At 45.7% G+C, this 72,089-nt stretch overlaps 2 long non-coding RNA genes across 2 annotated transcripts; both read right to left on the bottom strand.

Annotated features, from left to right (window-relative positions):
* Positions 1 to 32,463: 32,463 nt before the first annotated feature.
* On the bottom strand, positions 32,464 to 37,495 carry LOC140693295 (uncharacterized). The gene is made up of 3 exons (XR_012069016.1): positions 37,251 to 37,495; positions 33,994 to 34,066; positions 32,464 to 32,619 (listed from the first exon to the last, which is right to left on the bottom strand). It is a non-coding gene; the product is annotated as an uncharacterized lncRNA (long non-coding RNA).
* A 26,659-nt stretch (positions 37,496 to 64,154) lies between these two features.
* Positions 64,155 to 69,172, bottom strand: LOC140693296 (uncharacterized). The gene is made up of 3 exons (XR_012069017.1): positions 68,951 to 69,172; positions 65,692 to 65,764; positions 64,155 to 64,318 (listed from the first exon to the last, which is right to left on the bottom strand). It is a non-coding gene; the product is annotated as an uncharacterized lncRNA (long non-coding RNA).
* Positions 69,173 to 72,089: the final 2,917 nt, after the last annotated feature.

Genomic DNA, 72,089 nt, shown 5'->3' with positions numbered 1-72,089 from the left:
ATTCCGGGTGTCCGGATGTTACAGGAAGAATAGTTTCCTGTAGTGGGTCTCTGTGTACTGTGAACTGTTAGACAGTTTAAAGACGTGTGAAACCATCAACTGAAAATGGACACACTTCCCTCCGTTGGTACTGTGCATAGAGATCTGAACAAAAGGGAAGAGGGAAGGACAAAGGCCCATGGGATGCTAGTGGGTAGAATCACATTTACCTTAGGAACCTCTCGTCGGGTGCAGCCCCTCCCCCAACACTGACAAGGTGCAGCAGCCATTGGGGATGGCAGTTAGCGGTTGGATTCCAGGTGGAATGTTGGTGTGTACCGCGAGGCTTGTTGTGGCTGGTGGATCCTAGGTAACCGGGCAGAGTTCTGTGGGTGGATCAGTGTGATGGAGGGGCTGCCGCCCTCTGTGGAGCTTGGCTTAGGTCTTTGATCCGGGAAGCTGTGTCAGTTCGAGATACTGCTGCTGCCCAAAGACCTGAGTTCACGGGTCAGTTTCCAGAATCTGAAAGGGCAGACAGTGGAAGATCTGCCTGTCATCAGCTTACTGGGGAGGCTCCGAGGTACTGTCAGACTTGCCCAGTCCTGGTGAAGTTGACTTTATGGGAGACACGAAGAGAAGCTGGCCGAAAAGCTGGCTGCACGGATTGAGGAGAGATGCGAACACACTGATGAGAGATGTTGTGCTACAGTGGAAAATACTGGCCTGGAGACAGCTGTAGAGGATACCAGGCTTGAAAGACATTCATGAGACATATTGAACCTCGCTGATCCTGGCAGAAACCTACGGAGTGCCAACGTGTACTTGAGGAAGTTCCTCGATTCTCTGCTCCAAGAACTGGTCCAAGATCCCTGACGTCTAAAAGAGAAGCGATGGCCAAAATGATCAAAACGCTCATGTTCTTGGAAGAGGTCGTGAGAATCCACACGTCCCAAGGGTCATTTCCAAGCCCTTCAGACCAAAACGCACCAAGCCCAGGTAAGCCTTTCCCCAGGTTGGGGCCTAGCTATCAAGCACTTGCTCTTCCCTCCCCTCTACTCAGGCATCCATTTGAAGGATCAGTACCTGAGCTGCAATGACCAAGTACGAGAATGGCAAGCCCCTCCTAGAACCAGAGTTCCTCCAGCTTCACACTCTGTGAACAACAGTGATCTCCTTAAAGGTCAAATAGTCTCGACTGAAATATATATGGATTGAATACTTGCCTCCCACAAAGAAACGATGGCCTTCCACTAGATTCCGCAAATGCTGGTTTTATGTCATCTCTGGGGTGAAGGGAGTGTGGTAAGTGAGGGGAACCTTTGACTGAACTTGAATATGTATTAGGCCTCCGTTTTTCAAGACAGTCTAGGTAAATATTAGAATCAGATAGTGAACTCAACTGTAAAAGTCGCCAATGACATCAAAGTCACAGCTATGTGGACAGTCTTTCACTTGAGTCAAGCCCCCGGGGGCACTATATCATGGGGTGCAGACTTGGTTGCGTTCAATTGCTTTACCCAACGTGATCGGATGGTTAAGTTTTTCATCACTTATAGGAGAACACCTGGTTCTCAGTAGCCTAGCATAGCTGCAGCAGGGTTCCCTGAGCTATAATGCCTCTAGGTGCTTTTGGATTCAAACCTAAATGTATTTATTTGGTTTGTTTTCTCTTGTATTTTCCTAGAGAGGGATGTTACCCCTTGAAATGCCAACACTGGCCAGTAGGTGTCATTGGGAGTAAAGGGCACCACATGCACTAGTGTATCCAAGGTTGGGGGTTATTTCAAGTTTCCAATAGTTATTTCATGGTACCTGTTGGTTTCGGAGGCTTCAACAGGAAAGAGTTGACATGACCCCTTTAACAGTTTGGACCGCTAGTTTGCATTCTATCTGTCTAGGTTTTCCTTAGTGCTGACAAAATGTTACCAAAATTGAGAAGTCTGGCTTCTAGGTCGATTTAGTATGTTTCAAAAGCTAACTACATTTTCGTATAACTCCCTAAACATGTAAACCGATTCTATTAAACTTGTTAAAGCCTGCAAATGAGATGTCAACACAATGTCAAAACTGGAGTCTTTGGACAATCCCTCCCACCATGGCTGTATAGAAACAAAGAGCAAAACAAAAATCACATTTCTGTGAAATGAATCTGGAAAGTGTTGATTCATCGATGCCCAGTTGGCAGAGAAGCAGTGCGACCTGCCCTCAGTCGCTCCCAAGTACACAGCAATGGAAATATCCACTCACCCAGCCCTTGACACAGGACACTTGCCGGAGAAAGGTCTGTTACTTCCAAAGACAGGATGAGGCCTCAGAACACCTGGAAGCAGGAGAAGGCAAAGCAGGGAATGGAAACCAGTGCAGAGTCTGACCCCTGGTGATGGAGCAGCAAAGGTGAAACTCTCTTTAACTTGGACGCACACTCTCAAGCGGACAGGAGACATGGGATTGAAGGTGATGTGCTGAGTGTTAGAAGAGTGCACAGCAGACGCTTGGCTGGCAGAACTCAAAGAAACCAGCACAAAATATCCCCAAAGTTGATTCTGAGACCAAGATCCGAGCTGCCAAATTTGAGGTAGCCGAGGCAGCGGTCAGTGAGGAATAGGGCTATGGAAGATGGCACACGAAGGTTCTCAGGGATCTAGAGTGGGTTGTGGGATGTGGTGGGTCTATCAAGAGAGCAAACCCACCAGTGACACCAATGAGAAAGCAACTACACTGGCGTGCGCGGTTGACATTATCTATATGTCCCATGGCTACACACAGTGAATCTGCAGGACCAGGGACCAATTGGGCATTTTGACAATAGAGCACGTTTGGGGCTGAATCATAGATATCATGCATCGGGTCTGAGGGATCCAGGGGGCCTTCACTTTGAAATCAGAATGAAAAGCCTTAGGATCTGCTACATTCATAACCTGCTCTAGGATTATGGTTTGATTCGAGGCACAGGGTGCGCAACAGCTCTCTGGTTGCCTTCGTGCACCCGTGCCACAAGGACGAGAGGACAAGAAAGAGAGGTCCAAGTCCACAGCGTGAGAAGTGGAAGCATTTCCTTCAGCATTATCTCCCAAAAGCCGATGCTACATTTTGGATGGCACCGGCACGGTACGGCACCGAGGACACCAAGGTCGGTCTGCGGGATCTTTCCAGCAGGCCCTGATGTGTGACATCCATAGATCTGCTTCCATTGGTGTTTCTGTAGACAGAGAAGCTCTGGGAAGGACTGGTTTCACTGGGACATTCCGGTGGCACTACAAAGCACAAACGCACTCTCAGTTGGCTGTTTTGGAAACACTCCAAAATGACACAGAGCAGAATGCAGAGCTGAGAACTTTAGAAGCTTCATTTCCACAAGAGGAAGTGTCCTGTGCACTTTCAGAATTGTGAGATAAGCGTAATCAAAAGGAGTTTATGCTAATCGAAATAGTATGGGGTGTTCATCAAAACAAAGGCAACACCAGCAATTGGAGGGGTACCAGGCAACACACACAGGAACAGGACATGGCATCAATGTCAAGGAGAAATTGTCCTCACAGGAATCCCATGGAATTGCGCAGAGCCAAGAGTCTAAAGTTTTCACTTAACAAAGCCCTACAAGTCTACATTAGATACCTGATATTACCTGACCAGTGGAGATGAGGAAGTACAGTAAAAGAAGCAGGAAGTTCCATTTTCAGTTCCAAAGAGATTGAAGGCCCAAAAGATAAGCTTTCAAACAACTAGACTGCAAAACTCTATCCAGAGCAAGTATTGAAAACGGAGGTGAGGGAATCCCTGAAAAACAACAGTGTCTCAGAATCACAAAAGGCAGAATACCAGAAAAGGGGAAGAGAAAGTCGAAAGACGAGCCCAATAATACCAGAAAACTCAATGGATGGGATAATATCAAGGCTAAAATTCAGTCCTAAGCAGACTACTTATTGCAGAGGGCCGCGTGAATGACTGTGAAGACGGGGGACAGAAATCCCTCGTCAGAAACAGACATAGGAAAGCAAGTGCAAACCAATGAACACATTGCTGTGGAATCCTGGGGTAAGACAAGGCATGAAAGACTAGGATTCGTAAGAGTCCCAGATGGAAAAGCAAGAGAGAAAGAAACACAAAATTTCTGAAAAGTGATCTGTCGAAAAATCAGACTGAAACTTGCTGAAAGCCAAGAGAGAATCATCTATGCGAATTCAGGAAGTACACAGCATCCAAAGGAGGTGGAATCCCAATAGACCTACCAGCAGCTGAAGGAGTCAAATCAACAAAGTTCATGAGCATCCCAGTGATTTAAAATGCGCCTGGAGGAAAACAACATAGTCCCAAGAGAACCTCCAGAGGGGTTTCGGCTGATATCTCGGCAGCCATATTGCAGGACAGGGAGGAGTGCCAGGACATAGACCACATCCTGAATGGCCAAATGCTGCCATCTAGGGTAGCCTAGGCCACATGACCGCCATTTCTAATAACGGCAGAGCTAGAGAATTCCACAGACCGGCCAATCTTAAAAGAATTCAGCAGTTCGAACCTTATCCTAAAAGAAAGGTTGAGAATCCTCCCCTGAATAGAAAAGCAGCAAGATGAAATGGAAAGAAGAAAACCCGTATTGGAAATGCAAGAAGAGCATGAGTGGCAAAAAGAAACAAGAAGAAGGCAAGGAGGACATCAAAACCCTAAAGATGGGAGAGGGAAGCAGGAAGTCCTAGGTGATTGGAAGCACTATCTTAAGTGAATCAGCTTATATGACTCTCAGTTGGAAGCGAACGGAGAGATGCATGGCCTGACGTGATTGCAAAACAAACGAGAAGCAGACCAACAAAGAATCAAACCAACAAACAAGCACCCAAAGGGTACGGTTGGCTGACAGATACCAAGGGAACCATGATCATTCGAAAGAAAATACTCAAGGTGATGTCAAGGATCATTCAGCCCGCATCGACCCAGTATTGCGGCTTGCATGTACTCAGCACACTTGTATTCGGAAATCAGAGGCGTGCATTTATATTCGTAAATATTGATTCATAAGAGCATATCGTGACCTACCCAAATGCCGATTTGGAGTCAAATGGATTCCTAGTCCGTGATATAGACTTGCAAGTCTTCCAACAGGATGAATGAATGCCATATTCGACCCTACGTCGAGAAGAAATGGCATAAGCCTATCACAAAGATAAGTAGCTCTGCAAAAGTGTACTAAGTGCAAAAGAGACAGACAGTAAAGTGCACATTGGGGTTGGTTTCATTTCTAGGAATTTCAGCCCCCATGAAACCAATGGATCCATGTCCTGAGAGTGCGGGGTTTTCAGCAGAAATCAACCGACGGATATGTATTCCGGGTGTCCGGATGTTACAGGAAGAATAGTTTCCTGTAGTGGGTCTCTGTGTACTGTGAACTGTTAGACAGTTTAAAGACGTGTGAAACCATCAACTGAAAATGGACACACTTCCCTCCGTTGGTACTGTGCATAGAGATCTGAACAAAAGGGAAGAGGGAAGGACAAAGGCCCATGGGATGCTAGTGGGTAGAATCACATTTACCTTAGGAACCTCTCGTCGGGTGCAGCCCCTCCCCCAACACTGACAAGGTGCAGCAGCCATTGGGGATGGCAGTTAGCGGTTGGATTCCAGGTGGAATGTTGGTGTGTACCGCGAGGCTTGTTGTGGCTGGTGGATCCTAGGTAACCGGGCAGAGTTCTGTGGGTGGATCAGTGTGATGGAGGGGCTGCCGCCCTCTGTGGAGCTTGGCTTAGGTCTTTGGTCCGGGAAGCTGTGTCAGTTCGAGATACTGCTGCTGCCCAAAGACCTGAGTTCACGGGTCAGTTTCCAGAACCTGAAAGGGCAGACAGTGGAAGATCTGCCTGTCATCAGCTTACTGGGGAGGCTCCGAGGTACTGTCAGACTTGCCCAGTCCTGGTGAAGTTGACTTTATGGGAGACACGAAGAGAAGCTGGCCGAAAAGCTGGCTGCACGGATTGAGGAGAGATGCGAACACACTGATGAGAGATGTTGTGCTACAGTGGAAAATACTGGCCTGGCGACAGCTGTAGAGGATACCAGGCTTGAAAGACATTCATGAGACATATTGAACCTCGCTGATCCTGGCAGAAACCTACGGAGTGCCAACGTGTACTTGAGGAAGTTCCTCGATTCTCTGCTCCAAGAACTGGTCCAAGATCCCTGACGTCTAAAAGAGAAGCGATGGCCAAAATGATCAAAACGCTCATGTTCTTGGAAGAGGTCGTGAGAATCCACACGTCCCAAGGGTCATTTCCAAGCCCTTCAGACCAAAACGCACCAAGCCCAGGTAAGCCTTTCCCCAGGTTGGGGCCTAGCTATCAAGCCCTTGCTCTTCCCTCCCCTCTACTCAGGCATCCATTTGAAGGATCAGTACCTGAGATGCAATGAAGCCAGTACGAGAATTGCAAGCCCCTCCTAGAACCAGAGTTCCTCCAGCTTCACACTCTGTGAACAACAGTGATCTCCTTAAAAGTCAAATAGTCTCGACTGAAATATATAGGGATTGAATACTTACCTCCCACAAAGAAACGATGGCCTTCCACTAGATTCCGCAAATGCTGGGTTTATGTCTTCTCTGGGGTGAAGGGAGTGTGGTAAGTGAGGGGAATCTTTGACTGAACTTGAATATGTATTAGGCCTCCGTTTTTCAAGACAGTCTAGGTAAATATTAGAATCAGATAGTGAACTCAAGTGTAAAAGTCGCCAATGACATCAAAGTCACAGCTATGTGGACAGTCTTTCACTTGAGTCAAGCCCCTGGGGGCACTATATCATGGGGTGCAGACTTGGTTGCTTTCAATTGCTTTACCCAACATGATCGGATGGTTAAGGTTTCTCATCACTGACAGGAGAACACCTGGTTCTCAATAGCCTAGCATAGCTGCAGCAGGGTTCCCTGAGCTATATTGCCTCTAGGTGCTTTTGGATTCAAACCTAAATGTATTTATTTGGATTGTTTCTCTTGTATTTTCCTAGAGAGGGGTGTTACCCCTTGAAATGCCAACATTGGCCAGTAGGTGTCATTGGGAGTAAAGGGCACCACATGCACAAGTGAATACAAGGTTGGGGGTTATTTCATGTTTCCAATAGCTATTTCATGGTTCCTGTTGGTTTCGGAGGCTTCAACAGGAAGGAGTTGACATGACCCCTTTAACAGTTTGGACCGCTAGTTTGCTTTCTATCTGTCTAAGTTTTCCTTAGTGCTGACAAAATGTTACCAAAATTGACAAGTCTGGCTTCTAGGTCGATTTAGTATGTTTCAAAAGCTAACTTCATTTTCGTATAACTCCCTAAACATGTAAACCGATTCTATTAAACTTGTTAAAGCCTGCAAATGAGATGTCAACACAATGTCAAAACTGGAGTCTTCGGACAATCCCTCCCACCATGGCTGTATAGAAACAAAGAGCAAAACAAAAATCACATTTCTGTGAAATGAATCTGGAAAGTGTTGATTCATCGATGCCCAGTTGGCAGAGAAGCAGTGCGACCTGCCCTCAGTCGATCCCAAGTACACAGCAATGGAAATATCCACTCACCCAGCCCTTGACACAGGACACTTGCCGGAGAAAGGTCTGTTACTTCCAAAGACAGGATGAGGCCTCAGAACACCTGGAAGAAGGAGAAGGCAAAGCAGGGAATGCAAACCAGTGCAGGGTCTGACCCCTGGTGATGGAGCAGCAAAGGTGAAACTCTCTTTAACTTGGAGGCACACTCTCAAGCGGACAGGAGACATGGGATCGAAGGTGATGTGCTGAGTGTTAGAAGAGTGCACAGCAGACGCTTGGCTGGCAGAACTCAAAGAAACCAGCACAAAATATCCCCAAATTTGATTCTGAGACCAAGATCCGAGCTGCCAAATTTGAGGTAGCACAGGCAGAGGTCAGTGAGGAATAGGGCTATGGATGATGGCACACGATGGTTCTCAGGGATCTAGAGTGGGTTGTGGGATGTGGTGGGTCTATCAAGAGAGCAAACCCACCAGTGACACCAATGAGAAAGCAACTACACTGGCGTGCGCGGTTGAGATTATCTATATGTCCCATGGCTACACACAGTGAATCTGCAGGACAAGGGACCAATTGGGCATTTTACCAATAGATCACGTGTGGGGCTGGATCATATATATCATGCATCGGGTCTGAGGGATCCAGGGGGCCTTCACTTTGAAATCAGAATGAAAAGCCTTAGGATCTGCTACATTCATAACCTGCTCTAGGATTATGGTTTGATTCGAGGCACAGGGTGCGCAACAGCTCTCTAGTTGCCTTCGTGCACCCGTGCCACTAGGACGAGAGGACAAGAAAGAGAGGTCCAAGTCCACAGCGTGAGAAGTGGAAGCATTTCCATCAGCATTATCTCCCAAAAGCCGATGCTACATTTTGGATGGCACCGGCATGGTACGGCACCGAGGACACCAAGGTCGGTCTGCGGGATCTTTCCAGCAGGCCCTGATGTGTGACATCCATAGATCTGCTTCCACTGGTGTTTCTGTAGACAGAGAATCTCTGGGAAGGACTGGTTTCACTGGGACATTCCCGTGGCACTACAAAGCACAAACGCACTCTCAGTTGGCTGTTTTGGAAACACTCCAAAATGACACAGAGCAGAATGCAGAGCTGAGAACTTTAGAAGCTTCATTTCCACAAGAGGAAGAGTCCTGTGCACTTTCAGAATTGTGAGATAAGCGTAATCAAAAGGAGTTTATGCTAATCGAAATAGTATGGGGTGTTCATCAAAACAAAGGCAACACCAGCAATTGGAGGGGTACCAGGCAACACACACAGGAACAGGACATGGCATCAATGTCTAGGAGAAATTGTCCTCACAGGAATCCCATGGAATTGCGCAGAGCCAAGAGTCTAAAGTTTTCACTTCACAAAGCCCTAGAATTCTACATTAGATACCTGATATTACCTGACCAGTGGAGATGAAGAAGTACAGTAAAAGAAGCAGGAAGTTCCATTTTTAGTTCCAAAGAGATTGAAGGCCTAAAAGATAAGCTTTCAAACAACTAGACTGCAGAACTCTATCCAGAGCAAGTATTGAAAACGGAGGTGAGGGAATCCCTGAAAAACAACAGTGTCTCAGAATCACAAAAGGCAGAATACCAGAAAAGAGGAAGAGAAAGTCGAAAGACGAGCCCAATAATATCAGAAAACTCAATGGATGGGAAAATATCAAGGCTAAAATTCAGTCCTAAGCAGACTACATAATGCAGAGGGACGCGTGAATGACTGTGAAGACAGGGGGACTGAAATCCCTCGTCAGAAACAGACATAGGAAAGCAAGTGCAAACCATTGAACACATTGCTGTGGAATCCTGGGGTAAGACAAGGCATGAAAAACTAGGATTCGTAAGAGTCCCAGATGGAAAAGCAAGAGAGAAAGAAACACAAAATTTCTGAAAAGTGATCTGTCGAAAAATCAGACTGAAACTTGCTGAAAGCCAAGAGAGAATCATCTATGCGAATTCAGGAAGTACACAGCATCCAAAGGAGGTGGAATCCCAATAGACCTACCAGCAGCTGAAGGAGTCAAATCAACAAAGTTCATGAGCATCCCAGTGATTTAAAATGCACCTGGAGGAAAACAACATAGTCCCAAGAGAACCTCCAGAGGGGTTTCGGCTGATATCTCGGCAGCCATATTGCAGGAGAGGGAGGAGTGCCAGGACATAGACCACATCCTGAATGGCCAAATGCTGCCATCTAGGGTAGCCTAGGCCACATGACCGCCATTTCTAATAACGGCAGAGCTAGAGAATTCCACAGACCGGCCAATCTTAAAAGAATTCAGCAGTTCGAACCTTATCCTAAAAGAAAGGTTGAGAATACTCCCCTGAATAGAAAAGCAGCAAGATGAAATGGAAAGAAGAAAACCCGTATTGGAAATGCAAGAAGAGCATGAGTGGCAAAAAGAAACAAGAAGAAGGCAAGGAGGACATCAAAACCCTAAAGTTGGGAGAGGGAAGCAGGAAGTCCTAGGTGATTGGAAGCACTATCTTAAGTGAATCAGCTTATATGACTCTCAGTTGGAAGCGAACGGAGAGATGCATGGCCTGACGTGATTGCAAAACAAACGAGAAGCAGACCAACAAAGAATCAAACCAACAAACAAGCACCCAAAGGGTACGGTTGGCTGACAGATACCAAGGGAACCATGATCATTCGAAAGAAAATACTCAAGGTGATGTCAAGGATCATTCAGCCCGCATCGATACAGTATCGCGGCTTGCATGTACTCAGCACACTTGTATTCGGAAATCAGAGGCGTGCATTTATATTCGTAAATATTGATTCATAAGAGCATATCGTGACCTACCCAAATGCCGATTTGGAGTCAAATGGATTCCTTGTCCATGATATAGACTTGCAAGTATTCCAACAGGATGAATGAATGCCATATTCTACCCTACGTCGAGAAGAAATGGCATAAGCCTATCACAAAGACAAGTAGCTCTGCAAAAGTGTACTAAGTGCAAAAGAGACAGACAGTAAAGTGCACATTGGGGTTGGTTTCATTTCTAGGAATTTCAGGCCCCATGAAACCAATGGATCCATGTCCTGAGAGTGCGGGGTTTTCAGCAGAAATAAACCGACATATATATATTCCGGGTGTCCAGATATTACAGGAACAATAATTTCCTGTAGTGGGTCTCTGTGTACTGTGAACTGTTAGACAGTTTAAAGACGTGTGAAATAAATCAACTGAAAATGGACACACTTCCCTCCGTTGGTACTGTGCATAGAGATCTGAACAAAAGGGAAGAGGGAAGAACAAAGGCCCATGGGACGCTAGTGGGTAGAATCACATTTACCTTAGGAACCTCTCGTCGGGTGCAGCCCCTCCCCCAACACTGACAAGGTGCAGCAGCCATTGGGGATGTCAGTTAGCGGTTGGATTCCAGGTGGATTGTTGGTGTCTACCGCGAGGTTTGTTGTCGCTGGTGGATCCTAGGTAACCGGGCAGAGTTCTGTGGGTGGATCAGTGTGATGGAGGGTCTGCCGCCCTCTGTGGAGCTTGGCTTAGGTCTTTGGTCCGGGAAGCTGTGTCAGTTTGAGATACTGCTGCTGCCCAAAGACCTGAGTTCACGGGTCTGTTTCCAGAACCTGAAAGGGCAGACAGTGGAAGATCTGCCTGTCATCAGCTTACTGGTGAGGCTCCGAGGTACTGTCAGTCTTGCCCAGTCCTGGTGAAGTCGACTATATGGGAGACACGAAGAGAAGCTGGCCGAAAAGCTGGCTGCACGGATTGAGGAGAGATGCGAACACACTGATGAGAGATGTTGTGCTACAATGGAGAATACTGGCCTGGAGACAGCTGTAGAGGATACCATTCTCGAAAGACATTCATGAGACATATTGAACCTCGCTGATCCTGGCAGAAACCTACGGAGTGCCAACGTGGACTTGAGGAAGTTCCTCGATGCTCTGCTCCAAGAACGGGTCCAAGATCCCTGACGTCTAAAAGAGAAGAGACGGCCAAGATGATCAAAACGCTCATGTTCTTGGAAGAAGTCGTGAGAATCCACACGTCCCAATGGGCATTTCCAAGCGCTTCAGACCAAAATGCACCAAGCAAAGTTAAGCCATTTCCCAGGTTGGGGCCTAGCTATCAAGCACTTGCTCTTCCCTCCCCTCTACTCAGGCATCCATTTGAAGGATCAGTACCTGAGCTGCAATGAAGCCAGTAAGAGAAGAGCAAGCCCCTCCTACAATCAGAGTTCCTCTAGCTTCATCCTCTGTGAACAACAGGGAACCCCATAAAGGTCAAATACTCTCGTATGAAATAGATAGGAATTGAATACTTAGCTCCCACCAAGAAACGATGGCCTTCTGCTAGATTCAGCAAATGCTGGGTTTATGTCTTCTCTGGGGTGAAGGGAGTGTGGTAAGTGAGGGGAATCTTTGACTGAACTTGAATATGTATTAGGCCTCCGTTTTTCAAGACAATCTAGATAAATATTAGAAGTCAGATAGTGAACTGAACTGTAAAAGTCGCCAATGACATGAAAGACACAGCTTATGTGGACCGTCTTTCAATTGAGTCAAGCCCCCAGGGCAATGTATCATGGGGGTGCAGACTTGGTTGCATTCAAGTGCTTTACCCAACATGATCGGATGATTAAGCGTTCTCATCACTGATAGAAGAACACCTGGTTCTCAGTAGCCTAGCATAGCTGCAGCAGGGTTCTCATAGCTATAATGCCTCTAGGTTCTTTGGATTCAAAGCTAAATGTATATATTTAGTTCGTTTCCTCTTGTATTTTCCTTGAGAGGGATGTTACACCTTGAAATGCCAACATTGACCAGTAGGTGTCATCGGGAGAAAAGGGCACCACATGCACAAGTGAATCCAAGCTTGGGGGTTATTTCATGTTTCCATTAGTTATTTCATGGTTCCTGTTGTTTTCGGAGGCTTCAACATTAAAGAGTTGACATGAAACCTGTAACAGTTCGGACTGCTAGTTTGCATTCTATCTGTCTATGTTATCCTTAGAGCTGACAAAATGTTACCGAAATTGACAAGTCTGGCTTCTAGGTCGATTTAGTATGTTTCAGAAACTAATTTCATTTTGGTATAACTCCCAAAACATTTATATAAATTCTATTAAATTTTTAAAGACTGCAAATGAGATATCAACAAAATGTCAAAACTGGACTCTTCGGACAATCCCTCCAACCACGGCTGTATAGTAACAAAGAGATAAGAAAAAAATCACATTTCTGTGAAATGTATCTGAAAAGTGTTGATTCATCGATGCCCAGTTGACAGAGAAGCAGTGCAACCTGCGCTCACTCGCTCCCATGAACACAGCAATGGAAACATCCATTCACCCAGCCCTTGGCACAGGACACTTGCCGAAGAGAGTTCTGTTACTTCCAAAGACAGGATGAGGCCTCAGAACACCTGGAAGCAGGAGAAGGAAAAGCAGGGAATGGATACCAGTGCATGGTCTGAGCCCTGTTGATGGAGCAGTAAACGTGAAACTCTCTTTAACTTGGACGCACACTCTCAAGCGGACAGGAGACATGGGACTGAAGGTGATGCGCTGAGTGTTAGAAGAGTGCACAGCAGATGCTTGGCTGAGAGAACTCAAAGAATCCAGTGCAAAATATCCCCACAGTTGATTCTGAGACCAAGATCCGAGCTGCCAAATTTGAGGTAGCAGAGGCAGCGTTCAGGGAGGGATAGGGATACGGATGATGGCACACGCTGAGTCTCAGGGATCTGGAGTGCGTTGTGGGATGTGGTGGGTCCTATCAAGAGAGCAAACCGACCTGTGACCCCAATGAGCAAGCAACCACCCTGGCGCGCGCAGTTGAAATTATCGATATGTCCCATGGCCACACCCAGTGCATCTGCAGGACCAGAGACCAATTTGGCATTTTGCCAATAGTGCATGTGTGGGGCTGAATCAGAGATATTGTGCATCGGGTCTGAGGGATTCAGGGGGCCTTGGGTTTGAATTCAGAATGAAAAGCCTTAGGATCTGCTACATTCATAACCTGGGCTGTGATTATGGTTTGGTTTGAGGTACACTATGTGCAACAGCTCTGTGGTTGCCTTCGTGCACCCGTGCCACAAGGATGAGAGGACAAGGAAGTGTGGTCCAAGACAACAGCATGAGAAGAGGAATAATTTCCCTCAGTTTATCTCTCAAAAGCGGATGCTACATTTTGGATGGCACCGGCACGGTTCGGCAGCGAGGACACCAAGTTCGGGCTGCGGGATTATTCCAGCAGGCCCTGATGTGTGACATCCATAGATATGCTTCCACTGGTGTTTCTGTAAACAGAGAAGCTCTTGGAAGAACTGGTTTCAGAGGGACATTCCCGTGGCACTACAAAGCACAAGCGCACTCACACTCTGCTCTTCTGGAAACACTCCAAAATAACATAGAGTAGAATGCAGAGCTGAGAAGCTTTAGAAGCTCCATTTCCACCAGAGGAAGTGTCCTGTGCTCTTTCATATTTGTGAGATAAGCGTAATCAAAATGAGGTTATCCTAATCAAAATAGTATGGGGAGTTCATCACAACAAAGGCAACACCAGCAATTGGAGATAGACCAGACAACACACACAGGAACAGGACATGGCATCAATGTCTAGGAAAATTTGTCCTCACAGAAATCCCATGCAATTGTGTAGAGCCAAGAGTCTAAAGTTTTCACTTCACAAAGCCCTAGAAGTCTACATTAGATACCTGAAATTACCTGACCAGTGGAGATGAAGAAATACAGTAAAAGGAAAAGGAAGTACCATTTTCAGTTCCAAAGAGATTGAAGGCCCTAAAGATAAGCTTTCAGACAACTAGACTGCAAAATGCTCTCCAGAGCAAGTATTGAAAATGGAGGTGAGGGAAACACTGAAGAACAACAGTGTCTCAGAATCACAAAAGGCAGAATACCAGAAAAGGGGAAGAGAAAGCCTAAAGACGAGCCAAAAAATATCAGAAAACTCAGTGGATGAGAAAATATCAGTGCTAACATTCCGTCCTAAGCAGACTAGATATTGCAGAGTGACGCGTGAATGACTTTGAAGACAGGGGAACAGAAATCCCTCGGTCAGAAGCACACATAGGGAAGCAAGTGCAAACCAATGAAAACATTGCTGTTGAATCCTGGTTGAAGACAAGGCATGAAAGACTAAAATTTGAAAGAGTTCCAGATGGAAAAGCAAGAGATAAAGAAACAAACAATGTTTGAAATGTTATGTATAGAAAAATCAGACTGAAACTTACTGAAAGCCAAGATAGAATCATCTAGGCGAATTCAGGAAGTACACAGCGTCCAAAAGAGGTGGAATCCCAATAAACTTAGCAGCAGCTGTATGATCCAAATCAACAAAGTTCATGAGCATCCCAGTGATTTAAAATGCTCCTGGAGGAAAGCAACATAGTCACAAGAGAACCTCCAGAGGGGTTTCAGCTGCTATCTCAGCAGCAATATTGCAGGACAGGGAGGAGTGCCAGGACATAGACCATAGCTTGAATGGCAAAATGCTGCCATCTAGGGTAGCCTATGCCACATGACCACCATTTCTAATAACAGCAGAGCTAGAGAATGCCACAGACCTGCAAATCTTAAAAGAATTCAGCAGTTCGAAACTTATCCTAAAAGAAAGGTTGAGAATTCTCCCCTGAAGGGATAAGCAGCAAGATGAAATGGAAAGAAGAAAACCCTTATTGGAAATGCAAGAAGAGCATGAGTGGAAAAGAAGAAACAAGAAGAAAGCAAGGAGGACATCAAAACCCTAAAGATGGGAGAGGGAAGCAGGAAATCATAGGGGATAGGAAGCACTATCTTAAGGGAGTCAGCTTATATGACTCTCTGTTGGAAGCAAACGGAGAGATGCATGGCCTGACGTGTTTGCGAAACAAACGAGAAGCAGACCAAGAAAGAATGAAACAAACAACACAAAAAGGGTAGGGTAACATGAATATTCAAAAGAAATTACTCAAGGTGATGTCAAGGATCATTCAGTACGCATCGACCCAGTATCGCGGCTTGAATGTACTCAGCACACCTGTATTCGGAAATCAGAGGCGTGCATTTATATTCGTAAATATTGATTCATATGAGCATATCGTGACCTAACCCAAATGCCGATATGGAATCCAATGGATTCCTAGTCCGTGATATAGACTTGCAAGTCTTACAACATGATGAATGAATGCCATATCCTACACTACGTCGAGAAAAAATGGCAAAGCCTATAACAAGGAAAAGTAGCTCCGCAAAAGTGTACTAAGATCAAAAGAGACAGGCAGTAAAGTGCACATTGGGGATTGTATCATTCCTAGGAATTTCAGACCCCTTGAAACAAATGGATAGATGTCCCGTGAATGCGGGTGTTTCAGCAGAAATCAACCGACGGCTATGTATTGCGGGTGTGCCCATATTGCAGGAACAATAGTTTCCTGTAGTGGGTCTCTGTGTACTGTGAACTGTTAGACAGTTTAAAGACGTGTGAAATAAATCAACTGAAAACGGACACACTTCCCTCCGTTGGTACTGTGCATAGAGATCTGAACAAAAGGGAAGAGGGAAGGACAAAGGCCCATGGGACGCTAGTGGGTAGAATCACATTTACCTTAGGAACCTCTCGTCGGGTGCAGCCCCTCCCCCAACACTGACAAGGTGCAGCAGCCATTGGGGATGGCAGTTAACGGTTGGATTCCAGGTGGAATGTTGGTGTGTACCGCGAGGCTTGTTGTGGCTGGTGGATCCTAGGTAACCGGGCAGAGTTCTGTGGGTGGATCAGTGTGATGGAGGGGCTGCCACCCTCTGTGGAGCTTGGCTTATGTCTTTGGTCCGGGAAGCTGTGTCAGTTTGAGATACTGCTGCTGCCCAAAGACCTGAGTTCACGGGTCAGTTTCCAGAACCTGAAAGGGCAGACAGCGGAAGATCTGCCTGTCTTCAGCTTACTGGTGAGGCTCCGAAGTACTGTTAGACTTGCCCAGTCCTGTTGAAGTCGACTTTATGGGAGACACGAAGAGAAGCTGGCCGAAAAGCTGGCTGCACGGATTGAGGAGAGATGCGAACACACTGATGAGAGATGTTGTGCTACAGTGGAGAATACTGGCCTGGAGACAGCTGTAGAGGATACCAGGCTCGAAAGACATTCATGAGACATATTGAACCTTGCTGATCCTGGCAGAAACCTACGGAGTGCCAACGTGGACTTCAGGATGTTCCTCGATTCTCTGCTCCAAGAACGGGTCCAAGATCCCTGACGTCTAAAAGAGAAGAGATGGCCGAGTTGATCAAAACGCTCATGATCTTGGAAGAGGTCGTGAGAATCCACACGTCCCAAGGGGCATTTCCAAGCCCTTCAGACCATAATGCACCAAGTCCAGGTAAGCCTTTTCCCAGGTTGGGGCCTAGCTATCAAGCACTTGCTCTTCCCTCCCCTCTACTCAGGCATCCATTTGAAGGATCAGTACCTGAGATGCAATGAAGCCAGTACGAGAATGGCAAGCCCCTCCTAGAACCAGAGTTCCTCCAGCTTCACACTCTGTGAACAACAGTGATCTCCTTAAAGGTCAAATAGTCTCGACTGAAATATATATGGATTGAATACTTACCTCCCACAAAGAAACGATGGCCTTCCACTAGATTCCGCAAATGCTGGTTTTATGTCATCTCTGGGGTGAAGGGAGTGTGGTAAGTGAGGGGAACCTTTGACTGAACTTGAATATGTATTAGGCCTCCGTTTTTCAAGACAGTCTAGGTAAATATTAGAATCAGATAGTGAACTCAACTGTAAAAGTCGCCAATGACATCAAAGTCACAGCTATGTGGACAGTCTTTCACTTGAGTCAAGCCCCCGGGGGCACTATATCATGGGGTGCAGACTTGGTTGCGTTCAATTGCTTTACCCAACGTGATCGGATGGTTAAGTTTTTCATCACTTATAGGAGAACACCTGGTTCTCAATAGCCTAGCATAGCTGCAGCAGGGTTCCCTGAGCTATAATGCCTCTAGGTGCTTTTGGATTCAAATCTAAATGTATTTATTTGGTTTGTTTTCTCTTGTATTTTCCTAGAGAGGGATGTTACCCCTTGAAATGCCAACACTGGCCAGTAGGTGTCATTGGGAGTAAAGGGCACCACATGCACTAGTGTATCCAAGGTTGGGGGTTATTTCAAGTTTCCAAAAGTTATTTTATGGTACCTGTTGGTTTCGGAGGCTTCAACAGGAAAGAGTTGACATGACCCCTTTAACAGTTTGGACCGCTAGTTTGCATTCTATCTGTCTAGGTTTTCCTTAGTGCTGACAAAATGTTACCAAAATTGAGAAGTCTGGCTTCTAGGTCGATTTAGTATGTTTCAAAAGCTAACTTCATTTTCGTATAACTCCCTAAACATGTAAACCGATTCTATTAAACTTGTTAAAGCCTGCAAATGAGATGTCAACACAATGTCAAAACTGGAGTCTTTGGACAATCCCTCCCACCATGGCTGTATAGAAACAAAGAGCAAAACAAAAATCACATTTCTGTGAAATGAATCTGGAAAGTGTTGATTCATCGATGCCCAGATGGCAGAGAAGCAGTGCGACCTGCCCTCAGTCGCTCCCAAGTACACAGCAATGGAAATATCCACTCACCCAGCCCTTGACACAGGACACTTGCCGGAGAAAGGTCTGTTACTTCCAAAGACAGGATGAGGCCTCAGAACACCTGGAAGCAGGAGAAGGCAAAGCAGGGAATGGTAACCAGTGCAGAGTCTGACCCCTGGTGATGAAGCAGCAAAGGTGAAACTCTCTTTAACTTGGACGCACACTCTCAAGCGGACAGGAGACATGGGATTGAAGGTGATGTGCTGAGTGTTAGAAGAGTGCACAGCAGACGCTTGGCTGGCAGAACTCAAAGAAACCAGCACAAAATATCCCCAAAGTTGATTCTGAGACCAAGATCCGAGCTGCCAAATTTGAGGTAGCCGAGGCAGCGGTCAGTGAGGAATAGGGCTATGGAAGATGGCACACGATGGTTCTCAGGGATCTAGAGTGGGTTGTGGGATGTGGTGGGTCTATCAAGAGAGCAAACCCACCAGTGACACCAATGAGAAAGCAACTACACTGGCGTGCGCGGTTGACATTATCTATATGTCCCATGGCTACACACAGTGAATCTGCAGGACCAGGGACCAATTGGGCATTTTGACAATAGAGCACGTGTGGGGCTGAATCATAGATATCATGCATCGGGTCTGAGGGATCCAGGGGGCCTTCACTTTGAAATCAGAATGAAAAGCCTTAGGATCTGCTACATTCATAACCTGCTCTAGGATTATGGTTTGATTCGAGGCACAGGGTGCGCAACAGCTCTCTGGTTGCCTTCGTGCACCCGTGCCACAAGGACGAGAGGACAAGAAAGAGAGGTCCAAGTCCACAGCGTGAGAAGTGGAAGCATTTCCTTCAGCATTATCTCCCAAAAGCCGATGCTACATTTTGGATGGCACCGGCACGGTACGGCACCGAGGACACCAAGGTCGGTCTGCGGGATCTTTCCAGCAGGCCCTGATGTGTGACATCCATAGATCTGCTTCCATTGGTGTTTCTGTAGACAGAGAAGCTCTGGGAAGGACTGGTTTCACTGGGACATTCCCGTGGCACTACAAAGCACAAACGCACTCTCAGTTGGCTGTTTTGGAAACACTCCAAAATGACACAGAGCAGAATGCAGAGCTGAGAACTTTAGAAGCTTCATTTCCACAAGAGGAAGTGTCCTGTGCACTTTCAGAATTGTGAGATAAGCATAATCAAAAGGAGTTTATGCTAATCGAAATAGTATGGGGTGTTCATCAAAACAAAGGCAACACCAGTAATTGGAGGGGTACCAGGCAACACACACAGGAACAGGACATGGCATCAATGTCAAGGAGAAATTGTCCTCACAGGAATCCCATGGAATTGCGCAGAGCCAAGAGTCTAAAGTTTTCACTTAACAAAGCCCTACAACTCTACATTAGATACCTGATATTACCTGACCAGTGGAGATGAGGAAGTACAGTAAAAGAAGCAGGAAGTTCCATTTTCAGTTCCAAAGAGATTGAAGGCCCTAAAGATAAGCTTTCAAACAACTAGACTGCAAAACTCTATCCAGAGCAAGTATTGAAAACGGAGGTGAGGGAATCCCTGAAAAACAACAGTGTCTCAGAATCACAAAAGGCAGAATACCAGAAAAGGGGAAGAGAAAGTCGAAAGACGAGCCCAATAATACCAGAAAACTCAATGGATGGGATAATATCAAGGCTAAAATTCAGTCCTAAGCAGACTACTTATTGCAGAGGGCCGCGTGAATGACTGTGAAGACGGGGGACAGAAATCCCCCGTCAGAAACAGACATAGGAAAGCAAGTGCAAACCAATGAACACATTGCTGTGGAATCCTGGGGTAAGACAAGGCATGAAAGACTAGGATTCGTAAGAGTCCCAGATGGAAAAGCAAGAGAGAAAGAAACACAAAATTTCTGAAAAGTGATCTGTCGAAAAATCAGACTGAAACTTGCTGAAAGCCAAGAGAGAATCATCTATGCGAATTCAGGAAGTACACAGCATCCAAAGGAGGTGGAATCCCAATAGACCTACCAGCAGCTGAAGGAGTCAAATCAACAAAGTTCATGAGCATCCCAGTGATTTAAAATGCGCCTGGAGGAAAACAACATAATCCCAAGAGAACCTCCAGAGGGGTTTCGGCTGATATCTCGGCAGCCATATTGCAGGACAGGGAGGAGTGCCAGGACATAGACCACATCCTGAATGGCCAAATGCTGCCATCTAGGGTAGCCTAGGCCACATGACCGCCATTTCTAATAACGGCAGAGCTAGAGAATTCCACAGACCGGCCAATCTTAAAAGAATTCAGCAGTTCGAACCTTATCCTAAAAGAAAGGTTGAGAATCCTCCCCTGAATAGAAAAGCAGCAAGATGAAATGGAAAGAAGAAAACCCGTATTGGAAATGCAAGAAGAGCATGAGTGGCAAAAAGAAACAAGAAGAAGGCAAGGAGGACATCAAAACCCTAAAGTTGGGAGAGGGAAGCAGGACGTCCTAGGTGATTGGAAGCACTATCTTAAGTGAATCAGCTTATATGACTCTCAGTTGGAAGCGAACGGAGAGATGCATGGCCTGACGTGATTGCAAAACAAACGAGAAGCAGACCAACAAAGAATCAAACCAACAAACAAGCACCCAAAGGGTACGGTTGGCTGACAGATACCAAGGGAACCATGATCATTCGAAAGAAAATACTCAAGGTGATGTCAAGGATCATTCAGCCCGCATCGACCCAGTATCGCGGCTTGCATGTACTCAGCACACTTGTATTCGGAAATCAGAAGCGCGCATTTATATTCGTAAATATTGATTCATAAGAGCATATCGTGACCTACCCAAATGCCGATTTGGAGTCAAATGGATTCCTTGTCCATGATATAGACTTGCAAGTATTCCAACAGGATGAATGAATGCCATATTTTTCCCTACGTCGAGAAAAAATGGCATAAGCCTATCACAAAGACAAGTAGCTCTGCAAAAGTGTACTAAGTGCAAAAGAGACAGACAGTAAAGTGCACATTGGGGTTGGTTTCATTTCTAGGAATTTCAGGCCCCATGAAACCAATGGATCCATGTCCTGAGAGTGCGGGGTTTTCAGCAGAAATCAGCCGACGCATATGTATTTCGGGTGTCCGGATTTTACAGGAACAATAGTTTCCTGTAGTGGGTCTGTGTGTACTGTGAACTGTTAGACAGTTTAAAGACGTGTGAAACCATCAACTGAAAATGGACACACTTCCCTCCGTTGGTACTGTGCATAGAGATCTGAACAAAAGGGAAGAGGGAAGGACAAAGGCCCATGGGACGCTAGTGGGTAGAATCACATTTACCTTAGGAACCTCTCGTCGGGTGCAGCACCTCCCCCAACACTGACAAGGTGCAGCAGCCATTGGGGATGGCAGTTAGCGGTTGGATTCCAGGGGGAATGTCGGTGTGTACAGCGAGGCTTGTTGTGGCTGGTGGATCCTATGGAACCGGGCAGAGTTCTGTGGGTGCATCAGTGTGATGTAGGGGCTGCCGCCCTATGTGGAGCTTGGCTTAGGTCTTTGGTCCGGGAAGCGGTGTCAGTTCGAGATACTGCTGCTGCCCAAAGACCTGAGTTCACGGGTCAGTTTCCAGAACCTGAAAGGGCAGACAGTGGAAGATCTGCCTGTCATCAGCTTACTGGGAAGGCTCCGAGGTACTGTCAGACTTGCCCAGTCCTGGTGAAGTCGACTTTATGGGAGACACGAAGAGAAGCTGGCCGAAAAGCTGGCTGCACGGATTGAGGAGAGATGCGAACACGCTGATGAGAGATGTTGTGCTACAGTGGAGAATACTGGCCTGGAGACAGCTGTAGAGGATACCAGGCTCGAAAGACATTCATGAGACATATTGAACCTCGCTGATCCTGACAGAAACCTACGAAGTGCAAACGTGGACTGGAGGAAGTTCCTCGATTCTCTGCTCCAAGAACTGGTCCAAGATCCCTGACGTCTAAAAGAGAAGAGATGGCCGAGATGATCAAAACGCTCATGTTCTTGGAAGAGGTCGTGAGGATCCACACGTCCCAAGGGTCATTTCCAAGCGCTTCAGACCAAAATGCACCAAGCCCAGGTAAGCCTTTTCCCAGGTTGGGGCCTAGCTATCAAGCACTTGCTCTTCCCTCCCCTCTACTCAGGCATCCATTTGAAGGATCAGTACCTGAGATGCAATGAAGCCAGTAAGAGAATGGCAAGCCCTTCCTAGAACCAGAGTTCCTCCAGCTTCACACTCTGTGAACAACAGTGATCTCCTTAAAAGTCAAATAGTCTCGACTGAAATATATAGGGATTGAATACTTACCTCCCACAAAGAAACGATGGCCTTCCACTAGATTCCGCAAATGCTGGGTTTATGTCTTCTCTGGGGTGAAGGGAGTGTGGTAAGTGAGGGGAATCTTTGACTGAACTTGAATATGTATTAGGCCTCCGTTTTTCAAGACAGTCTAGGTAAATATTAGAATCAGATAGTGAACTCAACTGTAAAAGTCGCCAATGACATCAAAGTCACAGCTATGTGGACAGTCTTTCACTTGAGTCAAGCCCCCGGGGGCACTATATCATGGGGTGCACACTTGGTTGCTTTCAATTGCTTTACCCAACATGATCGGATGGTTAAGTTTTCTCATCACTGACAGGAGAACACCTGGTTCTCAATAGCCTAGCATAGCTGCAGCAGGGTTCCCTGAGCTATATTGCCTCTAGGTGCTTTTGGATTCAAACATAAATGTATTTATTTGGATTGTTTCTCTTGTATTTTCCTAGAGAGGGGTGTTACCCCTTGAAATGCCAACATTGGCCAGTAGGTGTCATTGGGAGTAAAGGGCACCACATGCACAAGTGAATACAAGGTTGGGGGTTATTTCATGTTTCCAATAGGTATTTCATGGTTCCTGTTGGTTTCGGAGGCTTCAACAGGAAAGAGTTGACATGACCCCTTTAACAGTTTGGACCGCTAGTTTGCTTTCTATCTGTCTAAGTTTTCCTTAGTGCTGACAAAATGTTACCAAAATTGACAAGTCTGGCTTCTAGGTCGATTTAGTATGTTTCAAAAGCTAACTTCATTTTCGTATAACTCCCTAAACATGTAAACCGATTCTATTAAACTTGTTAAAGCCTGCAAATGAGATGTCAACACAATGTCAAAACAGGAGTCTTCGGACAATCCCTCCCACCATGGCTGTATAGAAACAAAGAGCAAAACAAAAATCACATTTCTGTGAAATGAATCTGGAAAGTGTTGATTCATCGATGCCCAGTTGGCAGAGAAGCAGTGCGACCTGCCCTCAGTCGCTCCCAAGTACACAGCAATGGAAATATCCACTCACCCAGCCCTTGACACAGGACACTTGCCGGAGAAAGGTCTGTTACTTCCAAAACAGGATGAGGCCTCAGAACACCTGGAAGAAGGAGAAGGCAAAGCAGGGAATGCAAACCAGTGCAGGGTCTGACCCCTGGTGATGGAGCAGCAAAGGTGAAACTCTCTTTAACTTGGACGCACACTCTCAAGCGGACAGGAGACATGGGATTGAAGGTGATGTGCTGAGTGTTAGAAGAGTGCACAGCAGACGCTTGGCTGGCAGAACTCAAAGAAACCAGCACAAAATATCCCCAAATTTGATTCTGAGACCAAGATCCGAGCTGCCAAATTTGAGGTAGCCGAGGCAGCGGTCAGTGAGGAAAAGGGCTATGGAAGATGGCACACGATGGTTCTCAGGGATCTAGAGTGGGTTGTGGGATGTGGTGGGTCTATCAAGAGAGCAAACCCACCAGTGACACCAATGAGAAAGCAACTACACTGGCGTGCGCGGTTGAGAATATCTATATGTCCCATGGCTACACACAGTGAATCTGCAGGACCAGGGACCAATTGGGCATTTTGACAATAGAGCACGTGTGGGGCTGAATCATAGATATCATGCATCGGGTCTGAGGGATCCAGGGGGCCTTCACTTTGAAATCAGAATGAAAAGCCTTAGGATCTGCTACATTCATAACCTGCTCTAGGATTATGGTTTGATTCGAGGCACAGGGTGCGCAACAGCTCTCTGGTTGCCTTCGTGCACCCGTGCCACAAGGACGAGAGGACAAGAAAGAGAGGTCCAAGTCCACAGCGTGAGAAGTGGAAGCATTTCCTTCAGCATTATCTCCCAAAAGCCGATGCTACATTTTGGATGGCACCGGCACGGTACGGCACCGAGGACACCAAGGTCGGTCTGCGGGATCTTTCCAGCAGGCCCTGATGTGTGACATCCATAGATCTGCTTCCATTGGTGTTTCTGTAGACAGAGAAGCTCTGGGAAGGACTGGTTTCACTGGGACATTCCCGTGGCACTACAAAGCACAAACGCACTCTCAGTTGGCTGTTTTGGAAACACTCCAAAATGACACAGAGCAGAATGCAGAGCTGAGAACTTTAGAAGCTTCATTTCCACAAGAGGAAGTGTCCTGTGCACTTTCAGAATTGTGAGATAAGCATAATCAAAAGGAGTTTATGCTAATCGAAATAGTATGGGGTGTTCATCAAAACAAAGGCAACACCAGTAATTGGAGGGGTACCAGGCAACACACACAGGAACAGGAAATGGCATCAATGTCAAGGAGAAATTGTCCTCACAGGAATCCCATGGAATTGCGCAGAGCCAAGAGTCTAAAGTTTTCACTTAACAAAGCCCTACAAGTCTACATTAGATACCTGATATTACCTGACCAGTGGAGATGAGGAAGTACAGTAAAAGAAGCAGGAAGTTCCATTTTCAGTTCCAAAGAGATTGAAGGCCCAAAAGATAAGCTTTCAAACAACTAGACTGCAAAACTCTATCCAGAGCAAGTATTGAAAACGGAGGTGAGGGAATCCCTGAAAAACAACAGTGTCTCAGAATCACAAAAGGCAGAATACCAGAAAAGGGGAAGAGAAAGTCGAAAGACGAGCCCAATAATACCAGAAAACTCAATGGATGGGATAATATCAAGGCTAAAATTCAGTCCTAAGCAGACTACTTATTGCAGAGGGCCGCGTGAATGACTGTGAAGACGGGGGACAGAAATCCCTCGTCAGAAACAGACATAGGAAAGCAAGTGCAAACCAATGAACACATTGCTGTGGAATCCTGGGGTAAGACAAGGCATGAAAGACTAGGATTCGTAAGAGTCCCAGATGGAAAAGCAAGAGAGAAAGAAACACAAAATTTCTGAAAAGTGATCTGTCGAAAAATCAGACTGAAACTTGCTGAAAGCCAAGAGAGAATCATCTATGCGAATTCAGGAAGTACACAGCATCCAAAGTAGGTGGAATCCCAATAGACCTACCAGCAGCTGAAGGAGTCAAATCAACAAAGTTCATGAGCATCCCAGTGATTTAAAATGCGCCTGGAGGAAAACAACATAATCCCAAGAGAACCTCCAGAGGGGTTTCGGCTGATATCTCGGCAGCCATATTGCAGGAGAGGGAGGAGTGCCAGGACATAGACCACATCCTGAATGGCCAAATGCTGCCATCTAGGGTAGCCTAGGCCACATGACCGCCATTTCTAATAACGGCAGAGCTAGAGAATTCCACAGACCGGCCAATCTTAAAAGAATTCAGCAGTTCGAACCTTATCCTAAAAGAAAGGTTGAGAATCCTCCCCTGAATAGAAAAGCAGCAAGATGAAATGGAAAGAAGAAAACCCGTATTGGAAATGCAAGAAGAGCATGAGTGGCAAAAAGAAACAAGAAGAAGGCAAGGAGGACATCAAAACCCTAAAGTTGGGAGAGGGAAGCAGGACGTCCTAGGTGATTGGAAGCACTATCTTAAGTGAATCAGCTTATATGACTCTCAGTTGGAAGCGAACGGAGAGATGCATGGCCTGACGTGATTGCAAAACAAACGAGAAGCAGACCAACAAAGAATCAAACCAACAAACAAGCACCCAAAGGGTACGGTTGGCTGACAGATACCAAGGGAACCATGATCATTCGAAAGAAAATACTCAAGGTGATGTCAAGGATCATTCAGCCCGCATCGACCCAGTATCGCGGCTTGCATGTACTCAGCACACTTGTATTCGGAAATCAGAGGCGCGCATTTATATTCGTAAATATTGATTCATAAGAGCATATCGTGACCTACCCAAATGCCGATTTGGAGTCAAATGGATTCCTTGTCCATGATATAGACTTGCAAGTATTCCAACAGGATGAATGAATGCCATATTTTTCCCTACGTCGAAAAAAAATGGCATAAGCCTATCACAAAGACAAGTAGCTCTGCAAAAGTGTACTAAGTGCAAAAGAGACAGACAGTAAAGTGCACATTGGGGTTGGTTTCATTTCTAGGAATTTCAGCCCCCATGAAACCAATGGATCCATGTCCTGAGAGTGCGGGGTTTTCAGCAGAAATCAACCGACGGATATGTATTCCGGGTGTCTGGATGTTACAGGAACAATAGTTTCCTGTAGTGGGTCTCTGTGTACTGTGAACTGTTAGACAGTTTAAAGACGTGTGAAACCATCAACTGAAAATGGACACACTTCCCTCCGTTGGTACTGTGCATAGAGATCTGAACAAAAGGGAAGAGGGAAGGACAAAGGCCCATGGGACGCTAGTGGGTAGAATCACATTTACCTTAGGAACCTCTCGTCGGGTGCAGCACCTCCCCCAACACTGACAAGGTGCAGCAGCCATTGGGGATGGCAGTTAGCGGTTGGATTCCAGGTGGAATGTCGGTGTGTACCGCGAGGCTTGTTGTGGCTGGTGGATCCTAGGGAACCGGGCAGAGTTCTGTGGGTGCATCAGTGTGATGTAGGGGCTGCCGCCCTCTGTGGAGCTTGGCTTAGGTCTTTGGTCCGGGAAGCTGTGTCAGTTCGAGATACTGCTGCTGCCCAAAGACCTGAGTTCACGGGTCAGTTTCCAGAACCTGAAAGGGCAGACAGTGGAAGATCTGCCAGTCATCAGCTTACTGGGGAGGCTCCGAGGTACTGTCAGACTTGCCCAGTCCTGGTGAAGTCGACTTTATGGGAGACACGAAGAGAAGCTGGCCGAAAAGCTGGCTGCACGGATTGAGGAGAGATGCGAACACACTGATGAGAGATGTTGTGCTACAGTGGAGAATACTGGCCTGGAGACAGCTGTAGAGGATACCAGGCTTGAAAGACATTCATGAGACATATTGAACCTCGCTGATCCTGACAGAAACCTACGAAGTGCAAACGTGGACTGGAGGAAGTTCCTCGATTCTCTGCTCCAAGAACTGGTCCAAGATCCCTGACGTCTAAAAGAGAAGAGATGGCCGAGATGATCAAAACGCTCATGTTCTTGGAAGAGGTCGTGAGGATCCACACGTCCCAAGGGTCATTTCCAAGCGCTTCAGACCAAAATGCACCAAGCCCAGGTAAGCCTTTTCCCAGGTTGGGGCCTAGCTATCAAGCACTTGCTCTTCCCTCCCCTCTACTCAGGCATCCATTTGAAGGATCAGTACCTGAGATGCAATGAAGCCAGTAAGAGAATGGCAAGCCCTTCCTAGAACCAGAGTTCCTCCAGCTTCACACTCTGTGAACAACAGTGATCTCCTTAAAAGTCAAATAGTCTCGACTGAAATATATAGGGATTGAATACTTACCTCCCACAAAGAAACGATGGCCTTCCACTAGATTCCGCAAATGCTGGGTTTATGTCTTCTCTGGGGTGAAGGGAGTGTGGTAAGTGAGGGGAACTTTGACTGAACTTGAATATGTATTAGGCCTCCGTTTTTCAAGACAGTCTAGGTAAATATTAGAATCAGATAGTGAACTCAACTGTAAAAGTCGCCAATGACATCAATGTCACAGCTATGTGGACAGTCTTTCACTTGAGTCAAGCCCCTGGGGGCACTATATCATGGGGTGCAGACTTGGTTGCTTTCAATTGCTTTACCCAACATGATCGGATGGTTAAGGTTTCTCATCACTGACAGGAGAACACCTGGTTCTCAATAGCCTAGCATAGCTGCAGCAGGGTTCCCTGAGCTATATTGCCTCTAGGTGCTTTTGGATTCAAACCTAAATGTATTTATTTGGATTGTTTCTCTTGTATTTTCCTAGGGAGGGGTGTTACCCCTTGAAATGCCAACATTGGCCAGTAGGTGTCATTGGGAGTAAAGGGCACCACATGCACAAGTGAATACAAGGTTGGGGGTTATTTCATGTTTCCAATAGGTATTTCATGGTTCCTGTTGGTTTCGGAGGCTTCAACAGGAAAGAGTTGACATGACCCCTTTAACAGTTTGGACCGCTAGTTTGCTTTCTATCTGTCTAAGTTTTCCTTAGTGCTGACAAAATGTTACCAAAATTGACAAGTCTGGCTTCTAGGTCGATTTAGTATGTTTCAAAAGCTAACTTCATTTTCGTATAACTCCCTAAACATGTAAACCGATTCTATTAAACTTGTTAAAGCCTGCAAATGAGATGTCAACACAATGTCAAAACTGGAGTCTTCGGACAATCCCTCCCACCATGGCTGTATAGAAACAAAGAGCAAAACAAAAATCACATTTCTGTGAAATGAATCTGGAAAGTGTTGATTCATCGATGCCCAGTTGGCAGAGAAGCAGTGCGACCTGCCCTCAGTCGCTCCCAAGTACACAGCAATGGAAATATCCACTCACCCAGCCCTTGACACAGGACACTTGCCGGAGAAAGGTCTGTTACTTCCAAAGACAGGATGAGGCCTCAGAACACCTGGAAGAAGGAGAAGGCAAAGCAGGGAATGCAAACCAGTGCAGGGTCTGACCCCTGGTGATGGAGCAGCAAAGGTGAAACTCTCTTTAACTTGGAGGCACACTCTCAAGCGGACAGGAGACATGGGATTGAAGGTGATGTGCTGAGTGTTAGAAGAGTGCACAGCAGACGCTTGGCTGGCAGAACTCAAAGAAACCAGCACAAAATATCCCCAAATTTGATTCTGAGACCAAGATCCGAGCTGCCAAATTTGAGGTAGCACAGGCAGCGGTCAGTGAGGAATAGGGCTATGGATGATGGCACACGATGGTTCTCAGGGATCTAGAGTGGGTTGTGGGATGTGGTGGGTCTATCAAGAGAGCAAACCCACCAGTGACACCAATGAGAAAGCAACTACACTGGCGTGCGCGGTTGAGATTATCTATATGTCCCATGGCTACACACAGTGAATCTGCAGGACAAGGGACCAATTGGGCATTTTACCAATAGATCACGTGTGGGGCTGGATCATAGATATCATGCATCGGGTCTGAGGGATCCAGGGGGCCTTCACTTTGAAATCAGAATGAAAAGCCTTAGGATCTGCTACATTCATAACCTGCTCTAGGATTATGGTTTGATTCGAGGCACAGGGTGCGCAACAGCTCTCTAGTTGCCTTCGTGCACCCGTGCCACTAGGACGAGAGGACAAGAAAGAGAGGTCCAAGTCCACAGCGTGAGAAGTGGAAGCATTTCCTTCAGCATTATCTCCCAAAAGCCGATGCTACATTTTGGATGGCACCGGCACGGTACGGCACCGAGGACACCAAGGTCGGTCTGCGGGATCTTTCCAGCAGGCCCTGATGTGTGACATCCATAGATCTGCTTCCACTGGTGTTTCTGTAGACAGAGAATCTCTGGGAAGGACTGGTTTCACTGGGACATTCCCGTGGCACTACAAAGCACAAACGCACTCTCAGTTGGCTGTTTTGGAAACACTCCAAAATGACACAGAGCAGAATGCAGAGCTGAGAACTTTAGAAGCTTCATTTCCACAAGAGGAAGTGTCCTGTGCACTTTCAGAATTGTGAGATAACCATAATCAAAAGGAGTTTATGCTAATCGAAATAGTATGGGGTGTTCATCAAAACAAAGGCAACACCAGCAATTGGAGGGGTACCAGGCAACACACACAGGAACAGGACATGGCATCAATGTCTAGGAGAAATTGTCCTCACAGGAATCCCATGGAATTGCGCAGAGCCAAGAGTCTAAAGTTTTCACTTCACAAAGCCCTAGAAATCTACATTAGATACCGGATATTACCTGACCAGTGGAGATGAAGAAGTTCAGTAAAAGAAGCAGGAAGTTCCATTTTTAGTTCCAAAGAGATTGAAGGCCTAAAAGATAAGCTTTCAAACAACTAGACTGCAGAACTCTATCCAGAGCAAGTATTGAAAACGGAGGTGAGGGAATCCCTGAAAAACAACAGTGTCTCAGAATCACAAAAGGCAGAATACCAGAAAAGGGGAAGAGAAAGTCGAAAGACGAGCCAAATAATATCAGAAAACTCAATGGATGGGAAAATATCAAGGCTAAAATTCAGTCCTAAGCAGACTAAATAATGCAGAGGGACGCGTGAATGACTGTGAAGACAGGGGGACTGAAATCCCTCGTCAGAAACAGACATAGGAAAGCAAGTGCAAACCATTGAACACATTGCTGTGGAATCCTGGGGTAAGACAAGGCATGAAAAACTAGGATTCGTAAGAGTCCCAGATGGAAAAGCAAGAGAGAAAGAAACACAAAATTTCTGAAAAGTGATCTGTCGAAAAATCAGACTGAAACTTGCTGAAAGCCAAGAGAGAATCATCTATGCGAATTCAGGAAGTACACAGCATCCAAAGGAGGTGGAATCCCAATAGACCTACCAGCAGCTGAAGGAGTTAAATCAACAAAGTTCATGAGCATCCCAGTGATTTAAAATGCACCTGGAGGAAAACAACATAGTCCCAAGATAACCTCCAGAGGGGTTTCGGCTGATATCTCGGCAGCCATATTGCAGGAGAGGGAGGAGTGCCAGGACATAGACCACATCCTGAATGGCCAAATGCTGCCATCTAGGGTAGCCTAGGCCACATGACCGCCATTTCTAATAACGGCAGAGCTAGAGAATTCCACAGACCGGCCAATCTTAAAAGAATTCAGCAGTTCGAACTTTATCCTAAAAGAAAGGTTGAGAATCCTCCCCTGAATAGAAAAGCAGCAAGATGAAATGGAAAGAAGAAAACCCGTATTGGAAATGCAAGAAGAGCATGAGTGGCAAAAAGAAACAAGAAGAAGGCAAGGAGGACATCAAAACCCTAAAGTTGGGAGAGGGAAGCAGGACGTCCTAGGTGATTGGAAGCACTATCTTAAGTGAATCAGCTTATATGACTCTCAGTTGGAAGCGAACGGAGAGATGCATGGCCTGACGTGATTGCAAAACAAACGAGAAGCAGACCAACAAAGAATCAAACCAACAAACAAGCACCCAAAGGGTACGGTTGGCTGACAGATACCAAGGGAACCATGATCATTCGAAAGAAAATACTCAAGGTGATGTCAAGGATCATTCAGCCCGCATCGACCCAGTATCGCGGCTTGCATGTACTCAGCACACTTGTATTCGGAAATCAGAGGCGTGCATTTATATTCGTAAATATTGATTCATAAGAGCATATCGTGACCTACCCAAATGCCGATTTGGAGTCAAATGGATTCCTTGTCCATGATATAGACTTGCAAGTATTCCAACAGGATGAATGAATGCCATATTCTACCCTACGTCGAGAAGAAATGGCATAAGCCTATCACAAAGACAAGTAGCTCTGCAAAAGTGTACTAAGTGCAAAAGAGACAGACAGTAAAGTGCACATTGGGGTTGGTTTCATTTCTAGGAATTTCAGGCCCCATGAAACCAATGGATCCATGTCCTGAGAGTGCGGGGTTTTCAGCAGAAATAAACCGACATATATATATTCCGGGTGTCCAGATATTACAGGAACAATAATTTCCTGTAGTGGGTCTCTGTGTACTGTGAACTGTTAGACAGTTTAAAGACGTGTGAAATAAATCAACTGAAAATGGACACACTTCCCTCCGTTGGTACTGTGCATAGAGATCTGAACAAAAGGGAAGAGGGAAGAACAAAGGCCCATGGGACGCTAGTGGGTAGAATCACATTTAACTTAGGAACCTCTCGTCGGGTGCAGCCCCTCCCCCAACACTGACAAGGTGCAGCAGCCATTGGGGATGGCAGTTAGCGGTTGGATTCCAGGTGGATTGTTGGTGTCTACCGCGAGGTTTGTTGTCGCTGGTGGATCCTAGGTAACCGGGCAGAGTTCTGTGGGTGGATCAGCGTGATGGAGGGTCTGCCGCCCTCTGTGGAGCTTGGCTTAGGTCTTTGGTCCGGGAAGCTGTGTCAGTTTGAGATACTGCTGCTGCCCAAAGACCTGAGTTCACGGGTCTGTTCCCAGAACCTGAAAGGGCAGACAGTGGAAGATCTGCCTGTCATCAGCTTACTGGGGAGGCTCCGAGGTACTGTCAGTCTTGCCCAGTCCTGGTGAAGTCGACTATATGGGAGACACGAAGAGAAGCTGGCCGAAAAGCTGGCTGCACGGATTGAGGAGAGATGCGAACACACTGATGAGAGATGTTGTGCTACAATGGAGAATACTGGCCTGGAGACAGCTGTAGAGGATACCAGGCTCGAAAGACATTCATGAGACATATTGAACCTCGCTGATCCTGGCAGAAACCTACGGAGTGCCAAGGTGGACTTGAGGAAGTTCCTCAATGCTCTGCTCCAAGAACGGGTCCAAGATCCCTGACGTCTAAAAGAGAAGAGACGGCCGAGATGATCAAAACGCTCATGTTCTTGGAAGAAGTCGTGAGAATCCACACGTCCCAATGGGCATTTCCAAGCGCTTCAGACCAAAATGCACCAAGCATAGTTAAGCCATTTCCCAGGTTGGGGCCTAGCTATCAAGCACTTGCTCTTCCCTCCCCTCTACTCAGGCATCCATTTGAAGGATCAGTACCTGAGCTGCAATGAAGCCAGTAAGAGAAGAGCAAGCCCCTCCTACAATCAGAGTTCCTCTAGCTTCATCCTCTGTGAACAACAGGGAACCCCATAAAGGTCAAATACTCTCGTATGAAATAGATAGGAATTGAATACTTAGCTCCCACCAAGAAACGATGGCCTTCTGCTAGATTCAGCAAATGCTGGGTTTATGTCTTCTCTGGGGTGAAGGGAGTGTGGTAAGTGAGGGGAATCTTTGACTGAACTTGAATATGTATTAGGCCTCCGTTTTTCAAGACAATCTAGATAAATATTAGAAGTCAGATAGTGAACTGAACTGTAAAAGTCGCCAATGACATGAAAGACACAGCTTATGTGGACCGTCTTTCAATTGAGTCAAGCCCCCAGGGCAATGTATCATGGGGGTGCAGACTTGGTTGCATTCAAGTGCTTTACCCAACATGATCGGATGATTAAGCGTTCTCATCACTGATATAAGAACACCTGGTTCTCAGTAGCCTAGCATAGCTGCAGCAGGGTTCTCATAGCTATAATGCCTCTAGGTTCTTTGGATTCAAAGCTAAATGTATATATTTAGTTCGTTTCCTCTTGTATTTTCCTTGAGAGGGATGTTACACCTTGAAATGCCAACATTGACCAGTAGGTGTCATCGGGAGTAAAGGGCACCACATGCACAAGTGAATCCAAGCTTGGGGGTTATTTCATGTTTCCATTAGTTATTTCATGGTTCCTGTTGTTTTCGGAGGCTTCAACATTAAAGAGTTGACATGAAACCTGTAACAGTTCGGACTGCTAGTTTGCATTCTATCTGTCTATGTTATCCTTAGAGCTGACAAAATGTTACCGAAATTGACAAGTCTGGCTTCTAGGTCGATTTAGTATGTTTCAGAAACTAATTTCATTTTGGTATAACTCCCAAAACATTTATATAAATTCTATTAAATTTTTAAAGACTGCAAATGAGATATCAACAAAATGTCAAAACTGGACTCTTCGGACAATCCCTCCAACCACGGCTGTATAGTAACAAAGAGATAAGAAAAAAATCACATTTCTGTGAAATGTATCTGGAAAGTGTTGATTCATCGATGCCCAGTTGACAGAGAAGCAGTGCAACCTGCGCTCACTCGCTCCCATGAACACAGCAATGGAAACATCCATTCACCCAGCCCTTGGCACAGGACACTTGCCGAAGAGAGTTCTGTTACTTCCAAAGACAGGATGAGGCCTCAGAACACCTGGAAGCAGGAGAAGGAAAAGCAGGGAATGGATACCAGTGCATGGTCTGAGCCCTGTTGATGGAGCAGTAAACGTGAAACTCTCTTTAACTTGGACGCACACTCTCAAGCGGACAGGAGACATGGGACTGAAGGTGATGCGCTGAGTGTTAGAAGAGTGCACAGCAGATGCTTGGCTGAGAGAACTCAAAGAATCCAGTGCAAAATATCCCCACAGTTGATTCTGAGACCAAGATCCGAGCTGCCAAATTTGAGGTAGCAGAGGCAGCGTTCAGGGAGGGATAGGGCTACGGATGATGGCACACGCTGAGTCTCAGGGATCTGGAGTGCGTTGTGGGATGTGGTGGGTCCTATCAAGAGAGCAAACCGACCTGTGACCCCAATGAGCAAGCAACCACCCTGGCGCGCGCAGTTGAAATTATCGATATGTCCCATGGCCACCCCCAGTGCATCTGTAGGACCAGAGACCAATTTGGCATTTTGCCAATAGTGCATGTGTGGGGCTGAATCAGAGATATTGTGCATCGGGTCTGAGGGATTCAGGGGGCTTGGGTTTGAATTCAGAATGAAAAGCCTTAGGATCTGCTACATTCATAACCTGGGCTGTGATTATGGTTTGGTTTGAGGTACACTATGTGCAACAGCTCTGTGGTTGCCTTCGTGCACCCGTGCCACAAGGATGAGAGGACAAGGAAGTGTGGTCCAAGACAACAGCATGAGAAGAGGAATAATTTCCCTCAGTTTATCTCTCAAAAGCGGATGCTACATTTTGGATGGCACCGGCACGGTTCGGCAGCGAGGACACCAAGTTCGGGCTGCGGGATCATTCCAGCAGGCCCTGATGTGTGACATCCATAGATATGCTTCCACTGGTGTTTCTGTAAACAGAGAAGCTCTTGGAAGAACTGGTTTCAGAGGGACATTCCCGTGGCACTACAAAGCACAAGCGCACTCACACTCTGCTCTTCTAGAAACACTCCAAAATAACATAGAGTAGAATGCAGAGCTGAGAAGCTTTAGAAGCTCCATTTCCACCAGAGGAAGTGTCCTGTGCTCTTTCAGATTTGTGAGATAAGCGTAATCAAAATGAGGTTATCCTAATCGAAATAGTATGGGGTGTTCATCACAACAAAGGCAACACCAGCAATTGGAGATAGACCAGACAACACACACAGGAACAGGACATGGCATCAATGTCTAGGAAAATTTGTCCTCACAGAAATCCCATGCAATTGTGTAGAGCCAAGAGTCTAAAGTTTTCACTTCACAAAGCCCTAGAAGTCTACATTAGATACCTGAAATTACCTGACCAGTAGAGATGAAGAAATACAGTAAAAGGAAAAGGAAGTACCATTTTCAGTTCCAAAGAGATTGAAGGCCCTAAAGATTAGCTTTCAGACAACTAGACTGCAAAATGCTCTCCAGAGCAAGTATTGAAAATGGAGGTGAGGGAAACACTGAAGAACAACAGTGTCTCAGAATCACAAAAGGCAGAATACCAGAAAAGGGGAAGAGAAAGCCTAAAGACGAGCCAAAAAATATCAGAAAACTCAGTGGATGAGAAAATATCAGTGCTAACATTCCGTCCTAAGCAGACTAGATATTGCAGAGTGACGCGTGAATGACTTTGAAGACAGGGGAACAGAAATCCCTCGGTCAGAAGCACACATAGGAAAGCAAGTGCAAACCAATGAAAACATTGCTGTTGAATCCTGGTTGAAGACAAGGCATGAAAGACTAAAATTTGAAAGAGTACCAGATGGAAAAGCAAGAGATAAAGAAACAAACAATGTTTGAAATGTTATGTATAGAAAAATCAGACTGAAACTTACTGAAAGCCAAGATAGAATCATCTAGGCGAATTCAGGAAGTACACAGCGTCCAAAAGAGGTGGAATCCCAATAAACTTAGCAGCAGCTGTATGATCCAAATCAACAAAGTTCATGAGCATCCCAGTGATTTAAAATGCTCCTGGAGGAAAGCAACATAGTCACAAGAGAACCTCCAGAGGGGTTTCAGCTGCTATCTCAGCAGCAATATTGCAGGTCAGGGAGGAGTGCCAGGACATAGACCATAGCTTGAATGGCAAAATGCTGCCATCTAGGGTAGCCTATGCCACATGACCACCATTTCTAATAACAGCAGAGCTAGAGAATGCCACAGACCTGCAAATCTTAAAAGAATTCAGCAGTTCGAAACTTATCCTAAAAGAAAGGTTGAGAATTCTCCCCTGAAGGGATAAGCAGCAAGATGAAATGGAAAGAAGAAAACCCTTATTGGAAATGCAAGAAGAGCATGAGTGGAAAAGAAGAAACAAGAAGAAAGCAAGGAGGACATCAAAACCCTAAAGATGGGAGAGGGAAGCAGGAAATCATAGGGGATAGGAAGCACTATCTTAAGGGAGTCAGCTTATATGACTCTCTGTTGGAAGCAAACGGAGAGATGCATGGCCTGACGTGTTTGCGAAACAAAAGGGAAGCAGACCAAGAAAGAATGAAACAAACAACACAAAAAGGGTAGGGTAACATGAATATTCAAAAGAAATTACTCAAGGTGATGTCAAGGATCATTCAGTACGCATCGACCCAGTATCGCGGCTTGAATGTACTCAGCACACCTGTATTCGGAAATCAGAGGCGTGCATTTATATTTGTAAATATTGATTCATATGAGCATATCGTGACCTAACCCAAATGCCGATATGGAATCCAATGGATTCCTAGTCCGTGATATAGACTTGCAAGTCTTACAACAGGATGAATGAATGCCATATCCTACACTACGTAGAGAAGAAATGGCAAAGCCTATAACAAGGAAAAGTAGCTCTGCAAAAGTGTACTAAGATCAAAAGAGACAGGCAGTAAAGTGCACATTGGGGATTGTATCATTCCTAGGAATTTCAGACCCCTTGAAACAAATGGATAGATGTCCCGTGAATGCGGGTGTTTCAGCAGAAATCAATCGACGGCTATGTATTGCTTGTGTGCCCATATTGCAGGAACAATAGTTTCCTGTAGTGGGTCTGTGTGTACTGTGAACTGTTAGACAGTTTAAAGACGTGTGAAATAAATCAACTGAAAACGGACACACTTCCCTCCGTTGGTACTGTGCATAGAGATCTGAACAAAAGGGAAGAGGGAAGGACAAAGGCCCATGGGACGCTAGTGGGTAGAATCACATTTACCTTAGGAACCTCTCGTCGGGTGCAGCCCCTCCCCCAACACTGACAAGGTGCAGCAGCCATTGGGGATGGCAGTTAACGGTTGGATTCCAGGTGGAATGTTGGTGTGTACCGCGAGGCTTGTTGTGGCTGGTGGATCCTAGGAAACCGGGCAGAGTTCTGTGGGTGGATCAGTGTGATGGAGGGGCTGCCGCCCTCTGTGGAGCTTGGCTTAGGTCTTTGGTCCGGGAAGCTGTGTCAGTTTGAGATACTGCTGCTGCCCAAAGACCTGAGTTCACGGGTCAGTTTCCAGAACCTGAAAGGGCAGACAGCGGAAGATCTGCCTGTCTTCAGCTTACTGGTGAGGCTCCGAAGTACTGTCAGACTTGCCCAGTCCTGTAGAAGTCGACTTTATGGGAGACACGAAGAGAAGCTGGCCGAAAAGCTGGCTGCACGGATTGAGGAGAGATGCGAACACACTGATGAGAGATGTTGTGCTACAGTGGAGAATACTGGCCTGGAGACAGCTGTAGAGGATACCAGGCTCGAAAGACATTCATGAGACATATTGAACCTCGCTGATCCTGGCAGAAACCTACGGAGTGCCAACGTGGACTTCAGGATGTTCCTCGATTCTCTGTCCAAGAACGGGTCCAAGATCCCTGACGTCTAAAAGAGAAGAGATGGCCGAGTTGATCAAAACGCTCATGATCTTGGAAGAGGTCGTGAGAATCCACACGTCCCAAGGGGCATTTCCAAGCCCTTCAGACCATAATGCACCAAGTCCAGGTAAGCCTTTTCCCAGGTTGGGGCCTAGCTATCAAGCACTTGCTCTTCCCTCCCCTCTACTCAGGCATCCATTTGAAGGATCAGTACCTGAGCTGCAATGAAGCCAGTATGAGAATGGCAAGCCCCTCCTAGAACCAGAGTTCCTCCAGCTTCACACTCTGTGAACAACAGTGATCTCCTTAAAGGTCAAATAGTCTCGACTGAAATATATAGGGATTGAATATTTACCTCCCACAAAAAATGATGGCCTTCCACTAGATTCTGCAAGCGCTGGGTTTATGTCTCCTCTGGGGTGAAGGGAGTGTGGTAAGTGAGGGGAAACTTTGACTGAACTTGAATATGCATTAGGCCTCCATTTTTCAAGACAGTCTATGTTAATATTAGTATCAGATAGTGAACTGAACTGTAAAAGTCGCCAATGACATCAAAGTCACAGCTATGTGGACAGTCTTTCACTTGAGTCAACCCCCCGGGGGCACTATATCATGGGGTGCAGACTTGGTTGCGTTCAATTGCTTTACCCAACATGATCGGATGGTTAAGGTTTTTCATCACTGATAGGAGAACACCTGGTTCTCAGTAGCCTAGCATAACTGCAGCAGGGTTCCCTGAGCTATAATGCCTCTAGGTGCTTTTGGATTCAAACCTAAATGTATTTATTTGGTTTGTTTTCTCTTGTATTTTCCTAGAGAGGGATGTTAACCCTTGAAATGACAACACTGGCCAGTAGGTGTCATTGGGAGTAAAGGGCACCACATGCACTAGTGAATCCAAGGTTGGGGGTTATTTCAAGTTTCCAATAGGTATTTCATGGTTCCTGTTGGTTTCGGAGGCTTCAACAGGAAAGAGTTGACATGACCCCTTTAACAGTTTGGACCGCTAGTTTGCATTCTATCTGTCTCGGTTTTCCTTAGTGCTGACAAAATGTTACCAAAATTGAGAAGTCTGGCTTCTAGGTCGATTTAGTATGTTTCAAAAGCTAACTTCATTTTCGTATAACTCCCTAAACATGTAAACCGATTATATTAAACTTGTTAAAGCCTGCAAATGAGATGTCAACCCAATGTCAAAACTGGAGTCTTCGGACAATCACTCTCAAAAAGGCTATATGGAAACAAAGAACAAAACAAAACACATTTCTATGAACTGTATCTGGAAAGTGTTGATTCATCGATGCCCAGTTGACAGAGAAGCTGTTCAACCTGCGCTCACTCGTTCCCATGTACACAGAAATGGAAACATCCACTCACACAGCCCTTGGCACAGGACAGTTGCCGAAGAGAGGTCTGTTACTTCCAAAGAAAGGATGAGACCACAGAACAACTGGAAGTTGTAGAAGGCAAAGCAGGGAATGGAAGCAAGTGCAGGGTCTGATCCCTGGTGATGGAGCAGCAAAATTGAAACTCTGTTTATCTTGGACCCACAATTTCAAGCGGACAGGAGACTTGGGATTGAAGGTGATGCGCTGAGTGTTAGAAGAGTGCACAGCAGATGCTTGGCTGACAGAACTCAAAGAATCCAGTGCAAAATATCCCCAAATTTGATTCTGAGACCAAGATCCGAGCTGCCAAATTTGAGGTAGCAGAGGCAGCGGTCAGTGAGGAATAGGGCTATGGATGATGGCACACGATGGTTCTCAGGGATCTAGAGTGGGTTGTGGGATGTGGTGGGTCTATCAAGAGAGCAAACCCACCAGTGACACCAATGAGAAAGCAACTACACTGACGTGCGAGGTTGAGATTATCTATATGTCCCTCGGCTACACACAGTGAATCTGCAGGACCAGGGACCAATTGGGCATTTTGACAATAGAGCACGTGTGGGGCTGAATCATAGATATCATGCATCGGGTCTGAGGGATCCAGGGGGCCTTCACTTTGAAATCAGAATGAAAAGCCTTAGGATCTGCTACATTCATAACCTGCTCTAGGATTATGGTTTGATTCGAGGCACAGGGTGCGCAACAGCTCTCTGGTTGCCTTCGTGCACCCGTGCCACAAGGACGAGAGGACAAGAAAGAGAGGTCCAAGTCCACAGCGTGAGAAGTGGAAGCATTTCCTTCAGCATTATCTCCCAAAAGCCGATGCTACATTTTGGATGGCACTGGCACGGTACAGCACCGAGGACACCAAGGTCGGTCTGTGGGATCTTTCCAGCAGGCCCTGATGTGTGACATCCATAGATCTGCTTCCACTGGTGTTTCTGTAGACAGAGAAGCTCTGGGAAGGACTGGTTTCACTGGGACATTCCCGTGGCACTGCAAAGCACAAACACACTCTCTAGTTGCCTGATTTGGAAACACACCAAAATGACACAGAGCAGAATGCAGAGCTGAGAACTTTAGAAGCTTCATTTCCACAAGAGGAAGTGTCCTGTGCACTTTCAGAATTGTGAGATAAGCGTAATCAAAAGGAGTTTATGCTAATCGAAATAGTATGGGGTGTTCATCAAAACAAAGGCAACACCAGCAATTGGAAGGTTACCAGGCAACACACACAGGAACAGGACATGGCATCAATGTCAAGGAGAAATTGTCCTCACAGGAATCCCATGGAATTGCGCAGAGCCAAGAGTCTAAAGTTTTCACTTAACAAAGCCCTACAAGTCTACATTAGATACCTGATATTACCTGACCAGTGGAGATGAAGAAGTACAGTAAAAGAAGCAGGAAGTTCCATTTTCAGTTCCAAAGAGATTGAAGGCCCAAAAGATAAGCTTTCAAACAACTAGACTGCAAAACTCTATCCAGAGCAAGTATTGAAAACGGAGGTGAGGGAATCCCTGAAAAACAACAGTGTCTCAGAATCACAAAAGGCAGAATACCAGAAAAGGGGAAGAGAAAGTCGAAAGACGAGCCCAATATTATCAGAAAACTCAATGGATGGGATAATATCAAGGCTAAAATTCAGTCCTAAGCAGACAACTTAATGCAGAGGGCCGCGTGAATGACTGTGAAGACGGGGAACAGAAATCCCTCGTCAGAAACAGACATAGGAAAGCAAGTGCAAACCAATGAACACATTGCTGTGGAATCCTGGGGTAAGACAAGGCATGAAAGACTAGGATTCGTAAGAGTCCCAGATGGAAAAGCAAGAGAGAAAGAAACACAAAATTTCTGAAAAGTGATCTGTCGAAAAATCAGACTGAAACTTGCTGAAAGCCAAGAGAGAATCATCTATGCGAATTCAGGAAGTACACAGCATCCAAAGTAGGTGGAATCCCAATAGACCTACCAGCAGCTGAAGGAGTCAAATCAACAAAGTTCATGAGCATCCCAGTGATTTAAAATGTGCCTGGAGGAAAACAACATAATCCCAAGAGAACCTCCAGAGGGGTTTCGGCTGATATCTCGGCAGCCATATTGCAGGAGAGGGAGGAGTGCCAGGACATAGACCACATCCTGAATGGCCAAATGCTGCCATCTAGGGTAGCCTAGGCCACATGACCGCCATTTCTAATAACGGCAGAGCTAGAGAATTCCAAGACCGGCCAATCTTAAAAGAATTCAGCAGTTCGAACCTTATCCTAAAAGAAAGGTTGAGAATCCTCCCCTGAATAGAAAAGCAGCAAGATGAAATGGAAAGAAGAAAACCCGTATTGGAAATGCAAGAAGAGCATGAGTGGCAAAAAGAAACAAGAAGAAGGCAAGGAGGACATCAAAACCCTAAAGATGGGAGAGGGAAGCAGGAAGTCCTAGGTGATTGGAAGCAATATCTTAAGTGAATCAGCTTATATGACTCTCTGTTGGAATCGAACGGAGAGATGCATGGCCTGACGTGATTGCAAAACAAACGAGAAGCAGACCAACAAAGAATCAAACCAACCAACAAGCACCCAAAGGGTACTTTTGGCTGACAGATACCAAGGGACCCATGATTATTCGAAAGAAAATACTCAAGGTGATGTCAAGGATCATTCAGCCCGCATCGACCCAGTATCGCGGCTTGAATGTACTCAGCACACCTGTATTCGGAAATCAGAGGCGTGCATTTATATTCGTAAATATTGATTCATATGAGCATATCGTGACCTAACCAAAATGCCGATTTGGAATCCAATGGATTCCTAGCCCGTGATATAGATTTGCATGTCTTCCAACAGGATGAATGAATGCCATATTCTTCACTACGTCGAGAAGAAATGGCACAAGCCTATAACAAGGAAAAGTAGCTCCGCAAAAGTGTACTAAGATCAAAAGAGACAGGCAGTAAAGTGCACATTGGGGATTGTATCATTCCTAGGAATTTCAGCCCCCTTGAAACAAATGGATAGATGTCCCGTGAATGCGGGTGTTTCAGCAGAAATCAACCGATGGCTATGTATTGCGGGTGTGCCCATATTACAGGAACAAGAGATTCCCTTAGTGGGTCTCTGTGTACCGTGAACTGTTAGAAAGTTTAAAGACGTGTGAAACATTCAACTGAAAATGGACACACTTCCCTCCGTTGCTACAGTGCATACAGATCTGAACAAAAGGAAAGAGGGAAGAACAAAGGCCCATGGGACGTTAGTGGGTAGAATCACATTTAGCTTAGGAACCTCTCGTCGGATGCAGCCCCTCCACCAACAATGACAAGATGCAGCAGCCACAGGGGATGGCAGTTGGCCGTTGGATTCCAGGTGGAATGTTGGTGTGTACCGTGAGGCTTGTTGTGGCTTGTGGATCCTAGGTAACCGGGCAGAGTTCTGTGGGTGGATCAGTGCGATGGAGGGGCTGCCGCCCTCTGTGGAGCTTGGCTTAGGCCTTTGGTCCGGGAAGCTGTCTCAGTTCGTGATACTGCTGCTGCCCAAAGACCTGAGTACACGGGTCAGTTTCCAGACCTGAAAGGGCAGACAGTGGAAGATCTGCCTGTCTTCAGCTTACTGGAGAGGCTCCGAGGTCCTTTCAGACTTGCCCAGTCCTGTTGAATTCGACTTTATGGGAGACATGAAGAGAAGCTGGCCGAAAATGTGGCTGCACGGATTGAGGAGAGATGCGAACACATTGATGAGAGATGTTCTGCTACAATAGAGAATACTGGCCTGGAGACAGCTGTAGAGGATAGCAGGCTCGAAAGGCATTCATGAGACATATTGAACCTCGCTGATACTAGCAGAAACATACGGAGGGCCAACGTGGACTGGAGGAAGTTCCTCAATTCTCTGCTCCAAGAACGGGTCCAAGATCCCTGACGTCTAAAGAGAAGAGATGGCCGAGATGATCAAAACGCTCATGTTCTTGAAAGAGGTCAGATAATCCACATGACCCAATGGGCAATTCCAAACCATTCAGATCAAAGTACACCAAGCCCAGGTAAGCCTTTTCCCAGGTTTGAGCCTAGCTATCAAGCACTTGGTCTTCCCTTCCCTCCACTCAGGCATCCATTTTGAGGGATGAGTACCTGAGCTGCAATGAAGCCAGTAAGAGAAGAGCAAGCCCCTCCTAGAATCAGAGTTCCTCTAGCTTCATCCTCTGTGAACAACAGGGAACCCCATAAAGGTCCAATACTCTCGTATGAAATAGATAGGAATTGAATACTTATCTCCCACAAAGAAACGATGGCCTTCCGCTAGATTCAGCAAATGCTGGGTTTATGTCTTCTCTGGGGTGAAGGGAGTGTGGTAAGTGAGGGGAATCTTTGACTGAACTTGAATATGTATTAGGCCTCCGTTTTTCAAGACAGTCTATGTAAATATTAGAAGTCAGATAGTGAACTGAACTGTAAAAGTCGCCAATGACATGAAAGACACAGCTTATGTGGACTGTCTTTCAATTGAGTCAAGCCCCCAGGGCAATGTATCATGGGGGTGCAGACTTGGTTGCATTCAAGTGCTTTACCCAACATGATCGGATGATTAAGCGTTCTCATCACTGATAGAAGAACACCTGGTTCTCAGTAGCCTAGCATAGCTGCAGCAGGGTTCTCATAGCTATAATGCCTCTAGGTTCTTTGGATTCAAAGCTAAATGTATATATTAAGTTCGTTTCCTCTTGTATTTTCCTTGAGAGGGATGTTACACCTTGAAATGCCAACATTGACCAGTAGGTGTCATCGGGAGTAAAGGGCACCACATGCACAAGTGAATCCAAGCTTGGGGGTTATTTCATGTTTCCATTAGTTATTTCATGGTTCCTGATGTTTTCGGAGGCTTCAACATTAAAGAGTTGACATGAAACCTGTAACAGTTCGGACTGCTAGTTTGCATTCTATCTGTCTATGTTATCCTTAGAGCTGACAAAATGTTACCGAAATTGACAAGTCTGGCTTCTAGGTCGATTTAGTATGTTTCAGAAACTAATTTCATTTTGGTATAACTCCCAAAACATTTATATAAATTCTATTAAATTTTTAAAGACTGCAAATGAGATATCAACAAAATGTCAAAACTGGACTCTTCGGACAATCCCTCCAACCACGGCTGTATAGTAACAAAGAGATAAGAAAAAAATCACATTTCTGTGAAATGTATCTGGAAAGTGTTGATTCATCGATGCCCAGTTGACAGAGAAGCAGTGCAACCTGCGCTCACTCGCTCCCATGAACACAGCAATGGAAACATCCATTCACCCAGCCCTTGGCACAGGACACTTGCCGAAGAGAGTTCTGTTACTTCCAAAGACAGGATGAGGCCTCAGAACACCTGGAAGCAGGAGAAGGAAAAGCAGGGAATGGATACCAGTGCATGGTCTGAGCCCTGTTGATGGAGCAGTAAACGTGAAACTCTCTTTAACTTGGACGCACACTCTCAAGCGGACAGGAGACATGGGACTGAAGGTGATGCGCTGAGTGTTAGAAGAGTGCACAGCAGATGCTTGGCTGAGAGAACTCAAAGAATCCAGTGCAAAATATCCCCACAGTTGATTCTGAGACCAAGATCCGAGCTGCCAAATTTGAGGTAGCAGAGGCAGCGTTCAGGGAGGGATAGGGCTACGGATGATGGCACACGCTGAGTCTCAGGGATCTGGAGTGCGTTGTGAGATGTGGTGGGTCCTATCAAGAGAGCAAACCGACCTGTGACCCCAATGAGCAAGCAACCACCCTGGCGCGCGCAGTTGAAATTATCGATATGTCCCATGGCCACACCCAGTGCATCTGTAGGACCAGAGACCAATTTGGCATTTTGCCAATAGTGCATGTGTGGGGCTGAATCAGAGATATTGTGCATCGGGTCTGAGGGATTCAGGGGGCTTGGGTTTGAATTCAGAATGAAAAGCCTTAGGATCTGCTACATTCATAACCTGGGCTGTGATTATGGTTTGGTTTGAGGTACACTATGTGCAACAGCTCTGTGGTTGCCTTCGTGCACCCGTGCCACAAGGATGAGAGGACAAGGAAGTGTGGTCCAAGACAACAGCATGAGAAGAGGAATAATTTCCCTCAGTTTATCTCTCAAAAGCGGATGCTACATTTTGGATGGCACCGGCATGGTTCGGCAGCGAGGACACCAAGTTCGGGCTGCGGGATCATTCCAGCAGGCCCTGATGTGTGACATCCATAGATATGCTTCCACTGGTGTTTCTGTAAACAGAGAAGCTCTTGGAAGAACTGGTTTCAGAGGGACATTCCCGTGGCACTACAAAGCACAAGCGCACTCACACTCTGCTCTTCTAGAAACACTCCAAAATAACATAGAGTAGAATGCAGAGCTGAGAAGCTTTAGAAGCTCCATTTCCACCAGAGGAAGTGTCCTGTGCTCTTTCAGATTTGTGAGATAAGCGTAATCAAAATGAGGTTATCCTAATCGAAATAGTATGGGGTGTTCATCACAACAAAGGCAACACCAGCAATTGGAGATAGACCAGACAACACACACAGGAACAGGACATGGCATCAATGTCTAGGAAAATTTGTCCTCACAGAAATCCCATGCAATTGTGTAGAGCCAAGAGTCTAAAGTTTTCACTTCACAAAGCCCTAGAAGTCTACATTAGATACCTGAAATTACCTGACCAGTAGAGATGAAGAAATACAGTAAAAGGAAAAGGAAGTACCATTTTCAGTTCCAAAGAGATTGAAGGCCCTAAAGATAAGCTTTCAGACAACTAGACTGCAAAATGCTCTCCAGAGCAAGTATTGAAAATGGAGGTGAGGGAAACACTGAAGAACAACAGTGTCTCAGAATCACAAAAGGCAGAATACCAGAAAAGGGGAAGAGAAAGCCTAAAGACGAGCCAAAAAATATCAGAAAACTCAGTGGATGAGAAAATATCAGTGCTAACATTCCGTCCTAAGCAGACTAGATATTGCAGAGGGACGCGTGAATGACTTTGAAGACAGGGGAACAGAAATCCCTCGGTCAGAAGCACACATAGGAAAGCAAGTGCAAACCAATGAAAACATTGCTGTTGAATCCTGGTTGAAGACAAGGCATGAAAGACTAAAATTTGAAAGAGTACCAGATGGAAAAGCAAGAGATAAAGAAACAAACAATGTTTGAAATGTTATGTATAGAAAAATCAGACTGAAACTTACTGAAAGCCAAGATAGAATCATCTAGGCGAATTCAGGAAGTACACAGCGTCCAAAAGAGGTGGAATCCCAATAAACTTAGCAGCAGCTGTATGATCCAAATCAACAAAGTTCATGAGCATCCCAGTGATTTAAAATGCTCCTGGAGGAAAGCTACATAGTCACAAGAGAACCTCCAGAGGGGTTTCAGCTGCTATCTCAGCAGCAATATTGCAGGTCAGGGAGGAGTGCCAGGACATAGACCATAGCTTGAATGGCAAAATGCTGCCATCTAGGGTAGCCTATGCCACATGACCACCATTTCTAATAACAGCAGAGCTAGAGAATGCCACAGACCTGCAAATCTTAAAAGAATTCAGCAGTTCGAAACTTATCCTAAAAGAAAGGTTGAGAATTCTCCCCTGAAGGGATAAGCAGCAAGATGAAATGGAAAGAAGAAAACCCTTATTGGAAAAGCAAGAAGAGCATGAGTGGAAAAGAAGAAACAAGAAGAAAGCAAGGAGGACATCAAAACCCTAAAGATGGGAGAGGGAAGCAGGAAATCATAGGGGATAGGAAGCACTATCTTAAGGGAGTCAGCTTATATGACTCTCTGTTGGAAGCAAACGGAGAGATGCATGGCCTGACGTGTTTGCGAAACAAAAGGGAAGCAGACCAAGAAAGAATGAAACAAACAACACAAAAAGGGTAGGGTAACATGAATATTCAAAAGAAATTACTCAAGGTGATGTCAAGGATCCTTCAGTACGCATCGACCCAGTATCGCGGCTTGAATGTACTCAGCACACCTGTATTCGGAAATCAGAGGCGTGCATTTATATTCGTAAATATTGATTCATATGAGCATATCGTGACCTAACCCAAATGCCGATATGGAATCCAATGGATTCCTAGTCCGTGATATAGACTTGCAAGTCTTACAACAGGATGAATGAATGCCATATAATACACTACGTCGAGAAGAAATGGCAAAGCCTATAACAAGGAAAAGTAGCTCCGCAAAAGTGTACTAAGATCAAAAGAGACAGGCAGTAAAGTGCACATTGGGGATTGTATCATTCCTAGGAATTTCAGACCCCTTGAAACAAATGGATAGATGTCCCGTGAATGCGGGTGTTTCAGCAGAAATCAATCGACGGCTATGTATTGCTTGTGTGCCCATATTGCAGGAACAATAGTTTCCTGTAGTGGGTCTGTGTGTACTGTGAACTGTTAGACAGTTTAAAGACGTGTGAAATAAATCAACTGAAAACGGACACACTTCCCTCCGTTGGTACTGTGCATAGAGATCTGAACAAAAGGGAAGAGGGAAGGACAAAGGCCCATGGGACGCTAGTGGGTAGAATCACATTTACCTTAGGAACCTCTCGTCGGGTGCAGCCCCTCCCCCAACACTGACAAGGTGCAGCAGCCATTGGGGATGGCAGTTAACGGTTGGATTCCAGGTGGAATGTTAGTGTGTACCGCGAGGCTTGTTGTGGCTGGTGGATCCTAGGAAACCGGGCAGAGTTCTGTGGGTGAATCAGTGTGATGGAGGGGCTGCCGCCCTCTGTGGAGCTTGGCTTAGGTCTTTGGTCCGGGAAGCTGTGTCAGTTTGAGATACTGCTGCTGCCCAAAGACCTGAGTTCACGGGTCAGTTTCCAGAACCTGAAAGGGCAGACAGCGGAAGATCTGCCTGTCTTCAGCTTACTGGTGAGGCTCCGAAGTACTGTCAGACTTGCCCAGTCCTGTAGAAGTCGACTTTATGGGAGACACGAAGAGAAGCTGGCCGAAAAGCTGGCTGCACGGATTGAGGAGAGATGCGAACACACTGATGAGAGATGTTGTGCTACAGTGGAGAATACTGGCCTGGAGACAGCTGTAGAGGATACCAGGCTCGAAAGACATTCATGAGACATATTGAACCTCGCTGATCCTGGCAGAAACCTACGGAGTGCCAACGTGGACTTCAGGATGTTCCTCGATTCTCTGTCCAAGAACGGGTCCAAGATCCCTGACGTCTAAAAGAGAAGAGATGGCCGAGTTGATCAAAACGCTCATGATCTTGGAAGAGGTCGTGAGAATCCACACGTCCCAAGGGGCATTTCCAAGCCCTTCAGACCATAATGCACCAAGTCCAGGTAAGCCTTTTCCCAGGTTGGGGCCTAGCTATCAAGCACTTGCTCTTCCCTCCCCTCTACTCAGGCATCCATTTGAAGGATCAGTACCTGAGCTGCAATGAAGCCAGTATGAGAATGGCAAGCCCCTCCTAGAACCAGAGTTCCTCCAGCTTCACACTCTGTGAACAACAGTGATCTCCTTAAAGGTCAAATAGTCTCGACTGAAATATATAGGGATTGAATATTTACCTCCCACAAAAAATGATGGCCTTCCACTAGATTCTGCAAGCGCTGGGTTTATGTCTTCTCTGGGGTGAAGGGAGTGTGGTAAGTGAGGGGAAACTTTGACTGAACTTGAATATGCATTAGGCCTCCATTTTTCAAGACAGTCTATGTTAATATTAGTATCAGATAGTGAACTGAACTGTAAAAGTCGCCAATGACATCAAAGTCACAGCTATGTGGACAGTCTTTCACTTGAGTCAACCCCCCGGGGGCACTATATCATGGGGTGCAGACTTGGTTGCGTTCAATTGCTTTACCCAACATGATCGGATGGTTAAGGTTTTTCATCACTGATAGGAGAACACCTGGTTCTCAGTAGCCTAGCATAACTGCAGCAGGGTTCCCTGAGCTATAATGCCTCTAGGTGCTTTTGGATTCAAACCTAAATGTATTTATTTGGTTTGTTTTCTCTTGTATTTTCCTAGAGAGGGATGTTAACCCTTGAAATGACAACACTGGCCAGTAGGTGTCATTGGGAGTAAAGGGCACCACATGCACTAGTGAATCCAAGGTTGGGGGTTATTTCAAGTTTCCAATAGGTATTTCATGGTTCCTGTTGGTTTCGGAGGCTTCAACAGGAAAGAGTTGACATGACCCCTTTAACAGTTTGGACCGCTAGTTTGCATTCTATCTGTCTCGGTTTTCCTTAGTGCTGACAAAATGTTACCAAAATTGACAAGTCTGGCTTCTAGGTCGATTTAGTATGTTTCAAAAGCTAACTTCATTTTCGTATAACTCCCTAAACATGTAAACCGATTATATTAAACTTGTTAAAGCCTGCAAATGAGATGTCAACCCAATGTCAAAACTGGAGTCTTCGGACAATCACTCTCAAAAAGGCTATATGGAAACAAAGAACAAAACAAAACACATTTCTATGAACTGTATCTGGAAAGTGTTGATTCATCGATGCCCAGTTGACAGAGAAGCTGTTCAACCTGCGCTCACTCGTTCCCATGTACACAGAAATGGAAACATCCACTCACACAGCCCTTGGCACAGGACAGTTGCCGAAGAGAGGTCTGTTACTTCCAAAGAAAGGATGAGACCACAGAACAACTGGAAGTTGTAGAAGGCAAAGCAGGGAATGGAAGCAAGTGCAGGGTCTGATCCCTGGTGATGGAGCAGCAAAATTGAAACTCTGTTTATCTTGGACCCACAATTTCAAGCGGACAGGAGACTTGGGATTGAAGGTGATGCGCTGAGTGTTAGAAGAGTGCACAGCAGATGCTTGGCTGACAGAACTCAAAGAATCCAGTGCAAAATATCCCCACATTTGATTCTGAGACCAAGATCCGAGCTGCCAAATTTGAGGTAGCAGAGGCAGTGGTCAGTGAGGAATAGGGCTATGGATGATGGCACACGATGGTTCTCAGGGATCTAGAGTGGGTTGTGGGATGTGGTGGGTCTATCATGAGAGCAAACCCACCAGTGACACCAATGAGAAAGCAACTACACTGACGTGCGAGGTTGAGATTATCTATATGTCCCTCGGCTACACACAGTGAATCTGCAGGACCAGGGACCAATTGGGCATTTTGACAATAGAGCACGTGTGGGGCTGAATCATAGATATCATGCATCGGGTCTGAGGGATCCAGGGGGCCTTCACTTTGAAATCAGAATGAAAAGCCTTAGGATCTGCTACATTCATAACCTGCTCTAGGATTATGGTTTGATTCGAGGCACAGGGTGCGCAACAGCTCTCTGGTTGCCTTCGTGCACCCGTGCCACAAGGACGAGAGGACAAGAAAGAGAGGTCCAAGTCCACAGCGTGAGAAGTGGAAGCATTTCCTTCAGCATTATCTCCCAAAAGCCGATGCTACATTTTGGATGGCACTGGCACGGTACGGCACCGAGGACACCAAGGTCGGTCTGTGGGATCTTTCCAGCAGGCCCTGATGTGTGACATCCATAGATCTGCTTCCACTGGTGTTTCTGTAGACAGAGAAGCTCTGGGAAGGACTGGTTTCACTGGGACATTCCCGTGGCACTGCAAAGCACAAACACACTCTCTAGTTGCCTGTTTGGAAACACACCAAAATGACACAGAGCAGAATGCAGAGCTGAGAACTTTAGAAGCTTCATTTCCACAAGAGGAAGTGTCCTGTGCACTTTCAGAATTGTGAGATAAGCGTAATCAAAAGGAGTTTATGCTAATCGAAATAGTATGGGGTGTTCATCAAAACAAAGGCAACACCAGCAATTGGAAGGTTACCAGGCAACACACACAGGAACAGGACATGGCATCAATGTCAAGGAGAAATTGTCCTCACAGGAATCCCATGGAATTGCGCAGAGCCAAGAGTCTAAAGTTTTCACTTAACAAAGCCCTACAAGTCTACATTAGATACCTGATATTACCTGACCAGTGGAGATGAAGAAGTACAGTAAAAGAAGCAGGAAGTTCCATTTTCAGTTCCAAAGAGATTGAAGGCCCAAAAGATAAGCTTTCAAACAACTAGACTGCAAAACTCTATCCAGAGCAAGTATTGAAAACGGAGGTGAGGGAATCCCTGAAAAACAACAGTGTCTCAGAATCACAAAAGGCAGAATACCAGAAAAGGGGAAGAGAAAGTCGAAAGACGAGCCCAATATTATCAGAAAACTCAATGGATGGGATAATATCAAGGCTAAAATTCAGTCCTAAGCAGACAACTTAATGCAGAGGGCCGCGTGAATGACTGTGAAGACGGGGAACAGAAATCCCTCGTCAGAAACAGACATAGGAAAGCAAGTGCAAACCAATGAACACATTGCTGTGGAATCCTGGGGTAAGACAAGGCATGAAAGACTAGGATTCGTAAGAGTCCCAGATGGAAAAGCAAGAGAGAAAGAAACACAAAATTTCTGAAAAGTGATCTGTCGAAAAATCAGACTGAAACTTGCTGAAAGCCAAGAGAGAATCATCTATGCGAATTCAGGAAGTACACAGCATCCAAAGGAGGTGGAATCCCAATAGACCTACCAGCAGCTGAAGGAGTCAAATCAACAAAGTTCATGAGCATCCCAGTGATTTAAAATGTGCCTGGAGGAAAACAACATAATCCCAAGAGAACCTCCAGAGGGGTTTCGGCTGATATCTCGGCAGCCATATTGCAGGAGAGGGAGGAGTGCCAGGACATAGACCACATCCTGAATGGCCAAATGCTGCCATCTAGGGTAGCCTAGGCCACATGACCGCCATTTCTAATAACGGCAGAGCTAGAGAATTCCAAGACCGGCCAATCTTAAAAGAATTCAGCAGTTCGAACCTTATCCTAAAAGAAAGGTTGAGAATCCTCCCCTGAATAGAAAAGCAGCAAGATGAAATGGAAAGAAGAAAACCCGTATTGGAAATGCAAGAAGAGCATGAGTGGCAAAAAGAAACAAGAAGAAGGCAAGGAGGACATCAAAACCCTAAAGATGGGAGAGGGAAGCAGGAAGTCCTAGGTGATTGGAAGCAATATCTTAAGTGAATCAGCTTATATGACTCTCTGTTGGAATCGAACGGAGAGATGCATGGCCTGACGTGATTGCAAAACAAACGAGAAGCAGACCAACAAAGAATCAAACCAACCAACAAGCACCCAAAGGGTACTTTTGGCTGACAGATACCAAGGGACCCATGATTATTCGAAAGAAAATACTCAAGGTGATGTCAAGGATCATTCAGCCCGCATCGACCCAGTATCGCGGCTTGAATGTACTCAGCACACCTGTATTCGGAAATCAGAGGCGTGCATTTATATTCGTAAATATTGATTCATATGAGCATATCGTGACCTAACCAAAATGCCGATTTGGAATCCAATGGATTCCTAGCCCGTGATATAGATTTGCAAGTCTTCCAACAGGATGAATGAATGCCATATTCTTCACTACGTCGAGAAGAAATGGCACAAGCCTATAACAAGGAAAAGTAGCTCCGCAAAAGTGTACTAAGATCAAAAGAGACAGGCAGTAAAGTGCACATTGGGGATTGTATCATTCCTAGGAATTTCAGCCCCCTTGAAACAAATGGATAGATGTCCCGTGAATGCGGGTGTTTCAGCAGAAATCAACCGATGGCTATGTATTGCGGGTGTGCCCATATTACAGGAACAAGAGATTCCCTTAGTGGGTCTCTGTGTACCGTGAACTGTTAGAAAGTTTAAAGACGTGTGAAACATTCAACTGAAAATGGACACACTTCCCTCCGTTGCTACAGTGCATACAGATCTGAACAAAAGGAAAGAGGGAAGAACAAAGGCCCATGGGACGTTAGTGGGTAGAATCACATTTAGCTTAGGAACCTCTCGTCGGATGCAGCCCCTCCACCAACAATGACAAGATGCAGCAGCCACAGGGGATGGCAGTTGGCCGTTGGATTCCAGGTGGAATGTTGGTGTGTACCGCGAGGCTTGTTGTGGCTGGTGGATCCTAGGTAACCGGGCAGAGTTCTGTGGGTGGATCAGTGCGATGGAGGGGCTGCCGCCCTCTGTGGAGCTTGGCTTAGGCCTTTGGTCCGGGAAGCTGTGTCAGTTCGTGATACTGCTGCTGCCCAAAGACCTGAGTACACGGGTCAGTTTCCAGAACCTGAAAGGGCAGACAGTGGAAGATCTGCCTGTCTTCAGCTTACTGGAGAGGCTCCGTGGTCCTTTCAGACTTGCCCAGTCCTGTTGAATTCGACTTTATGGGAGACATGAAGAGAAGCTGGCCGAAAATGTGGCTGCACGGATTGAGGAGAGATGCGAACACATTGATGAGAGATGTTCTGCTACAATAGAGAATACTGGCCTGGAGACAGCTGTAGAGGATAGCAGGCTCGAAAGGCATTCATGAGACATATTGAACCTCGCTGATACTAGCAGAAACATACGGAGGGCCAACGTGGACTGGAGGAAGTTCCTCAATTCTCTGCTCCAAGAACGGGTCCAAGATCCCTGACGTCTAAAGAGAAGAGATGGCCGAGATGATCAAAACGCTCATGTTCTTGAAAGAGGTCAGATAATCCACATGACCCAATGGGCAATTCCAAACCATTCAGATCAAAGTACACCAAGCCCAGGTAAGCCTTTTCCCAGGTTTGGGCCTAGCTATCAAGCACTTGGTCTTCCCTTCCCTCCACTCAGGCATCCATTTTGAGGGATGAGTACCTGAGCTGCAATGAAGCCAGTAAGAGAAGAGCAAGCCCCTCCTAGAATCAGAGTTCCTCTAGCTTCATCCTCTGTGAACAACAGGGAACCCCATAAAGGTCCAATACTCTCGTATGAAATAGATAGGAATTGAATACTTATCTCCCACAAAGAAACGATGGCCTTCCGCTAGATTCAGCAAATGCTGGGTTTATGTCTTCTCTGGGGTGAAGGGAGTGTGGTAAGTGAGGGGAATCTTTGACTGAACTTGAATATGTATTAGGCCTCCGTTTTTCAAGACAGTCTATGTAAATATTAGAAGTCAGATAGTGAACTGAACTGTAAAAGTCGCCAATGACATGAAAGACACAGCTTATGTGGACTGTCTTTCAATTGAGTCAAGCCCCCAGGGCAATGTATCATGGGGGTGCAGACTTGGTTGCATTCAAGTGCTTTACCCAACATGATCGGATGATTAAGCGTTCTCATCACTGATAGAAGAACACCTGGTTCTCAGTAGCCTAGCATAGCTGCAGCAGGGTTCTCATAGCTATAATGCCTCTAGGTTCTTTGGATTCAAAGCTAAATGTATATATTAAGTTCGTTTCCTCTTGTATTTTCCTTGAGAGGGATGTTACACCTTGAAATGCCAACATTAACCAGTAGGTGTCATCGGGAGTAAAGGGCACCACATGCACAAGTGAATCCAAGCTTGGGGGTTATTTCATGTTTCCATTAGTTATTTCATGGTTCCTGTTGGTTTCGGAGGCTTCAACATTAAAGAGTTGACATGAAACCTTTAACAGTTCGGACTGCTAGTTTGCATTCTATCTGTCTATGTTTTCCTTAGAGCTGACAAAATGTTACCGAAATTGGCAAGTCTGGCTTCTAGGTCGATTTAGTATGTTTCAGAAACTAACTTCATTTTCGTATAACTCCCAAAACATTTATATAAATTCTATTAAATTTTTAAAGACTGCAAATGAAATATCAACACAATGTCAAAACTGGAGTCTTTCGACAATCCCTCCAACCACGGCTGTATAGTAACAAAGAGATAAAAAAAAATCACATTTCTGTGAAATGTATCTGGAAAGTGTTGATTCATCGATGCCCAGTTGACAGAGAAGCAGTGCAACCTGCGCTTACTTGCTCCCATGAACACAGCAATTGAAACATCCACTCACCCAGCCCTTGGCACAGGACACTTGCCGAAGAGAGGTCTGTTACTTCCAAAGACAGGATGAGGCCTCAGAACACCTGGAAGCAGGAGAAGGAAAAGCAGGGAATGGATACCAGTGCATGGTCTGAGCCCTGTTGATGGAGCAGTAAAGGTGAAACTCTCTTTAACTTGGACGCACACTCTCAAGCGGACAGGAGACATGGGACTGAAGGTGATGCGCTGAGTGTTAGAAGAGTGCACAGCAGATGCTTGGCTGACAGAACTCAAAGAATCCAGTGCAAAATATCCCCACAGTTGATTCTGAGACCAAGATCCGAGCTGCCAAATTTGAGGTAGCAGAGGCAGCGTTCAGGGAGGGGTAGGGCTACGGATGTTGGCACACGCTGAGTCTCAGGGATCTGGAGTGCGTTGTGGGATGTGGTGGGTCCTATCAAGAGAGCAAACCGACCTGTGACCCCAATGAGCAAGCAACCACCCTGGCGCGCGCAGTTGAAATTATCGATATGTCCCATGGCCACACCCAGTGCATCTGCAGGACCAGAGACCAATTTGGCATTTTGCCAATAGAGCATGTGTGGGGCTGAATCAGAGATATTGTGCATCGGGTCTGAGGGATCCAGGGGACCTTGGGTTTGAATTCAGAATGAAAAGCCTTAGGATCTGCTACATTCATAACCTGGGCTGTGATTATGGTTTGGTTTGAGGCACAGGATGTGCAACAGCTCTGTGGTTGCTTTCGTGCACCCGTGCCACAAGGATGAGAGGACAAGGAAGTGTGGTCCAAGACCACAGCGTGAGAAGAGGAAGGATTTCCTTCAGTTTATCTCTTAAAAGTGGATGCTACATTTTGGATGGCACCGGCACGGTTCGGCAGCGAGGACACCAAGTTCGGGCTGCGGGATCATTCCAGCAGGCCCTGATGTGTGACATCCATAGATATGCTTCCACTGGTGTTTCTGTAGACAGAGAAGCTCTTAGAAGAACTGGTTTCAGAGGGACATTCCCGTGGCACTACAAAGCACAAGCACACTCACACTCTGATCTTCTGGAAACACTCCAAAATAACATAGAGTAGAATGCAGTGCTGAGAAGATTTAGAAGCTCCATTTCCACCAGAGGAAGTGTCCTGTGCTCTTTCAGATTTGTGAGATAAGCGTAATCAAAATGAGGTTATCCTAATCGAAATAGTATGGGGTTTTCATCACAACAAAGGCAACACCAGCAATAGGAGATAGAACAGACAACACACACATGAACAGGACGTGGCATCAATGTCTAGGAAAATTTGTCCACACAGAAATCCCATGCAATTGTGTAGAGCCAAGGGTCTAAAGATTTCACTTCACAAAGCCCTAGAAATCTACATTAGATACCTGAAATTACCTGACCAGTAGAGATGAAGAAATACAGTAAAAGAAAAGGAAGTACCATTTTCAGTTCCAAAGAGATTGAAGGCCCTAAAGATAAGCTTTCAGACAACTAGACTCCAAATCGCTCTCCAGAGCAAGTATTGAAAATGGAGGTGAGGGAAACACTGAAGAACAACAGTGTCTCAGAATCACAAAAGGCAGAATACAAGAAAAGGGGTAGAGAAAGCCTAAAGACGAGCCAAAATATAACAGAAAACTCAGTGGATGAGAAAATATCAGGGCTAACATTCCGTCCTAAGCAGACTAGATATTGCAGAGGGACGCGTGAATGAATTTGAAGACAGGGGAACAGAAATCCCTCGGTCAGAAGCACACATAGGAAAGCAAGTGCAAACCAATGAAAACATTGCTGTTGAATCCTGGTTGAAGAAAAAGCATGAAAGACTAAAATTCGACAGAGTCCCAGATGGAAAAGCAAGAGATAAAGAAACAAACAATGTTTGAAATGTTATATGTAGAAAATTCAGACTGAAACTTGCTGAAAGCCAAGATAGAATCATCTAGGCGAATTCAAGAAGTACACAGCGTCTAAAAGAGGTGGAATCCCAATAGACTTAGCAGCAGCTGTATGATCCAAATCAACAAAGTTCATGAGCATCACAGTGATTTAAAATGCGCCTGGAGGAAAGCAACATAGTCACAAGAGAACCTCCAGAGGGGTTTCAGCTGCTATCTCAGCAGCAATATTGCAGGACAGGGAGGAGTGCCAGGACATAGACCATAGCTTGAATGGCAAAATGCTGCCATCTAGGGTAGCCTATGCCACATGACCACCATTTCTAATAACAGCAGAGCTAGAGAATGCCACAGACCTGCAAATCTTAAAAGAATTCAGCAGTTCGAAACTTATCCTAAAAGAAAGGTTGAGAATTCTCCCCTGAAGGGATAAGCAGCAAGATGAAATGGAAAGAAGAAAACCCTTATTGGAAATGCAAGAAGAGCATGAGTGGAAAAGAAGAAACAAGAAGAAAGCAAGGAGGACATCAAAACCCAAAAGATGGGAGAGGGAAGCAGGAAATCATAGGGGATTGGAAGCACTATCTTAAGGGAGTCAGCTTATATGACTCTCTGTTGGAAGCAAACGGAGAGATGCATGGACTGACGTGTTTGCGAAACAAACGAGAAGCAGACCAAGAAAGAATCAAACAAACAAACAACACAAAAAGGGTAGGGTAACATGAATATTCAAAAGAAATTACTCAAGGTGATGTCAAGGATCATTCAGTACGCATCGACCCAGTATCGCGGCTTGAATGTACTCAGCACACCTGTACTTGGAAATCAGAGGCGTGCATTTATATTCGTAAATATTGATTCATATGAGCATATCGTGACCTAACCAAAATGCCGATTTGGAATCCAATGGATTCCTAGTCCGTGATATAGACTTGCATGTCTTCCAACAGGAAGAATGAATACCATATTCTACACTACGTCGAGAAGAAATGGCACAAGCCTATAACAAGGAAAATAGCTCCGGAAAAGTGTACTAAGATCAGAAGAGACAGGCAGTAAAGTGCACATTGGGGATTGTATCATTCCTAGGAATTTCAGCCCCCTTGAAACAAATGGATAGATGTCCCGTGAATGCGGGTGTTTCAGCAGAAATCAACCGACGGCTATGTATTGCGGGTGTGCCCATATTACAGGAACAATAGTTTCCCTTAGTGTGTCTCTGTGTACTGTGAACTGTTAGAAAGTTTAAAGACGTGTGAAACATTCAACTGAAAATGGACACACTTCCATTCGTTGCTACAGTGCATACAGATCTGAACAAAAGGAAAGAGGGAAGAAGAAAGGCCCATGGGACGCTAGTGGGTAGAATCACTTTTACCTTAGGAACCTCTCGTCGGATGCAGCCCCTCCCCCAACACTGACTAGATGCAGCAGCCACTGGGGATGTCAGTTGGCCGTTGGATTCCAGGTGGAATGTTGGTGTGTACCGCGAGGCTTGTTGTGGCTGGTGGATCCTAGGTAACCGGGCAGAGTTCTGTGGGTGGATCAGTGCGATGGAGGGGCTGCCGCCCTCTGTGGAGCTTGGCTTAGGCCTTTGGTCCGGGAAGCTGTGTCAGTTCGTGATACTGCTGCTGCCCAAAGACCTGAGTTCACGGGTCAGTTTCCAGAACCTGAAAGGGCAGACAGTGGAAGATCTGCCTGCCTTCAGCTTACTGGAGAGGCTCCGAGGTCCTTTCAGACTTGCCCAGTCCTGTTGAATTCGACTTTATGGGAGACACGAAGAGAAGCTGGCCGAAAATATGGCTGCACGGATTGAGGAGAGATGCGAACACATTGATGAGAGATGTTCTGCTACAATAGAGAATACTGGCCTGGAGACAGCTGTAGAGGATAGCAGGCTCGAAAGGCATTCATGAGACATATTGAACCTCGCTGATACTAGCAGAAACATACGGAGGGCCAACGTGGACTGGAGGAAGTTCCTCAATTCTCTGCTCCAAGAACGGGTCCAAGATCCCTGACGTCTAAAGAGAAGAGATGGCCGAGATGATCAAAACGCTCATGTTCTTGAAAGAGGTCAGATAATCCACATGACCCAATGGGCAATTCCAAACCATTCAGATCAAAGTACACCAAGCCCAGGTAAGCCTTTTCCCAGGTTTGGGCCTAGCTATCAAGCACTTGGTCTTCCCTTCCCTCCACTCAGGCATCCATTTTGAGGGATGAGTACCTGAGCTGCAATGAAGCCAGTAAGAGAAGAGCAAGCCCCTCCTAGAATCAGAGTTCCTCTAGCTTCATCCTCTGTGAACAACAGGGAACCCCATAAAGGTCCAATACTCTCGTATGAAATAGATAGGAATTGAATTCTTAGCTCCCACCAAGAAACGATGGCCTTCCGCTAGATTCAGCAAATGCTGGGTTTATGTCTTCTCTGGGGTGAAGGGAGTGTGGTAAGTGAGGGGAATCTTTGACTGAACTTGAATCTGTATTAGGCCTCTGTTTTTCAAGACAGTCTAGGTAAATATTAGAAGTCAGATAGTGAACTGAACTGTAAAAGTCGCCAATGACATGAAAGACACAGCTTATGTGGACTGTCTTTCAATTGAGTCAAGCCCCAAGGGGCAATCTCTCATGGGGGTGCAGACTTGGTTGCATTCAAGTGCTTTACCCAACATGATCGGACGATTAAGTGTTCTCATCACTGATAGAAGAACACCTGGTTCTCAGTAGCCTAGCATAACTGCAGCAGGGTTCTCATAGCTATAATGAATCTAGGTTCTTTGGATTCAAAGCTAAATGTATATATTTAGTTCGTTTCCTCTTGTATTTTCCTTGAGAGGGATGTTACACCTTGAAATGCCAACATTAACCAGTAGGTGTCATCGGGAGTAAAGGGCACCACATGCACAAGTGAATCCAAGCTTGGGGGTTATTTCATGTTTCCATTAGTTATTTCATGGTTCCTGTTGGTTTCGGAGGCTTCAACATTAAAGAGTTGACATGAAACCTTTAACAGTTCGGACTGCTAGTTTGCATTCTATCTGTCTATGTTTTCCTTAGAGCTGACAAAATGTTACCGAAATTGACAAGTCTGGCTTCTAGGTCGATTTAGTATGTTTCAGAAACTAACTTCATTTTCGTATAACTCCCAAAACATTTATATAAATTCTATTAAATTTTTAAAGACTGCAAATGAGATATCAACACAATGTCAAAACTGGAGTCTTTCGACAATCCCTCCAACCACGGCTGTATAGTAACAAAGAGATAAAAAAAAAATCACATTTCTGTGAAATGTATCTGGAAAGTGTTGATTCATCGATGCCCAGTTGACAGAGAAGCAGTGCAACCTGTGCTCACTCGCTCCCATGAACACAGCAATTGAAACATCCACTCACCTAGCCCTTGGCACAGGACACTTGCCGAAGAGAGGTCTGTTACTTCCAAAGACAGGATGAGGCCTCAGAACACCTGGAAGCAGGAGAAGGAAAAGCAGGGAATGGATACCAGTGCATGGTCTGAGCCCTGTTGATGGAGCAGTAAAGGTGAAACTCTCTTTAACTTTGACACACACTCTCAAGCGGACAGGAGACATGGGACTGAAGGTGATGCGCTGAGTGTTAGAAGAGTGCACAGCAGATGCTTGGCTGACAGAACTCAAAGAATCCAGTGCAAAATATCCCCACAGTTGATTCTGAGACCAAGATCCGAGCTGCCAAATTTGAGGTAGCAGAGGCAGCGTTCAGGGAGGGGTAGGGCTACGGATGTTGGCACACGCTGAGTCTCAGGGATCTGGAGTGCGTTGTGGGATGTGGTGGGTCCTATCAAGAGAGCAAACCGACCTGTGACCCCAATGAGCAAGCAACCACCCTGGCGCGCGCAGTTGAAATTATCGATATGTCCCATGGCCACACCCAGTGCATCTGCAGGACCAGAGACCAATTTGGCATTTTGCCAATAGAGCATGTGTGGGGCTGAATCAGAGATATTGTGCATCGGGTCTGAGGGATCCAGGGGACCTTGGGTTTGAATTCAGAATGAAAAGCCTTAGGATCTGCTACATTCATAACCTGGGCTGTGATTATGGTTTGGTTTGAGGCACAGGATGTGCAACAGCTCTGTGGTTGCTTTCGTGCACCCGTGCCACAAGGATGAGAGGACAAGGAAGTGTGGTCCAAGACCACAGCGTGAGAAGAGGAAGGATTTCCTTCAGTTTATCTCTTAAAAGTGGATGCTACATTTTGGATATCACCGGCACGGTTCGGCAGCGAGGACACCAAGTTCGGGCTGCGGGATCATTCCAGCAGGCCCTGATGTGTGACATCCATAGATATGCTTCCACTGGTGTTTCTGTAGACAGAGAAGCTCTTAGAAGAACTGGTTTCAGAGGGACATTCCCGTGGCACTACAAAGCACAAGCACACTCACACTCTGATCTTCTGGAAACACTCCAAAATAACATAGAGTAGAATGCAGTGCTGAGAAGATTTAGAAGCTCCATTTCCACCAGAGGAAGTGTCCTGTGCTCTTTCAGATTTGTGAGATAAGCGTAATCAAAATGAGGTTATCCTAATCGAAATAGTATGGGGTTTTCATCACAACAAAGGCAACACCAGCAGTAGGAGATAGAATAGACAACACACACAGGAACAGGACGTGGCATCAATGTCTAGGAAAATTGGTCCTCACAGAAATCCCATGCAATTGTGTAGAGCCAAGGGTCTAAAGATTTCACTTCACAAAGCCCTAGAAATCTACATTAGATACCTGAAATTACCTGACCAGTAGAGATGAAGAAATACAGTAAAAGAAAAGGAAGTACCATTTTCAGTTCCAAAGAGATTGAAGGCCCTAAAGATAAGCTTTCAGACAACTAGACTCCAAATCGCTCTCCAGAGCAAGTATTGAAAATGGAGGTGAGGGAAACACTGAAGAACAACAGTGTCTCAGAATCACAAAAGGCAGAATACAAGAAAAGGGGTAGAGAAAGCCTAAAGACGAGCCAAAATATAACAGAAAACTCAGTGGATGAGAAAATATCAGGGCTAACATTCCGTCCTAAGCAGACTAGATATTGCAGAGGGACGCGTGAATGAATTTGAAGACAGGGGAACAGAAATCCCTCGGTCAGAAGCACACATAGGAAAGCAAGTGCAAACCAATGAAAACATTGCTGTTGAATCCTGGTTGAAGAAAAAGCATGAAAGACTAAAATTCGACAGAGTCCCAGATGGAAAAGCAAGAGATAAAGAAACAAACAATATTTGAAATGTTATGTGTAGAAAATTCAGACTGAAACTTGCTGAAAGCCAAGATAGAATCATCTAGGCGAATTCAAGAAGTACACAGCGTCTAAAAGAGGTGGAATCCCAATAGACTTAGCAGCAGCTGTATGATCCAAATCAACAAAGTTCATGAGCATCCCAGTGATTTAAAATGCGCCTGGAGGAAAGCAACATAGTCACAAGAGAACCTCCACAGGGGTTTCAGCTGCTATCTCAGCAGCAATATTGCAGGACAGGGAGGAGTGCCAGGACATAGACCATAGCTTGAATGGCAAAATGCTGCCATCTAGGGTAGCCTATGCCACATGACCACCATTTCTAATAACAGCAGAGCTAGAGAATGCCACAGACCTGCAAATCTTAAAAGAATTCAGCAGTTCGAAACTTATCCTAAAAGAAAGGTTGAGAATTCTCCCCTGAAGGGATAAGCAGCAAGATGAAATGGAAAGAAGAAAACCCTTATTGGAAATGCAAGAAGAGCATGAGTGGAAAAGAAGAAACAAGAAGAAAGCAAGGAGGACATCAAAACCCAAAAGATGGGAGAGGGAAGCAGGAAATCATAGGGGATTGGAAGCACTATCTTAAGGGAGTCAGCTTATATGACTCTCTGTTGGAAGCAAACGGAGAGATGCATGGACTGACGTGTTTGCGAAACAAACGAGAAGCAGACCAAGAAAGAATCAAACAAACAAACAACACAAAAAGGGTAGGGTAACATGAATATTCAAAAGAAATTACTCAAGGTGATGTCAAGGATCATTCAGTACGCATCGACCCAGTATCGCGGCTTGAATGTACTCAGCACACCTGTACTTGGAAATCAGAGGCGTGCATTTATATTCGTAAATATTGATTCATATGAGCATATCGTGACCTAACCAAAATGCCGATTTGGAATCCAATGGATTCCTAGTCCGTGATATAGACTTGCATGTCTTCCAACAGGAAGAATGAATACCATATTCTACACTACGTCGAGAAGAAATGGCACAAGCCTATAACAAGGAAAATAGCTCCGGAAAAGTGTACTAAGATCAGAAGAGACAGGCAGTAAAGTGCACATTGGGGATTGTATCATTCCTAGGAATTTCAGCCCCCTTGAAACAAATGGATAGATGTCCCGTGAATGCGGGTGTTTCAGCAGAAATCAACCGACGGCTATGTATTGCGGGTGTGCCCATATTACAGGAACAATAGTTTCCCTTAGTGTGTCTCTGTGTACTGTGAACTGTTAGAAAGTTTAAAGACGTGTGAAACATTCAACTGAAAATGGACACACTTCCATCCGTTGCTACAGTGCATACAGATCTGAACAAAAGGAAAGAGGGAAGAAGAAATGCCCATGGGACGCTAGTGGGTAGAATCACTTTTACCTTAGGAACCTCTCGTCGGATGCAGCCCCTCCCCCAACACTGACTAGATGCAGCAGCCACTGGGGATGTCAGTTGGCCGTTGGATTCCAGGTGGAATGTTGGTGTGTACCGCGAGGCTTGTTGTGGCTGGTGGATCCTAGGTAACCGGGCAGAGTTCTGTGGGTGGATCAGTGCGATGGAGGGGCTGCCGCCCTCTGTGGAGCTTGGCTTAGGCCTTTGGTCCGGGAAGCTGTGTCAGTTCGTGATACTGCTGCTGCCCAAAGACCTGAGTTCACGGGTCAGTTTCCAGAACCTGAAAGGGCAGACAGTGGAAGATCTGCCTGCCTTCAGCTTACTGGAGAGGCTCCGAGGTCCTTTCAGACTTGCCCAGTCCTGTTGAATTCGACTTTATGGGAGACACGAAGAGAAGCTGGCCGAAAATATGGCTGCACGGATTGAGGAGAGATGCGAACACATTGATGAGAGATGTTCTGCTACAATAGAGAATACTGGCCTGGAGACAGCTGTAGAGGATAGCAGGCTCGAAAGGCATTCATGAGACATATTGAACCTCGCTGATACTAGCAGAAACATACGGAGGGCCAACGTGGACTGGAGGAAGTTCCTCAATTCTCTGCTCCAAGAACGGGTCCAAGATCCCTGACGTCTAAAGAGAAGAGATGGCCGAGATGATCAAAACGCTCATGTTCTTGAAAGAGGTCAGATAATCCACATGACCCAATGGGCAATTCCAAACCATTCAGATCAAAGTACACCAAGCCCAGGTAAGCCTTTTCCCAGGTTTGGGCCTAGCTATCAAGCACTTGCTCTTCCCTCCCCTCCACTCAGGCATCCATTTTGAGGGATGAGTACCTGAGCTGCAATGAAGCCAGTAAGAGAAGAGCAAGCCCCTCCTAGAATCAGAGTTCCTCTAGCTTCATCCTCTGTGAACAACAGGGAACCCCATAAAGGTCCAATACTCTCGTATGAAATAGATAGGAATTGAATACTTAGCTCCCACAAAGAAACGATGGCTTTCCGCTAGATTCAGCAAATGCTGGGTTTATGTCTTCTCTGGGGTGAAGGGAGTGTGGTAAGTGAGGGGAATCTTTGACTGAACTTGAATATGTATTAGGCCTCTGTTTTTCAAGACAGTCTAGGTAAATATTAGAAGTCAGATAGTGAACTGAACTGTAAAAGTCGCCAATGACATGAAAGACACAGCTTATGTGGACTGTCTTTCAATTGAGTCAAGCCCCAAGGGGCAATCTCTCATGGGGGTGCAGACTTGGTTGCATTCAAGTGCTTTACCCAACATGATCGGACGATTAAGTGTTCTCATCACTGATAGAAGAACACCTGGTTCTCAGTAGCCTAGCATAACTGCAGCAGGGTTCTCATAGCTATAATGAATCTAGGTTCTTTGGATTCAAAGCTAAATGTATATATTTAGTTCGTTTCCTCTTGTATTTTCCTTGAGAGGGATGTTACACCTTGAAATGCCAACATTAACCAGTAGGTGTCATCGGGAGTAAAGGGCACCACATGCACAAGTGAATCCAAGCTTGGGGGTTATTTCATGTTTCCATTAGTTATTTCATGGTTCCTGTTGGTTTCGGAGGCTTCAACATTAAAGAGTTGACATGAAACCTTTAACAGTTCGGACTGCTAGTTTGCATTCTATCTGTCTATGTTTTCCTTAGAGCTGACAAAATGTTACCGAAATTGACAAGTCTGGCTTCTAGGTCGATTTAGTATGTTTCAGAAACTAACTTCATTTTCGTATAACTCCCAAAACATTTATATAAATTCTATTAAATTTTTAAAGACTGCAAATGAGATATCAACACAATGTCAAAACGGGAGTCTTTCGACAATCCCTCCAACCACGGCTGTATAGAAACCAAGAGATAAAAAAAAATCACATTTCTGTGAAATGTATCTGGAAAGTGTTGATTCATCGATGCCCAGTTGACAGAGAAGCAGTGCAACCTGTGCTCACTCGCTCCCATGAACACAGCAATGGAAACATCCACTCACCCAGCCCTTGGCACAGGACACTTGCCGAAGAGAGGTCTGTGACTTCCAAAGACAGGATGAGGCCTCAGAACACCTGGAAGCAGGAGAAGGAAAAGCAGGGAATGGATACCAGTGCATGGTCTGAGCCCTGTTGATGGAGCAGTAAAGGTGAAACTCTCGTTAACTTGGACGCACACTCTCAAGCGGACAGGAGACATGGGACTGAAGGTGATGCGCTGAGTGTTAGAAGAGTGCACAGCAGATGCTTGGCTGACAGAACTCAAAGAATCCAGTGCAAAATATCCCCACAGTTGATTCTGAGACCAAGATCCGAGCTGCCAAATTTGAGGTAGCAGAGGCAGCGTTCAGGGAGGGGTAGGGCTACGGATGTTGGCACACGCTGAGTCTCAGGGATCTGGAGTGCGTTGTGGGATGTGGTGGGTCCTATCAAGAGAGCAAACAGACCTGTGACCCCAATGAGCAAGCAACCACCCTGGCGCGCGCAGTTGAAATTATCGATATGTCCCATGGCCACACCCAGTGCATCTGCAGGACCAGAGACCAATTTGGCATTTTGCCAATAGAGCATGTGTGGGGCTGAATCAGAGATATTGTGCATCGGGTCTGAGGGATCCAGGGGACCTTGGGTTTGAATTCAGAATGAAAAGCCTTAGGATCTGCTACATTCATAACCTGGGCTGTGATTATGGTTTGGTTTGAGGCACAGGATGTGCAACAGCTCTGTGGTTGCTTTCGTGCACCCGTGCCACAAGGATGAGAGGACAAGGAAGTGTGGTCCAAGACCACAGTGTGAGAAGAGGAAGGATTTCCTTCAGTTTATCTCTTAAAAATGGATGCTACATTTTGGATGTCACCGGCACGGTTCGGCAGCGAGGACACCAAGTTCGGGCTGCGGGATCATTCCAGCAGGCCCTGATGTGTGACATCCATAGATATGCTTCCACTGGTGTTTCTGTAGACAGAGAAGCTCTTAGAAGAACTGGTTTCAGAGGGACATTCCCGTGGCACTACAAAGCACAAGCACACTCACACTCTGATCTTCTGGAAACACTCCAAAATAACATAGAGTAGAATGCAGTGCTGAGAAGATTTAGAAGCTCCATTTCCACCAGAGGAAGTGTCCTGTGCTCTTTCAGATTTGTGAGATAAGCGTAATCAAAATGAGGTTATCCTAATCGAAATAGTATGGGGATTTCATCACAACAAAGGCAACACCAGCAATTGGAGATAGAACAGACAACACACACAGGAACAGGACGTGGCATCAATGTCTAGGAAAATTGGTCCTCACAGAAATCCCATGCAATTGTGTAGAGCCAAGGGTCTAAAGATTTCACTTCACAAAGCCCTAGAAATCTACATTAGATACCTGAAATTACCTGACCAGTAGAGATGAAGAAATACAGTAAAAGAAAAGGAAGTACCATTTTCAGTTCCAAAGAGATTGAAGGCCCTAAAGATAAGCTTTCAGACAACTAGACTCCAAATCGCTCTCCAGAGCAAGTATTGAAAATGGAGGTGAGGGAAACACTGAAGAACAACAGTGTCTCAGAATCACAAAAGGAAGAATACAAGAAAAGGGGTAGAGAAAGCCTAAAGACGAGCCAAAAAATAACAGAAAACTCAGTGGATGAGAAAATATCAGGGCTAACATTCCGTCCTAAGCAGACTGGATATTGCAGAGGGACGCGTGAATGAATTTGAAGACAGGGGAACAGAAATCCCTCGGTCAGAAGCACACATAGGAAAGCAAGTGCAAACCAATGAAAACATTGCTGTTGAATCCTGGTTGAAGAAAAAGCATGAAAGAGTAAAATTCGACAGAGTCCCAGATGGAAAAGCAAGAGATAAAAAACAAACAATCTTTGAAATGTTATGTGTAGAAAATTCAGACTGAAACTTGCTGAAAGCCAAGATAGAATCATCTAGGCGAATTCAGGAAGTACACAGCGTCTAAAAGAGGTGGAATCCCAATAGACTTAGCAGCAGCTGTATGATCCAAATCAACAAAGTTCATGAGCATCACAGTGATTTAAAATGCGCATGGAGGAAAGCAACATAGTCACAAGAGAACCTCCAGAGGGGTTTCAGCTGCTATCTCAGCAGCAATATTGCAGGACAGGGAGGAGTGCCAGGACATAGACCATTGCTTGAATGGCAAAATGCTGCCATCTAGGGTAGCCTATGCCACATGACCACCATTTCTAATAACAGCAGAGCTAGAGAATGCCACAGACCTGCAAATCTTAAAAGAATTCAGCAGTTCGAAACTTATCCTAAAAGAAAGGTTGAGAATACTCCCCTGAAGGGATAAGCAGCAAGATGAAATGGAAAGAAGAAAACCCTTATTGGAAAAGCAAGAAGAGCATGAGTGGAAAAGAAGAAACAAGAAGAAAGCAAGGAAGACATCAAAACCCTAAAGATGGGAGAGGGAAGCAGGAAATCATAGGGGATTGGAAGCACTATCTTAAGGGAGTCAGCTTATATGACTCTCTGTTGGAAGCAAACGGAGAGATGCATGGCCTGACGTGTTTGCAAAACAAACGAGAAGCAGACCAAGAAAGAATCAAACAAACAAACAACACACAAAGTGTAGGGTAACATGAATATTCAAAAGAAATTACTCAAGGTGATGTCAAGGATCATTCAGTACGCATCGACCCAGTATCACGGCTTGAATGTACTCAGCACACCTGTATTCGGAAATCAGAGGCGTGCATTTATATTCGTAAATATTGATTCATATGAGCATATCGTGACCTAACCAAAATGCCGATTTGGAATCCAATGGATTCCTAGTCCGTGATATAGACTTGCATGTCTTCCAACAGGAAGAATGAATACCATATTCTACACTACGTCGAGAAGAAATGGCACAAGCCTATAACAAGGAAAATAGCTCCGGAAAAGTGTACTAAGATCAGAAGAGACAGGCAGTAAAGTGCACATTGGGGATTGTATCATTCCTAGGAATTTCAGCCCCCTTGAAACAAATGGATAGATGTCCCGTGAATGCGGGTGTTTCAGCAGAAATCAACCGACGGCTATGTATTGCGGGTGTGCCCATATTACAGGAACAATAGTTTCCCTTAGTGTGTCTCTGTGTACTGTGAACTGTTATAAAGTTTAAAGACGTGTGAAACATTCAACTGAAAATGGACACACTTCCATCCGTTGCTACAGTGCATACAGATCTGAACAAAAGGAAAGAGGGAAGAAGAAAGGCCCATGGGACGCTAGTGGGTAGAATCACTTTTACCTTAGGAACCTCTCGTCGGATGCAGCCACTCCCCCAACACTGGCTAGATGCAGCAGCCACTGGGGATTTCAGTTGGCCGTTGGATTCCAGGTGGAATGTTGGTGTGTACCGCGAGGCTTGTTGTGGCTGGTGGATCCTAGGTAACCGGGCAGAGTTCTGTGGGTGGATCAGTGCGATGGAGGGGCTGCCGCCCTCTGTGGAGCTTGGCTTAGGCCTTTGGTCCGGGAAGCTGTGTCAGTTCGTGATACTGCTGCTGCCCAAAGACCTGAGTTCACGGGTCAGTTTCCAGAACTTGAAAGGGCAGACAGTGGAAGATCTGCCTGCCTTCAGCTTACTGGAGAGGCTCCGAGGTCCTTTCAGACTTGCCCAGTCCTGTTGAATTCGACTTTATGGGAGACACGAAGAGAAGCTGGCCGAAAATATGGCTGCACGGATTGAGGAGAGATGCGAACACATTGATGAGAGATGTTCTGCTACAATAGAGAATACTGGCCTGGAGACAGCTGTAGAGGATAGCAGGCTCGAAAGGCATTCATGAGACATATTGAACCTCGCTGATACTAGCAGAAACATACGGAGGGCCAACGTGGAATGGAGGAAGTTCCTCAATTCTCTGCTCCAAGAACGGGTCCAAGATCCCTGACGTCTAAAGAGAAGAGATGGCCGAGATGATCAAAACGTTCATGTTCTTGAAAGAGGTCAGATAATCCACATGACCCAATGGGCAATTCCAAACCATTCAGATCAAAGTACACCAAGCCCAAGTAAGGCTTTTCCCAGGTTTGGGCCTAGCTATCAAGCACTTGGTCTTCCCTTCCCTCCACTCAGGCATCCATTTTGAGGGATGAGTACCTGAGCTGCAATGAAGCCAGTAAGAGAAGAGCAAGCCCCTCCTAGAATCAGAGTTCCTCTAGCTTCATCCTCTGTGAACAACAGGGAACCCCATAAAGGTCCAATACTCTCGTATGAAATAGATAGGAATTGAATACTTAGCTCCCACAAAGAAACGATGGCCTTCCGCTAGATTCAGCAAATGCTGGGTTTATGTCTTCTCTGGGGTGAAGGGAGTGTGGTAAGTGAGGGGAATCTTTGACTGAACTTGAATATGTATTAGGCCTCTGTTTTTCAAGACAGTCTAGGTAAATATTAGAAGTCAGATAGTGAACTGAACTGTAAAAGTCGCCAATGACATGAAAGACACAGCTTATGTGGACTGTCTTTCAATTGAGTCAAGCCCCAAGGGGCAATCTCTCATGGGGGTGCAGACTTGGTTGCATTCAAGTGCTTTACCCAACATGATCGGACGATTAAGTGTTCTCATCACTGATAGAAGAACACCTGGTTCTCAGTAGCCTAGCATAACTGCAGCAGGGTTCTCATAGCTATAATGAATCTAGGTTCTTTGGATTCAAAGCTAAATGTATATATTTAGTTCGTTTCCTCTTGTATTTTCCTTGAGAGGGATGTTACACCTTGAAATGCCAACATTAACCAGTAGGTGTCATCGGGAGTAAAGGGCACCACATGCACAAGTGAATCCAAGCTTGGGGGTTATTTCATGTTTCCATTAGTTATTTCATGGTTCCTGTTGGTTTCGGAGGCTTCAACATTAAAGAGTTGACATGAAACCTTTAACAGTTCGGACTGCTAGTTTGCATTCTATCTGTCTATGTTTTCCTTAGAGCTGACAAAATGTTACCGAAATTGACAAGTCTGGCTTCTAGGTCGATTTAGTATGTTTCAGAAACTAACTTCATTTTCGTATAACTCCCAAAACATTTATATAAATTCTATTAAATTTTTAAAGACTGCAAATGAGATATCAACACAATGTCAAAACAGGAGTCTTTCGACAATCCCTCCAACCACGGCTGTATAGAAACCAAGAGATAAAAAAAAATCACATTTCTGTGAAATGTATCTGGAAAGTGTTGATTCATCGATGCCCAGTTGACAGAGAAGCAGTGCAACCTGCGCTCACTCGCTCCCATGAACACAGCAATGGAAACATCCACTCACCCAGCCCTTGGCACAGGACACTTGCCGAAGAGAGGTCTGTGACTTCCAAAGACAGGATGAGGCCTCAGAACACCTGGAAGCAGGAGAAGGAAAAGCAGGGAATGGATACCAGTGCATGGTCTGAGCCCTGTTGATGGAGCAGTAAAGGTGAAACTCTCTTTAACTTGGACGCACACTCTCAAGCGGACAGGAGACATGGGACTGAAGGTGATGCGCTGAGTGTTAGAAGACTGCACAGCAGATGCTTGGCTGACAGAACTCAAAGAATCCAGTGCAAAATATCCCCACAGTTGATTCTGAGACCAAGATCCGAGCTGCCAAATTTGAGGTAGCAGAGGCAGCGTTCAGGGAGGGGTAGGGCTACGGATGTTGGCACACGCTGAGTCTCAGGGATCTGGAGTGCGTTGTGGGATGTGGTGGGTCCTATCAAGAGAGCAAACCGACCTGTGACCCCAATGAGCAAGCAACCACCCTGGCGCGCGCAGTTGAAATTATCGATATGTCCCATGGCCACACCCAGTGCATCTGCAGGACCAGAGACCAATTTGGCATTTTGCCAATAGAGCATGTGTGGGGCTGAATCAGAGATATTGTGCATCGGGTCTGAGGGATCCAGGGGACCTTGGGTTTGAATTCAGAATGAAAAGCCTTAGGATCTGCTACATTCATAACCTGGGCTGTGATTATGGTTTGGTTTGAGGCACAGGATGTGCAACAGCTCTGTGGTTGCCTTCGTGCACCCGTGCCACAAGGATGAGAGGACAAGGAAGTGTGGTCCAAGACCACAGCATGAAAAGAGGAAGGATTTCCTTCAGTTTATCTCCCAAAAGCGGATGCTACATTTTGGATGGCACCGGCACGGTTCGGCAGCGAGGACACCAAGTTCGGGCTGCGGGATCATTCCAGCAGGCCCCGATGTGTGACATCCATAGATATGCTTCCACTGGTGTTTCTGTAGACAGAGAAGCTCTTGGAAGAACTGGTTTCAGAGGGACATTCCCGTGGCACTACAAAGCACAAGCGCACTCACACTCTGCTCTTCTGGAAACACTCCAAAATAACATAGAGTAGAATGCAGAGCTGAGAAGCTTTAGAAGCTCCATTTCCACCAGAGGAAGTG

This window comes from Vicugna pacos, unplaced genomic scaffold (genome assembly GCF_048564905.1).
Source record: "Vicugna pacos unplaced genomic scaffold, VicPac4 scaffold_19, whole genome shotgun sequence".
Taxonomy (NCBI): domain Eukaryota; kingdom Metazoa; phylum Chordata; class Mammalia; order Artiodactyla; family Camelidae; genus Vicugna; species Vicugna pacos.
The sequence above is the reverse complement of the archived record's forward strand: the minus strand, read 5'-3'. Positions and strand labels throughout refer to the sequence as shown.